Source organism: Canis aureus, chromosome 21 (genome assembly GCF_053574225.1).
Source record: "Canis aureus isolate CA01 chromosome 21, VMU_Caureus_v.1.0, whole genome shotgun sequence".
Taxonomy (NCBI): Eukaryota; Metazoa; Chordata; class Mammalia; order Carnivora; family Canidae; genus Canis; species Canis aureus.
In genome coordinates, this window is record NC_135631.1 from 30656632 (window position 1) to 30709285 (window position 52654).

At 58.2% G+C, this 52654-nt stretch overlaps 5 protein-coding genes across 9 annotated transcripts; 3 read left to right on the forward strand and 2 right to left on the reverse strand.

The window, feature by feature from the left end:
• The first annotated feature begins 9790 nt into the window (after positions 1 to 9790).
• LOC144293455 (interferon-induced transmembrane protein 1-like) lies at positions 9791 to 10892 on the forward strand. Its single transcript, XM_077864516.1, has 2 exons — positions 9791 to 10053; positions 10585 to 10892. Exons 1-2 carry the CDS (start codon positions 9874 to 9876, stop codon positions 10765 to 10767), a joined length of 363 nt encoding a protein of 120 aa, XP_077720642.1. The 5' UTR covers positions 9791 to 9873; the 3' UTR covers positions 10768 to 10892.
• A 1241-nt stretch (positions 10893 to 12133) lies between these two features.
• LOC144293456 (interferon-induced transmembrane protein 1-like) lies at positions 12134 to 13337 on the forward strand. The gene is given in 3 exon segments (XM_077864517.1): positions 12134 to 12463; positions 12466 to 12621; positions 13058 to 13337. Coding segments are annotated over 3 exon segments (444 nt in total). The 5' UTR covers positions 12134 to 12367; the 3' UTR covers positions 13250 to 13337.
• A 6798-nt stretch (positions 13338 to 20135) lies between these two features.
• IFITM5 (interferon induced transmembrane protein 5) lies at positions 20136 to 21395 on the forward strand. The gene is made up of 2 exons (XM_077863771.1): positions 20136 to 20443; positions 20865 to 21395. The coding sequence occupies exons 1-2, from the start codon at positions 20252 to 20254 to the stop codon at positions 21075 to 21077; spliced, it is 405 nt and encodes a 134-aa protein (XP_077719897.1). The 5' UTR covers positions 20136 to 20251; the 3' UTR covers positions 21078 to 21395.
• A 2091-nt stretch (positions 21396 to 23486) lies between these two features.
• PGGHG (protein-glucosylgalactosylhydroxylysine glucosidase) lies at positions 23487 to 29470 on the reverse strand. 5 transcript variants are annotated; one of them, XM_077863770.1, is made up of 14 exons: positions 29340 to 29470; positions 28812 to 29095; positions 28235 to 28445; positions 28106 to 28160; positions 26786 to 26905; positions 26308 to 26439; positions 26075 to 26186; positions 25800 to 25872; positions 25576 to 25712; positions 25344 to 25477; positions 25124 to 25219; positions 24851 to 24948; positions 24526 to 24777; positions 23487 to 24480 (listed from the first exon to the last, which is right to left on the reverse strand). In XM_077863770.1, exons 2-14 carry the CDS (start codon positions 29068 to 29070, stop codon positions 24273 to 24275), a joined length of 1887 nt encoding a protein of 628 aa, XP_077719896.1. In that variant the 5' UTR covers positions 29071 to 29095; positions 29340 to 29470; the 3' UTR covers positions 23487 to 24272. The 5 variants fall into 5 exon arrangements, with proteins under 5 accessions (XP_077719896.1, XP_077719894.1, XP_077719893.1 ...); XM_077863768.1 differs by having other exon boundaries at positions 27965 to 28160; XM_077863767.1 differs by having other exon boundaries at positions 23487 to 24461; positions 24566 to 24777; positions 27725 to 28160.
• A 2592-nt stretch (positions 29471 to 32062) lies between these two features.
• NLRP6 (NLR family pyrin domain containing 6) lies at positions 32063 to 39376 on the reverse strand. The gene is made up of 8 exons (XM_077863773.1): positions 39046 to 39376; positions 38024 to 38313; positions 37743 to 37781; positions 35769 to 37488; positions 34860 to 34952; positions 33526 to 33696; positions 33256 to 33423; positions 32063 to 32834 (listed from the first exon to the last, which is right to left on the reverse strand). The coding sequence occupies exons 1-8, from the start codon at positions 39069 to 39071 to the stop codon at positions 32696 to 32698; spliced, it is 2646 nt and encodes an 881-aa protein (XP_077719899.1). The 5' UTR covers positions 39072 to 39376; the 3' UTR covers positions 32063 to 32695.
• Between the last annotated feature and the right edge of the window lie 13278 nt (positions 39377 to 52654).

The following is a 52654-nucleotide window of genomic DNA, read 5'->3' on the forward strand; positions in this document are numbered from 1 at the left end:
TTATTTAACTGGTACAAGATATTTTTCTGGACTTGATGAAAAAGTTTTGAAACTAGAGAGAGGTTGTGGTTGCACAACATTGTGAATATGCTAAATGCCACTAAATTGTACACTTTTGAATGGTCATTGTATGTTGTGTGAATTTCACCTCAATTTAAAAATCTAAAAAATTAAACAAAATCCCAACATATTCCTGGAATTCTAGAAGCCAGGCACATATGGAGGGTGGTGTTCCTGCTAGGCAAGACCTGACAAGAGCCCTGTGCTCTAACCTACCGGCAAGCAGGAAGTGAAGGTAGAGGCAGACTTCTCACCTTCCTGATTGATTGCTGCCGGCAGGCCCCAACACGTTCCCAGAGCCCCTTGACAAAGACAGGGACTTACTGGTCTCAGAAGTTTGAGCAATCTCTGTCCAAACATTAGCTCACCCCAGATTTCATCAGGGAAGCATAAAGCAAATAGATTTAACAGAATTACTTCAAAGAATAGTACCAACAGAAGCAATAACAACAAAGAGGTGAAAATAGTCCCCCTGGGGAAGAGGTTTCCCAAGTTGTCATATTGTATTATATTAGAAGTCCAGTTTTTGTGAAAAATAAAAAAATTTTAAAAGTCTAATTTTTGGGATCCCTGGGTGGCGCAGCGGTTTAGTGCCTGCCTTTGGCCCAGGGCACGATCCTGGAGACCCAGGATCGAATCCTACGTCGGGCTCCCGGTGCATAGAGCCTGCTTCTCCCTCTGCCTGTGTCTCTGCCTCTCTCTCTCTCTCTCTGTGTGCCTATCATAAATAAATAAAATTTTTTTAAAAAATTAATAAATAAAAAATAAAAAGTCTAATTTTCAACAAAGCATCATGATAAATGCAAATAAACAAGAAACTATGACCCATACACAGAAAAAAAAAAAGGAGTCCATAGAAACTATCTCTGAGGAACCCCGGATATTGTAATTGCTAGGAAAAGACTTTAAATCAGCTATCTGAAATCTGTTCGAAGACCAAAAAGAAACGACATTAAATAAAGCAAAGTATGAGAAGGAACTCTCATCAAATAGAAAATATCAATAAGGAAATAAAAGTCATCAAACAGAACCAAATAGAAATTACGGAGTGGAAAAGTACCCCCCACAAAATGAAAATTTCACAGAAGAGGCCAGCAGCCTATTTGAGGCAGCAGAGAAAGAGTCCGTGAATGGGAAGGTAGGTCAATGGAGGTTATCCAGTCTGAAAAACAGAACAACAACAACAAAAGAACAATTAAGTTAGTCTCAAAGGCTTGTAGGGCACCATAAAGCATATTAACACATGCATAATGGGTATCCCCAAAGGAGAGGACTGATAGAAGAGGGTCAGAAATTGTGTGTAAAAAAATAAGGACTGAAAACTTGCCAGATGTGGTGAAAAGCATATCCCGTTAAGTTCAACAAATCCACAGGGGGTTCATGCAAAGAGACCCAGCCTGGACACAATATAACTAAACTGCTGAAAGTAAAACCAAAGAGAGAATTTTGAAAACCCAAGAGAGGAGCAACTCATCACATACAGGGAATCCCCAGTAAGATGGAAAGGGATACCCCATCAGAACAATGGAGACCCGCTCCTGCCCTGACATGTCACCATCAATCAAGAATCCCATATCCAGCAACAGTAGCCACACGAGTAAAGGAGAATTTAGACATTACGAGATAAACAAAACCAGAAATAATTCTAGGCTAGCAGAACCAGCCAACAAAAATACTAAAAGGAGTTCTTTAGGCTGAAATGAAAAAAAAAACAGTAGATGGTGACGCAGATACACAGGGAGAAGTATAGCATCCATAGAAGTAACTCTATTTGGAAATATAAGAAACAGTATAAATGTATTTTCGTTTGTGACTTTTTTCTGATTTAAAAGGCATTTGCATTAAGAAACATTTTAAATCTGGTATTTATATCAGATATACGCACCGAATAAAGATTTATATGTGATGAAAACGTTGCAAAAGATGGAGGAGTGAGTGGAGCTACACAGGGGTAAAAGTTTTGGATATCACTGAAATTAAGTTGGGTTATTTCAAGCCAGTTTATTAAAAGTTAAACCGTTGGGATCCCTGGGTGGCGCAGCGGTTTGGCGCCTGCCTTTGGCCCAGGGCGCGATCCTGGAGACCCGGGATCGAATCCCACATCGGGCTCCCGGCGCATGGAGCCTGCTTCTCCCTCTGCCTGTGTCTCTGCCTCTCTCTCTCTCTCTCTGTAACTATCATAAATAAATAAAAAAAAAATTAAAAGTTAAACTGCTAATATTAATCCCCACAGCAACCACTTTTTCAAAAAAAAAGTAACTTGCAAAAAATATATAGTAAAATCAATGAAAAGGAAGTTAAAATACAAATGATCTACATTTCATGCAGAAAAGGTAGTTATTGAGGAATAAAGAAAACAGGAAATAAGACATTTAGAAAAAATGGTAAATCAAAGTCACATTTAACTTAATAATCATATTAAATGTAAATGGGTAAAACAATCAAAAGACAGAATGCTAGAAGGGGGTAGAAAAACAAAAATGTGATCCGGATAAAGACAATATACAAGAAATAACCTTCAGATTCGACAACACACATAGGTTGGGAAGATAAACACCCTGAAAAGAGTGACCAGAAGACGCCTGTGCTGGTGCGACTAATCGTCAGACAGCACGGACATTAAGGCAGTTATCACCAGGTATAATGGAGGGTATTTTTTTATAAAGATTTTTTTTTTATTTATTGAGAGAGAGTGTGTGAAAGGGGTGAGGAGCCGAAGGAGACAGAGACTCTCAAGCAGACCCCACACCAAGTGTGGAGCCCAATGCAGAGCTTCATCCTAGGACCCTGAGATCATGACCTGAGCTGAAATCAAGAGTAAGACGCTCAACCAACTGAACCCCCCAGATGCCCCAATGAAGGACATTTTGTAATTAAAAAACAACCAATCCTGGGATCCCTGGGTGGCTCAGCGGTTTAGTGTCTGCCTTTGGCCCAAGGCACGATCATGGAGTCCCGGGATCGAGTCCCACATCGGGCTCCCTGCATGGAGCCTGCTTCTCCCTCTGCCTGTGTCTCTGCCTCTCTCTCTCTCTCTGTGTCTATCATAAATAAATAAATAAATAAATAAATAAATACATACATACATACATACATACATAAATAAATCTTTAAAAAAACAACAACCAATCCATGAACAGGATATAAAAATTATAAACCACAATGAGAGTTAGGATGCTTTACAGATGGCACAGCCCCCACCGTGCATGGTGGAGCTCAAGGACGGCTGCTGCTTGTTGTCCTCTATTGGGACGTCCCTGAAAGGATGCGGATGGAGGGGAACAGGCAATCGAGTCAGCACCAGATGCCATGGCCAACAACGGGCCCATCTTCCCATTTTACAGACTCGGGGGTAAAGAACTGAATTATGAATCTCTTGCCTCACAGACGCCTCAAAACACAACACACGAGCACACGTGTGTACGGAAACCACCGTACAGGCTCCGAAGACACTCCTTGTTCCCGTCAGGGTTCCAGATCCTGATACTGAAAAGACACTTGTTTCACTTCTCAGATACACAGGGCTGGGCTTCTGAATGGGGCGCTCCACGGGGCTTCCGCCTCCCCGAGCAGCCCGTAGAGTGCCATGGTGGGTCCCTCAAGGAAGCTCAAGTTAAGTGAAAGAGGCATGATTCAGTCAAAGTTGGGTAGCAGGGGTGACTTGTGTTCAAAGGTCTGATTTCATTTTCTTTGCTGATAGCTCTAAGTCTCCTCCTTCTCCTCCTTCTCTGCCTCAGGCTGGTAGGAAAGCCTGGGTGCTGTCTTCTTTGGCACTGGGGGTGGCGGTGGGGGAGTTCCAACCATGCCTGGCAAATCGTGCCCCGGCCCCAGTCCCTAGGCCACCATAAAAATCTTGAACAGCCTCCTTGCTCTACTCTCCCAAGCTGTTTTCTTTTCTTTTTTCTTAGGATTTTATTTATTTATTCATGAGAGACACAGAGAGAGGCAGAGACACAGGCTTTGGGAGAAGCAGGCTCCATGTGGGGAGCCTGACGAGGGACTCGATCTCAGGACCCCGGGGTCACGCCCTGAGCCCAAGGCAGACGCTCAACCACTGAGCCCCCCAGGTGCTCCTCTCAAGCCCTTCTTGGACCTGCTGGGGACTGTCCTGCTCTCCCTGTAATGCGTCACTGTGTGAGAAATACACCCAGTCTCGGTCCCTTGGATGTGTGGCCTCATCACATTCCACATTTGAATCAAAAGTTTTGGGTTGGGGGTGTACAGCGTCATCCTGTGGGTGGCCTCACAAGTACACACCAACTAGACTTAACATAACACATGTTCTCCTTATGGGCACACGACATATTCTCCAGGTGGGACACATGTTAGGCTACAAAACAATTCTCAATAAATGCAAAAGGGTTGAAATCGTACAAAATATATTATCTGACCCCAATGAAATACAATTAGATTTCTGTGACAGAAGGAAAACAGAGACATTCCCCGCGGAACCAGAGACCCGAAGAATAGGGTCTATCACAAGATAGACCAGAAAGTGCTTGGAGATGAGTGAAAACCAAACCCCAAATGTGTGAACACTTGGGGAGGCAGGGCAAGCAGCACTCGGAGGGAACGCCTCCAGGCAGAGACTGTCGCTTAAAGAGGAGAAAGATGTGAAATCAATACGGGGCTTTTCACCTTGAGAAACCAGAAAAAAAAAAAAAAAGGCAAAGTAAAATGCAAGCCAAAGGAAGGAAATGACACAGCTTAGGGCAGGCATAAAGAAAATCGGCAAAACCAAAAATGGATTCTTTGAAAAGACAAACAAAATTGACAAACCTTCAGTTAGATGCAGTAGGAAGAGAAAAATCTCAGATTTCTAAAATCAGACATGAAAGCGGGGACAGTATAATCACCAGTAGCAGAACTACAGAAATTCCGAGGACGGCTGCATACCAGCAGGTCAGATGATCCAGAGGAAACAAAGTCTTATGGACACGGCACCTACACACGGGCTCAAGGGGTCACACAAGATATGGCTACGGGAAAAAGACAGGGGACCCGGTTCAAAATGACAAAGGGCCCGGCTAGACGCGTCTCCAGGGAAGGTGTCCGAGGGCCGGCAAGCACACGAGGAGGTGTTGAGCCTCCTGAGTCACATGCGACACGACGTCCCAGTGAGACGCCACTTTCTGCTGGGATGAGCCTGAGTTTTTTTGTCTTTGACTTTTGGTAGTTTGGCTATGACGCGTCTACATGCGCATCTCTTCGGGGTCATTCTTTGAATTCCTGGTGCTTCTTAGATGTGAGGTTTAGTGGGGGGGGGGGAGGTTTCCCATCAAATCCGGGAAGCTTTTGGCCATTCTTTCTTCAAATGCTTGTTCTGTGCTTTCTCTCATGCCTGCCTGGGGCCCTCACACGCACGTGGTCCCGCGGTTGGCATCCCACAGGCCTCCGAACCGATTCGTCTGCCTTCTTCAGGCGGGGTGACCCCGATTACCTGCCGTCGTGCTCGCTCACGGACTCTTCCCGTGGGTCAGATGTGCTCCCGGCCCCGTGTGATTTCTCAGCTCGTGAGTGCGCTTCCCAACTTCAGAATCTCTATTTGGCTCTTGTAAAAGTGCTTTCTCCTTCTCTATAGTCTCCCTTAGTAGAACACTATTCTCATATTTTGTCTAACTTGTTGGGCACCAGTTTTTGGGGTTTCTTGATCACACCCGAAAACTTCATCTAGCAAGTCTGGCCCCTGGGAGCAGCCCGGGCCGAATGCTTCCCTCTGCGTGTGCGCCGGGGATTTGTGACTCTTTGCCCGATAATTCCAGTCCGAAAGTGGCCATTGTCGGCGACAGGATCTGGCGGCCTGGGGACAAGGCCCCTGCCCGCGGCTCGTCCTGCTCGCTTGGGGAGGCTGCTGTGTCCGGCCCGTGGCCTTGAGTCCAGGCGGCCGCCGACGGTGCTTCAGCTGCCCTTGCCGAGCCGTGGGTGTGAGCCGTGAGTGCCCACGTTCAGCGCCAGCAGCCCACAGCCGCCCAGTCCTTGCCAGAGGCTTTGGGGGGGCCCAGCCTCAAGCCTCCGGCGGCTTGCACCCCAACCTGGTCGCCACCTCCTGCTCAGCAGGGCTTCCAGGTCATCCTGACGCAACAGATCGGTAAGATACCTGTCCGGTCAGAAATATTTCGTTAATATATTTACGTACGTTAAACACGCGTAACCCTTGTGGCAAATGATATCCCGAGAAAGACACAAAGCTCATATGTGAAAATATTAAATAAATGAATGGAAATGACTCACGAGTGAAGGAGTATAAGGCAAACCCGAGGCGCGGGGAGGAGGCGCCTCGCCCACTGCCCCCCACACCTGCCCAGGTTGAGCCCGGCCTGGGGGCCCCCGAGCGCCCCCTGCACCCCGACTCCCCGCCGCGGGGGCCACACTGCCCTCCTTCCCCGCGGGTGTCTCCCAGTGGCACAGCCTGGCTCGTGGCCTGTCCCTGCCACTGCAGCTCCCGAAGCCACAGCCCTCCGTGTCCCCACCCCTGGAGCCACGGCCCGGGCCAGGCAGCAGCCACCGGCTATGACGGAGAGTCGGGCGGGGGGGCAGGGGGCTGGGGGTGCTGCGAGGTTTTCACCAGCCTGGGCCACTTTCCACCTGTGTCACTTGGGACACACAAGAAGTTGACCAATTGCGACCAATCTGGTCACCTCATTAAAGCCAACCGTTTTCAGAATACCCGAGGTGCTCCCAGGGGCGGTGAGGTGCTCCCAGGGCAGTCAGCGCACTCGGGGTGCGACCGGCGCCCACCTGGGCAACCCCGCCTGCAGCACAGAGTCTCTCACTGGGTCCTGGAATGCACCCCGCAGGCCAAGTGGACACCCCGGCGGAGGGCCAGGCAGCCTCAGCCTCGCCCCAGTCTCACAGGGAGGCACGACCTCTTTGGGGTGCCACTGCCCTCACCGGGCCCAGGGCCCTGGAGCTCCCTCCGGGTCAGTGAGGCCGTCAGACCACAGAGAAATGCCTCAGACACACTCGGAACTGCTCCCGCGCGGCCTACGCCACAGCCACGCCGGTGACAGTGACAGGACGTGAGCGCGTAAGGCCCCCTGAGACGGCCGTAGGGATGACCAGCAGGTGAAGAAACCGCGGTTCAAGAACGTCTATGAAAACTTAGAACAGTAAGAACTGCTGACTAGGAAGGAAGGTTATACCCTTTCTCCTCTGCCCTCCCCCTCCCTGCCCTTCCCTGTCCCTCCTTCCCTTCCTCCCTCCCCTTCCCTCCTTTCTCTTCCCTCCCCCTCCTTCCCCTTCCCTCCCCCTCCTTCCCCTTCCCTCCTCCTCCTTCCCCTTCCCTCCCTCCCCTTCCCTCCCCCTCTTTCCCTCTCCCTCCCTCCCCTTCCCTCCCCCCTTCCCCTTCCTCCCCCCTCCCTCCCCTTCCCTCCCCCTCCTTCCCCTTCCCTCCCCCTCCTGCTCTCCCTCTCCCACTCTCTGCCTCCCCCCTCCCACTCCTCTCTCCTTTCCCCTCTCCTCCTCCCCCACCCTCCTTCCCCTTCCCTTCCCCTTCCCTCCTTCTCCCTCCCCCTTCCTCCGTCACTCTGCCAGGTCCTCAAGGTGCAGACTCCTCTCCAGACTGAAGAGGCCAGACACAGGGCTCCCCTCCCCTAGCAGCATCCGGAGGGCTTCATCCTGGGAGGAGGGACTTCGCCTTGCCTGGCTGCCTACTGCTGAGTCTCTGCGAGCCCCAGGAGAGTGAAGTCCAGAGACTGGGGCTCCCTCTGCCCAGCTCCCCATCCCCATCTTTGCATAGAAGCTGTGCCTGGGCCTTGCAGCACAGAGATGGGGGACCCCGGCTGTCCTTTGGATCCTGAGAGCAATGCACTCTGTCCACTGAGCACTCGGCTCCTCAGAGCCAAGTTCCCACCGCCGCTCCAGGGAAGTGGCTCAGATGTCTTGCTGGGAAGAGAGGCAGGGCTTAGAAGCAGGTAGTTCCTGACCTCTCCCCCAGACACTGCTTTCCTCTGCAACAGAGCCTGAGGTTCAAGCCAAGGGGACTCTCAGAAACGGTGCAGCCCGCAATAAAGGGGGGACAGGCCGGGACTCAGGGAAGACACAATCTCAGCTGTGGGTCAGCTCATCCGCAGAACGAACCCTGGAATACACACGTGGAGTGAACATTCCTGGGGTCGGAAAAATATCAAACATTCACATCAGAAAATATTCCTTCGAAGGAGCCAGACCTTGGTTGGATTAATGTGCAGAGCGATTTATACAACAAGGCAGGGTTGAAATGGTAGAGGGATCAGTGACCAGTTAGGGGGGCTCAGGAGGACGTGGTCCCGCGTCCCTGCCAACACAACATGTGGCCTTGGGCTGGGGTCACAGGGGAGAAAAACTACCCAAGCCAGGCACTCATGTTAGAGCAAGAGGCAAGAACGAACCTGGGAACCGGAAACCAGACCCGGAATTGCTGCCGCATGTCCTGCGGACCGAGTTTCCACCAGAAACCGCTGAGGCACAAGAGGGAAGACGGCCCATGCTCTGGAAGGAGCAGCCGCCAGGCACCAGCAAGAGTCCGACGTGGCCTGGACAACGGGAAAGGACCCCAAAGAGCCGGGTCCAAGGCCGCGGGGCTGAGGGAAGGGGCTCGGGGCCCAGGAAGCCGCGAGGCTTCATCCCAACAGGCCGTCCGTAAGAGGACAGGCCGCGTCTACGCGGACGTGGAAGATCCGGCGCTGAGGAGGACGTCGCTGCAGTGGATCAAGGGGACACGAGTGTCTGCGGGAGACCTGGCGAAGGCCCCTGAGTCCTGAGCTCCCGGGACCCCGCCCCGTGCCCCGTGGGGGACCAGGGACAAGACAGGGCCTGGTGCTCCCGGCTGGCAGGGACCTGGTGCTGGGACGTCTGCCTGGAGCAGGCTGTCCTCTGTGGCCTCAGGGGAGCCCAAGGCCACCAGCCGCGGGGCCAGCGGGGCGCAGGGAGTGGTGTGGCAGGCAGGCCACAGTCCTGGTGGCTGGCACCCGATCCCGGGTGACACACGCACCCCCACAGCGGGCCTGGGTACTCGGGGCACCCCAGGACGTGGGCACTAGCTGAGCGCTGCGGGAGGCCCTGCGGGCCAGGTCACCTCCCTGCAACCCCAGGACCGAGGGCCGGCCGTGGTGACAGAGGGCGCAGCCCAGAGGGAAGATGCCCACAGGGGACGCAGAGCCGCTGTGAGGTGCCCAGGACGGCCGTGCCCCGCGTCGCCCACGGCGGCCCGCGTGCCAGCAGCTGCGTGCCAGCGTGTCACCGCTGCAGGACACAGGCCCTGCGTCCACACGACAGGGTCTCCGGGGCCCCAGGGAGGAACAAAGCAGCCACAGACACTAAGACGCCTGAGATGCGGCTGCAGCACACGAGCCCAGGGAGAATCCCAGATGCGCAGACACGCGGCAGCCCCGCGGAGGGTAGCCCCAAGGGGCGCACGGGGACCCACGACCACCAGGTGCTTGGCATAGGCCCCGGGCGGCGACGGCGGACCCGGAGGGCACCCACGTCAGGTGCCACACGCACATCCTGCACCTAAGCGCCAGGCCCGCAAATGCACGGACGGAATGTGCTGGAGGCCCAGGGCCCCCCGCTGCCAGTGGGTGCAGCAGCACCTTGTGTGAGGCCGTTGACTTGACAATAGATCAAGGACAATAAGATATGAGTCAGGCAGATGACAGTGAGTGACAGGCCTCAGCAGCCCAGCCTAGCCCCCGCCCACGGAGCCTGCACAGCACCAGGAAACCAAGCCCAACCTACCCCCAGGCCCTGCCCAGCTCCCGGCCACACCTGCTTGGGGCCACATGGCCACCTGCACTCTTCTTCCCCGGGCACGCCTGTGCCTCCCCTCGAGAGATGATGCAGAACAAGGTGGACGTGCGGGGGGCCCTCCTGAGCACGGCTCCTGCGACGACCACGGTGATCAACGTCCCGGAGGAGACGGTCGTGCCCGACCATGTCGTCTGGTCCCTGTTCAACACCATCTTCCTGAACTCGTTCTGCCTGGGCTTCGTGGCCTTCGTCTACTCCGTGAAGGTGGGTGGGTGCGGGCCGGGGCCTCCGCCCAGGGTGCCAACCTCAGGGACCCCCGCCCAGAGGGCGCTCGCGGGAGCCCACGTGTGCGTGGTGAGTGCGCGGCCCATGTGGCTGGCCCCAGGAAGGCGCGGGGAGGCCACACGTGGTGCCAGCGGAGGGCAGGGTCTCCCTGTGCCCACCATCCCCAGAAGCTCTCCTACCCCCTGGAGCCTCCGCACATCGAATTTGGAGCCCGAGTCTGGGCCAGAGGAAGCCACTGCCCTGAACGCTGCTCAGCCTGATGGGGCGAGTGGCCAGGGAGGGGCCCAGAGCCGGGCAGGGGTGACCCCGGGGTGTCCAGAGGGGGCCGAGGGCCGAGGAAGGACGTGGAGGCCCCAGAACGGACAGGCCCCGGGGCCCCGACCTGCTCAGGCTCCAGGGAGGTGGACGGGGTCCCGGGTGGGGGTGAAGGGCAGGGCCCGCCAGGGCGCCCCTGAGTCCCTGGTCTGGGAGGACCCGCCCCTCACCCCACTGTCTGCGTGTCGTCCCCAGGCCAGGGACCGGAAGATGGTGGGCGACCTGACCGGGGCGCAGAGCTTCGCCTCCACCGCCAGGTGCCTCAACATCTGGGCACTGGTCCTGGGCATCATATCCATTGTCCTTCTGGGCATGGCCTATGCCGCGGCCTACGGGGCCCTGTTACAGGCCATGCAGGAGAGCGGCCGCTACCACTAGGAGCCCCCGCAGGATGCCCCGGGCCCCTCCTCGCCCGCCGGCTGCGCCCCAGCCCCCAGCCCTCTGCTCCAGGTGCACAGACTGGCCTGTGTGCAGCCGACTTGAATAAAGAGCCCTGTGTGTGACATGCTGTGACATCCCTCCCGGGGCCGGGGGATGTGCGGGGAGCCCCCGGCGCCCTGGGCCTGAGCACACCAGCCCCCTGCCCAGTGTGGGGCTCCGGGGGGCAGGCACGTCCTTGGGCTTGGCTGGTGCTGGTGCCTGGTAGGAGCAAGGCCTGGCCAGGGTCCTGGGGGGTCCCTGACCCAAGGACGCCACGAGTCCAGCACAGCCTGGGTCCCCAGGGTCAGGCTCTGCCTTCCAGGTGTGTGGGAGCCGCGGGGCCGGGCTGGGGAGGCACAGAGCTCTCCCCTGTGCGCTGACGGCAGAAGCGACAACCACACCCCGCAACTAAGCCCTTGGACAGGAAACCTGAGAGGAGGGACCCGTCCCCCCACCGCGGCCCGGCCCGCAGGATGCAGTGGCTGCCCAGGGCCCTGCCAAGGGTCTCCCGGCCGCTGGGGGTCATGGGGCTTGGGTGTGAGCTGGGGCCAGAGCCTGGGCCACACGGGGGGCGTGGGCGGGGGGCTTGGGGCGTGGGGTGTGGGGCCGTCCTCGGCTCCTCTCCCCGGGCAGGGGGCACTTCGCACAGGCAGTGGTGTGGGAGGCCCCAGAGGGGGTGGGTGCTGGGCCCGGTCTACACGGCAGCCTGCAGAGGCTGCGGGAATGCGTGGCCGCAGGCCGGTGTCAGGGTGGGACCCTGTCGGGCACCTGCCTGGGGTGTCCAGGCTGCGGGGTCCACAGTGGGGCAGCCCCGGCCCGGCTCCCTCCCTCAGCAGCCTCCAGCACCCCCACTGGCTCCTGTCCCCTCCTTGGAAGGCAAGTCCCTACGTCCACAGAGGCACCCAGGTCACAGGCCGGCGCCTGCAGTCACCCTGCCCCCTGCCTGCCGACCGGGTGACCTGGGGCCGCCCGCTGATTTCCTGGGTGCTCCGGCTCCCGGCATGCTCCTGGCCAGGGTTCCCCCCAGGGCCAGCTCTCTCTCTCCCTGCACTCCCCCGGCCCGACCCCCTTCCACCTGTCCCTCGGCCTCCAACACGCACCTGACAACCTGACACCTTGTGCCCAGGAGGCTACGCTTGTGGTGTGTGATCCCCAAGTCTCCTATTTTACAAGTTTTCCAAAGTTTGCTGGAAGCTCCAGCGGAGGCTCCTTGGGATCAGGGAGCACCCGCAGGCGGCCCGTCTCCACCCTTTTTAGTAATAAGCCGAGACCAGCGGGGGCAGGTCAAGGGTGCGGGGAGTGGGAGGCGGGGGAACAGGCCCGGGGACCCCCTGCATACCCCTGAGCAGGGAGAGAGCCAGGACCACCTGTCCTCAGCCTGCCCCGCCCGGCCCCCTGTAACCTGACACCGGGTCTGGGGCCACCCTCCTGGTACCTGGCCAGTTCACCACTTTCAGAAAAGCCAGGAAACAGAAACTTTGGGGAAAGGAAACCACTGGGGAAGGTGGGGCCCCGAGCTGCCTCCCGCATCCGCATTCTGCCAGCTGCACCTGCCACCATGAGCCGCGCCCCTCGGCCCTTGCTCCCTGGCGCCCGTGCCGCCGGCCCCCCCACCTACGAGATGCTCAAGGAAGAGCACGAGGTGGTGGTCCTCGGGTCGGGGCCCCCCAGAGCGCAGCTCCCGCTACCACCACCGTGATCAACATCCGCGGTGACACAGTCGTGCCCGACCACGTCGTCTGGTCCCTGTTCAACACCGTCTTCATGAACTGGTGTTGCCTGGGCTTCGTGGCCTTCGCCTACTCCGTGAAGGTGGTGGGGGTGGGAGGGGGAGTCCCTGGGGTGCGGGGCAGGGATGGGGGCGCCTGTACCTGCAGGGAGGCTACAGCAGCCCTGCGCCCAGGGTCCCACGGGTTCCCCTACTGACCGATACTAGAAACCACATCCCTGGGCTTCCCGTGTGGCCCCAAAGCCCCCCCAGGAAGAAGAAGGGACTTCAGGGGAAACTGAGGCCAGGGAGGGGCCCAGAGCCGGGCAGGGGCGACCCCGGGGTGTCCAGGGGGGCTGAGGGCCGAGGAAGGACGTGGAGGCCCCAGGAGGGACAGGCCCTGGGGCCCCGACCTGCTCAGGCTCCAGGGAGGGGGACGGGGTCCTGGGTGGGGGTGAAGGGCAGGGCCCGCCAGGGCGCCCCTGAGTCCCTGGTCTGGGAGGACCCGCCCCTCACCCCATGTCCGTGTGTCGTCCCCAGACCAGGGACCGGAAGATGGCGGGCGACCTGACCGGGGCGCAGAGCTTCGCCTCCACCGCCAGGTGCCTCAACATCTGGGCGCTGGTCCTGGGCCTCCTCCTGACCGTCACCTTCGTCATTCTTGTCTCAACCGGCTCCCTGGTGATTTTCGAAACAGTTTCCGAGATGGTAAAACATTACGGAGGGTCGTAGTCGGCGCTGGAGGCCTCGGGGCCCCTCCCGTCGCACTGTCACCTTCAGGTCCCTCTAGCGCTGGTGTCAATAAAGCACGTGCCTGTGACCTGCTGCGCTCTCGCTGGGGGGCCCTTGGAGACGCCCGCGGCCCCGCTGCCCACCCTCGGCCCGTCGCCCACCTGCACCTGCTCCGGCGTGTGTGCCGGGTGGGCTCGTCGGGGCCTGGCCTGCATCTAGCCTCTGGCTGTGGGGACACAGGAGGGCGGCGTGGGAGGGGTCCCTGCTCCCCAGAAGTCTGCGCCCTGACCGATGGCTCGTGTGGGGAAGAGCGGCAGTAGATTCAGGCTGTTCCTAGCTCCCAGGGACCCCGTGGCGGGGAAGGTGGCGGGACACCTGCTGCCGGGAGCGCAGCCTCTACGTCCAGCGGTATAAACTCCGTGTCCCTGCTCTCGAGTTGGGGTGTACCCTTGCCCCGAGTGGGGTCACATCATCACCTCCTCGTGTCGTGGCCTCCGTATCAGGGACTGTGGCTGCCCCAAGGCAGACCCCGAGCACTGGGGCTCCGGCTGCGGTTCCCCAGTCCCGCGTCCCTGCCCCGCATCCGGCGTCCTAACTCGCAGATGCACGGGGGAGACTCAGGGTACCCTGGGTGGAGGGGGGCACGCTGGCCCATCAGCCATCCAGTCGGTGAAGGAGGCGATCCCGGCCCCAAGAGGCCAGTGGGGTGAGACCCCGGCCGGGTGGGCAGGGCAGCCCCACCTTCCCGGATCCGCAGCACCTGACGGATCCCTTGCTGCCGAGGAGCGTGTCCGTCCTCCCTTCCCCCGCCCCTACTCTGGGCCGCCCCGGGCATCTCGGCGTGGACGCCTGTCCGTCTTCATCCCGGGACCGCTGCCCCCATGGCCGGAAGAAACTGTTCCCTCCAGAGCGCCCTTGGGAGGTGCTGCGATGCCTCCGAGGCTCATCCGCGGCCTCACCCCGCCACCCACCCTGGGGCCCGGGCACCTGGCGGCCCCGGAGCGCGTGGCCTCGAGGAAGCACTCAGGGGTGGAGCCCCTCCGCCCCGCGCTCCGCAGCCAGCACCTGCCCGTGGGCCGCCCTGGCCTGCGGGAGGCCTCAGCTCCGTCCTCCGGTTTGCAAAAGCATCACCTCGAAGGGCTTTGTAGGCAGCACGAGAGGGTCGCCTCCCAGCAGGACCCTGCTCCCGGCACCACAGCTCAGGGACGGTTTTGCCCGCTGTGACCATCCTCCCAAGAGCTGCGAGAACGTGACTGTGCCTGCCCCTCAGGCCGGGGCCCGTGCCCGCGGCGATGCCCCACCCGCGAACGGGCCACCCCCCCGCACCGGGAACCCTAAGGGCGAGGTTCTGAACCCCTGGCTTGGGGACCTCGGCCGACGTGGGGACAGTGCTGTGCCTGGAACGGCCGTGGACGTCTCCCCACCCCCGCCCTGGCATCTCTTCCATCTGTCTGCTCCCGACCCGCGTCCTTGCATGAGCCGCTAGGGACGTGGGAAGGAGAACGTCTCCCGACTCCGTGGGCCGCTCTCGCGAATCAGTACAACCAAGAGGCCACGGAGGGCTCCGGGGGGGGCCCACGTGGTCAGAGCACAGGTGCGGCCCCGGCTGGTGACGAGGTTCCAGGGACAGTTGGTAAAAATGAACCCTGGCCCGTGCGACCCGCTGACCCTTGGGCAGAAGGGCTGGGAATGGAGGCGATGCTGACGCCCTGCGGGGTCTGACGCTGCTTAGTGCGTGTGGCCCGTCCTCCCCCCACACGTTGGAACTGGGTTAAACTAAGGTTAAAGCTGCCGTTATTTGACCGCCAAATGGGTTTATTTTTTATTTTTTATTTTATTTTTTTGCCAAATGGGTTTAATCGGGACGAGTAGAAAATTACAATTCTAGAAAGGCAAACGATGGCACAACTGTACAAAAATCCCAAAACAGAGGAACAAAGATCTTTCATAGATTGGGGGGGGGGGAGGGAGGGGCTGTTGTAAAGGAGAAGTCCATTGGAGTGACCTGGGGTTGGGGGTCCTGGCTTCCCACTGGTTAGGCTGTCACTGTGGGGGGGGTGCTGTTCTCCCCCTGGTCGGCTCAGACCCCCCGATGGGCTCTGCTCCACCTGCAGGGGCTGTGCCCCCCCGGATGGGAGAGGGTTGTCGCTCATGGTGGGCGATGCAGCTCGTGGGGGGTGGACGCGGGAGGCAGCTCTGGGCCCCACCTTCCCCAGTGGTTTCCTTTTCTCTGAAAATTCATATTTTGGTGCTCAGGGAGTTGGGAATTGGCTGGGTCCAGGAGGGCGGAAAGCGGAACCAAAGATTGTCAGGCTACACAGGTGCTGGGCGGGGCTGGGCGGGTGCTGGCGGGTCAAGGGCTGAGGTCTCTGGGGGTTCCCTGTCCCAGGCTCTCAAGTCAGGTGCTGTCCCCGCTGCCCCACCTCCTCATCCAGGGCTCAGGGTGGCCCCAGGACCTCTCGTGGCCTGTGAGGCGCCCCCATCCAGACTCCAGGTGCTGCAGGGCCCCCACCGTGCACAGCAGGCCCCTCAGGCCCCACACAGAGAGCCCCCAGGCCCCCAGGCCGCATCCCAGGGGTCGCAGGCCTCCTGTCTGGAATCCATTCCCCTTCCTGCCCTGGAGTCCGTGGTGGGGAGGGGGTGCGGCATTGTGCATGCGCAGGTCAGGACCCAGCAGGCGGAAGGGGTGTCCGGCTTGTGTCAAGGGTCCATGTGGCAGCCCCGCGGGCATAGGCCAGCGAGGTCACGCACCCCTGCCTTCCCTCCCTGCCCCCCCACCTGCTCTGTGGATGTCGTGTGGTGGTGAAGGAGGAAGTGGGGACTTTCCCCTTCTGCTTCCGGCCTTCGCCCCTTCTCAGGGGTCGGTCGGCTCAGCTCGGGAGCCAGGACACGGCCCCGCCCGAGAGCCAAGGCTGCAGGTCCTCTGCTGCCCGCAGTCCTGGGCCGCTGGGAGCTCTCGCCGCAGCCTGGGGGCCAGTGGGCTCCACACCCCAGTCCAGCCTCGCGTTTCCCAGTTCACTGTGCAGCACCCCCAGGGCGCCCCCAGCTGCTTCCTGCCCACCGCCCCCCTCACCTCCCCACCCTGCAGGTGTCCTGTGAAACCTCGCTGTGGTCCTGGTGTTGTGGCCGCACACCGAGCCCGAAGGTGTCCTGATGGACCCAGCACCGGGCCCCGGGGAGAGGACCTGGCCCTGGTGCCCAGTGTTGGGGGAGGTCAGGGAGGGCCGGGTGGACCCCCGCTGGCCCCAGGGCTGCCGCCACCCCAGGTCATCTGTGCTACACAGGCCAGTAGCGTGGAGTGGACTACACAGCTGCTGGGGTGAGGGCGAGGCCCAGGGGCTCCCAGGCCCCCCCCCCCCCCCGCGGCGGCGCAGTGGCTGTCCCCTCGCGGCTGGGCCGGGGTTGCAGGCGCCCAAGGCCCCGCCGAGGGACGCGTTGTGGGATCTGTGCGCTGGCGGGTTCTCGGGGTTTCCTGGCACCGCGGCCAAGCTTGGAGCCGACCAAACTGCCTGGAAGCAGATGCGCGGTGCTGCAGGAGCCCCCCGGGGCCTGCCTGGGTCTCGTCCCGAACGTGACGTGTGTGCGGGTGGTCGCCTGTGTCCTCAAGCCTCCATCAGCCCCGACCCCCAGAGTCTTCCCCAGGTGGGGGCCATTCAGACCCACATTCAGAACTTGGGTGTCCTAGGGTAGAGACGGACTTAGGCCCAGGCCCATATGTAGATTAGGGTCCTGAATCCTGGAGGGAGTAACTAAGTAGGTGGGGAAGGGCGGTCCTGCATCCCTGACACCTAGCCAGGGAGTGCCAGCCACCCCGCAGCAGGTGGGAGCACAGGGCATCCCGGGAGAGCACAGCCCATCCAGGTGGGGCACAGCAACCCCCCCTCCCGACAGTGACAGCCTAACCAGTGGGAAGCCAAGACCCCCAGCCCCCAGGTCACTCCAATGGACTTCTTTACAACAGCCCCTCCCCCCCCCCGCAATCTATGAAAGATCTTTGTTCCTCTGTTTTGGGATTTTTGTACAGTTTTGCCATCGTTTGCCTTTCTAGAATTGTAATTTTCTACTCTTCCCAATTAAACCCATTTGGCAGGTTATTATTTATTTATTTTGTTAAAGATTTATTTATTTATTTATTCAGGGAGAGCAAAAGAGAGGGGCAGAGACACAGGCAAAGAGAGAAGCAGGCTCCATGCAGGGAGCCCGACGTGGGACTCTATCCCGGGTCTCCAGGAGCACACCCCCGGCTGCAGGTGGCGCTAAACCGCTGCGCCACCGGGACTGCCCCCTAGCGGCTTTATACTTAAGTTTAACCCAGTTCCAATGTGCGGGGTGGGGGGAGCATAGGGTGAGAGGACGGGCCACAGCACTAAGCAGGTGTCAGACCCCACAGGGCGTCAGCATCGCCTCCATTCCCAGCCCTTCTGCCCAAGGGCTCAGCAGGTCGCTCAGGCCAGGGTTCATTTTTACCAACTGTCCCTGGAGCCTTGTCACCAGCCGGGGCCGCACCTGTGCTCTGACCACGTGGGGCCCCCCCGGAGCCCTCCGTGACTGTTGTGCCCAAGATCGCGAGTCCAAGAAACCACCGAGGAGCCGACTCTGATGCAGACACACGAGGGTTTATTTACAAGCTGGAGCTTGGGTCTAAGACACAGCGGAGCAGGGACTTGGACCCCGAGGTGGGTTTCAGCTTAGTTTTCAGGGCTGGTCTCGGGGACCTCCAGGAGGTGGGGAGGAATTTCTCAAGTTCTGTTTACGTTCTGATATGGCTCCTTCAAGGGCATTGAGCTCTGTTTTTATTCTAATATGGGGCTTTCTAGGACGTGTAGCTGCAAGCTGTTTGCTTCCTGTAACTGAAGTAATGTAAATCTCAGCTCTTATTCCCAGGGGCCTGGGATGGCTGGACTTGTGCTAACGCTGAACTTAAAGTGGAATGGCCTTAATTTTCTTGGCCTCCACAGTGACCTCTTGGTTGTACTGATTCACGAGAGCGGCCCATGGAGTCGGGGGACGTTCTCCTTCCCATGTCCCCAGCAGCCTATGAATGGACACAGGTGGGGAGCAGCCAGATGGAAGAGATGCCCAGGGCCAGGGGTGGGGAGACAGACGCAGTGTCCCCAGATCGACCTGTGGTCCCCAACCCAGGGGTTCAGAACTTGCCTCATTAACATAACAAAAACAGCTGATCACTTGAGAAATTCCCAAGGCTTTAGGGATTCTGTACCAGAAATGGGGATGAAGAAAAATATGTCTTATAGATCACAGTATCACAATATGTCAATGGGCAAAGCATCATCCTGGTCCCTTTCTGATGGGGTGTGATGGGCCCAAGGAATCATGGGGCTCCATGTGTCTGGCGGCCCCTGGTTTGTGTCCTCCCGAATTTATATGTTGAAATCCTAAAACCCAAAGTGATGGCATAGGAAGTGGGGGCTTTGGGAAGTAAGTGGGTCATGATAGCATCAGCCTCGTTGTAGGAGACCCCACAAGCCCCTCCCAACTTGTGGCTCACAGTGAGGAGATAGCCACTGCACCCAGGAAGAGGGTCTCACCCGAACCGGCCCACTCTGCCTGCCTCCCAGCTTCCAGACTTGTGACCCTAAATGTCCTTTGTCTACGAGCCCCCTAAACCTATGGTACTTCGTTTTAACAACCCCAACAGGAGGTTGCAGGGCAGTTAGGTGGGAGACCCCAGGGCCCTTCTGCCAGAGTAAGCGTCTCCGTCTGGGGTTTACCGAGAAGTGTGTCCCCTCCACGGAAGGGTCAGCCAATAGGCTGCGGACCCTCCAGGGGGCCCAGAACAGCCCTGAGCTCCCCCTCCACCCCCTGAGGGCCCCGAGGAGGCTGAGCAGCCGTGGGCTCATGGAGCGGGGCCGGCCCCTGGGCCCATGGCCCAGAGCTCTGGGCAGCACCGGCTTGGGCCGGCGGCGCGGGGCCTCCTGTGTCCCACCCCGTGGTCGCCTGGGGCCGCTCCCTGCGCTGGACGCCGGGAGCCGGGGGAGCACGGGGAGCCCGGGGCAGGGCTGGGGCGCGGGCTGGGGGTCAGGGTCGAGGGCCCAACCCTGGGGGCCTCCAGCCCTTCTCCACAGCTGAGGCGACAAGCATCCACCGGGGTCCCCAGGGGCACCTCCAAGTCCTTTGGGCCGCGGGGCCGGGGCTCGGTGGGCAGGGCGGGCAGCCCCGGCGGAGCACACCCCTGCCCCTCGCCCCAGCCGCCTGCGGTGGGGGAGCTGGGGGGTCAGCGGGGCTGGGAAGGGGGGGGGGGGGCCTGCTTGGGGGTGGGGGGGGGCGCGGGGTGCAGGTGCGGAGGGCGGCGGCGGCAGCGGGGAGCCAGAGGGACTCAGGTGGGGGATCGGCTGGGGCTCGGCGGGAGGGGGGAGGCTCCTGGGGGGGAAGGCGGGGGCTGGGGGGGCAGGCTTGAGGGGCGGGGGCGGGGCGATCAGCGGGCGGGGGCTAGGTGGCGGGGGGGGGGCTCCGGAAGCTCTGGGAGAGCTGGGGACGGCGGGGGGCGGCACTCCGGGGGGCGGGAGGTCAGCGGGAGGGAGCTCCGGGGGCTGGGGGCGGGAGGCTAGCATGGCGGGGGCGGGGCGGTCGGGGGGCAGGGAGGCTCTCGAGGGGCGGGGCGGGGGCTCCGGGGGGGCGGGGGACAGACTCGCGGGGCGGGGGCTCCAGGGCTCGAGGGCGGGGCGGGGTCTCCGCGGCGCGGGGGGTGGGGCTCCGGGGGCGGGGCGGGGCTCAGCGGCTCGGAGGCGGGGCCTCGGGGCGGGGGCGGGGCCTCGGAAGGCGAGGGGCCTCGGGGGCGGGGCCTCGGGGGCGGGGCCTCGGGGCTCGGGGGCGGGGCCTCGGGGCTCGGGGGCGGGGCGGCACCCCGGGCCGGGCCGTCATTCGTCGTCACACTGAGCGGGCGGCGCCGGCGGGGCCGCGGCGGGCGGCGGGCGGCGGGTATAAGCGGCCCCGGTGCCCCGGCCCCGGGAGCCCGAGCCGGAGGAGACGGCGCTGGAGCCCATGGACACGGCGTACCCCCGCGAGGACCCCCGGGCCCCGGCGCCCCGCAAGGCGGACGGCGCGGCGCACACGGCCCTGGCCGTCGGGGCGCCGAGGCCCCCGCCCCGGGACCACCTGCTCTGGTCGGTGTTCAGCACCCTCTACCTGAACCTGTGCTGCCTCGGCTTCCTGGCGCTGGCCTACTCCATCAAGGTGGGCGGGCGGGCGGGGTCCCTCGGGGCTGGTGCAGGGGCTGGGAGGCTGCGGCGGGGCGTCCCGGGGGCACCGCCGGTGGGAGGGACACTGGATCCGCCAGGCCGTGGACCTGCTCCTCACTTCGTGGGGTGGTTGCGCTGCGGCAGGTGCTGTTCAGGAAGCGCAGGGTCCTACCCGGGGCGAGGCGGGCGCGTCAGAGGGCACAGGCTGGGGGGCGCTATGCAAGGGGGCTTCTTTCATCAAATGATGTTTCACACTCGGGGGACTCCAGTGACCAAAGCCCCCCAGGCTTCAGCTCCTGGGGCTTCTCGGCACCCCAGGACTCCCCACCCACAGAGGGTCCTCGGAAGCTGATGCTGGCAGGGATGGCCTCTCCCCCCTGCACGCGTAGAGACCTGGCCCTGCCCCTGGTCCACAGGCCCGAGACCAGAAGGTGGCTGGAGACCTGGAGGCAGCCCGGCGATTCGGCTCCAAAGCCAAGTGCTACAACATCCTGGCCACGATGTGGGCGCTGGTGCCGCCTCTGCTGCTGTTGGCGCTGGTGGTGACCGGGGCGCTGCACCTGTCCCGGCTGGCCAAGGACTCTGCGGCCTTCTTTAGCACCAAGTTCGAGGACTCGGACTATGACTGACAGGCTGGGCCTTGTCCGCATCCTGACCCGTGGACCCTGACCCCAGGACCACCCCCCAGGGCAGTGTCCCCAGGGACTCCATCCTGTCCCCCCGTCCCTGCCCGGAACCCTGACTCCAGCACAGGGCCTGATGCCCCACCCCCTCCCACCCCAGCCTGGGCGCCTAACGCTGACCCTGAAGATCTATTGTGTGGATCCCGGTGGCCTCACTCCAACTGTGATGCCCCCTCCCCCAACACTGTGCCCAGGGTGCACCCTCCCTCCTCGCCCATCAGACTCAGGCTTGGTTTCACAATTAAAAGTGCCTGGTTCCAGAAAGTGCCTCCTGGCCTTTTTGCTGGGGTGGGAGAGGAGCCACCCGAGGGGCCACCCAAGCTGCATCCCCCTGGACTGACCCCAGCATGACGGTTGGATGACCCATTCTGTGTGCTGGGCCGTGCCCTGATGGTCGCCTTCACTCAGGCACTGGGTGGCTTGTGGCTTCTGGGGTGGAGGCGCCAGAGTATTTTAGAACGCAGTTTGGGAACTCAGGGTTTTGATGTCTGCTGCCCTGCTGGGCCTGTGGTTTAGTGGTCTCTCTTCCAGAACACGTGTGCCCTTCCCCCTCTGCGTGTGCACTTGTGTGGACTTGTACCCTCCAGGAGTCCCTGAGAGGACACCCCTCTTCCTGGCCCTGCATGTTTCCCTTGGTGGGTCAGGCGAGTGCCAGCCCCCTTGTTTGGGTCCTTCTGTCTGTCCCTAGGACTCCTGCATTCCTTGTTCTGAGAGATCGCGGTCCCCACAGTGGGTTCCATCCCTCCTGGGTCAGTGACGCTGAACACAGAGACACGGGAGTGCAGAGGCATGACCCTCCGGTCACCCGTGCCCACGTGCATCCCACACACATGCGTTTAGGCAGAAGGTGAAAGCTGGGGGGCTGAGCATCCCTAGTACTAGATACGCATCCTTGTATAGTCTCTCTCCCTTGAGCACGGCCCCCCTTCCCAGGAACCAGCAGAGCTGGCAAAGAGGGGGGTGGCTAAGCATGCACACACCCTGTATGGCTGGGGGTGAGGTCCCTCCGGCCTCACTGTGGCTGGTCCAATGACAGGGCAGTCTAATTGCAGGGGCCTTAACCTCAGGGTGGTTCAGGCTTGTGGGCACCCCACCCAGGGCTCCGTCCCCACCCAAGGAGCCCCCTTTGCCTACCCATCAGCCTGGGCTGGGTGTGGGGGGTCGGCTTCACCGCTGTACCTGGAGCCTCCGAGTAGTCCTCTCTCCTGCGACAGCCAACAGCTGGCCTAGCTGACACAGGGTGCTAGACGGTGTCCTGCCTGGGCCGGAACATGTGCTGCAGGGAGGGGTGTGGTGCCTGGGGCCTGGGGCCTGACACGGTGCACTGGCCCGCGCCAGGTGCTGGTCCCATGTGGGACTGAGGATAAGGGCAGTGGGCCAGCACTTGGACCAGGATGGATACGGTGTGCCAACCCTGAGCTCCAGGTTTGGCCCAAGAAGGGAGCAGCTCACAGGCTGGGAGTGAGGATCAGCTGGTGTGAGACCCATGTGCATGCCCCCAAGCAAGCCTACTATGGTCTGCGGGTCCCCACACCTGGTGAGGGGCCCCGAGATTGTCTGGCCTGTGCCCAGGTGCTGAAGACACAGTGTGTGGTGAAGACAGGCATGGGGAGGGTGGCCAGCCGTCCTCTGCATCCCGGGCTGCCTCCTGGGCAGGCCGAGGAGCCCGGTGAAGTTCAGGTCAGTGGCTGCCACGGAGCCCTGACCAGACGTGGCTGGCACGCATGTATGGCCACCCTCCCTGGTCTCCGTGGAGGGCCCCTCGCTGTGTACAGGTAGAGGCACACGTACGCGGCGCGTACAGGCAGGAGGGACCGGGCTGTATCAGCGTCGGGAGTACTTGTGCCCACGCCGGGCTCCAGGGCTGCAAAGGTAAGCCTCTGCTCTACCGGGACGGTGCCCGCCAGCACGCCCTGCTCTGGCCGACCTGCCCTGGGCTTTGCCACGTGGCCAGTGGGTGAGGGAGAGCCTGGGGCACCTGGGCAAGCCCTCGAAGGTGCAGGCTTCATTCCCTGAGGTCATGTGCCTGCAGGGACCAGCACCGACCTCCCTGCGGATCTGCAAGGCTGCTGTGCACCCTCGGAGGCCACCCTTCGTACCACGTGCTGCAGAGACAAGCCCGGGGACCCCTCGTTGCCTCCACCTGCCCTCCTCATGGCCATCTGCTTCTTGGAGAGCTTGGACTAACTGTCCAGCCAGGACAGACGCGGGACAGTGGGTGGCCTGAGCGAAAGACAGTGGCAGGCCCCCCGCCGGCTCTGTACAAGCACCCACTGCACTTCCTGTGTGACCCCATCCTTTACATAGGCCTCACTCTCGGCAGGAAGGGGGCGCCAGCTCCTCAAGGCAGCAGACTTTCTCCCAGCACGGACCTTTAATTCCTCAGCCACACTTGGTGCACGTGGCACGGCTCTCACCAAAATTTTGGCAGCGGGTACCATCTCCCCTCATTGAGAAACCCTCAAGGCCCCAAGTTGGATGTGCCCACAGATGGGCTGAGGCCCCAGGAGGAGGGGCAGCCTGTCAGGACAGGTGGGCCCAGGCCTGTGGCCTTGAGTCCTCCAGGCTGGTTGGAGGCGAGGTGCACGGTCCTGCTCTGCACCCTGCCCCCACTCTTCCTAGCTGAGAAAGGCCCGTGATGGAGATGGTGCAGCCTCACTGAAGTGGCCCGGAGGCTGGAGGAGCCACGGACTGAGGTTGCTGAGCACACCTCAATTCCACTGTGCCCGCCCCTCGCCTGCATGACACGCGAAGTTCCTTTGTGGTCTGTGATGGAGAGTCCCGAGGACTCTGCAGGGGGCCAAGTGTGCCTCCTGCCCCTCGGCCCTGCCATCCCCTACAAGGAGGCTTGCGCCCCACCCGCCCCACCCTGTGGGGTCCTGGGGCAGGGTACTGGTGCAGGTACAGGCGTGGGCATCGGCCCACAAAGGCAGGCACAGATGTGGCTGAGTGTGAGGCCATGGCTCAGCTGCAGAGGGCCTCGGGTTAGAGGCAGACCGTCTTGAACTTTGGGCCAACGAATTCAGATTTTCCCAGGAGCCAGGAGGGTGCTGAGGAGGGGTGGGTACAGCCGGAGGGGGGTGCCCACAGAGGGAGGAGCCGGCCCGGAGGACCTGGGAGACATCCGGAAGCCTTGCTTGTTCATGCAGGCGCAGAGTGCCCAAGACAGCACCAGGGCGAGGAAACTGGGGTCCCATGGGTTGTGGGGCAGGGGTCTAATGTCCTCAAAGTTCTCTTAGGAAACTCCTGGAGTGGAACCTGCTGCCTCTGCTCCGGGCGGGAGTGACCTCTGTATCCGTCCAGCAGAATGGGGGAAGGAGACTCTGTGCCCTGCAGGGAGAGGGGGCATCTGGAGTGGGGGCACACATGCAGGGGGCAGCCCTGGGGCGCTCACCTGCTCTGGATGCTTCGGTGAGTCTGGGCTGGCTGCCCACCTGGGAGCAAGGGAACTCGTGTGTGCGTCGGCCACAGCTCAGCCTCCAGCGGCGGGGCCCCGGGTCCTGGCTGGGCTTTAACCTCAATCGTCACGGAGCCCTCGGAGAAGGAGAAGTCCAGCCTGTTCCCCTGGTAACACAGGCCCTGGACGCGCACTGCAGAGACCCCCGCCGGACACATGGGGTCGAAGGTCACGCCAGCTCCGGTGATCCTGCGGGAGGGAGGCGGTGGTGAGAGCAGGAAGTGGGGGGCACGCGACTGCTCCTGGCCAGCGCCCCACTCACCGGAACCCTGTGAATCCACAGAGCGCCGCCTGCAGGAAGCCCCCCATGCCGGTCAGGAAGTTCACAGCGCCTGAGCCATCTGCATTCTCCGTCCACACCTGCCCGGGCACCGCGGTTAGTGCCAGGCTGCCAGGCCGCCAGGCCGCCACCCCGACCCCAGGCCAGGCTCTGACCCTTTGGTGACCGCCCCTGAGGCTGGGCTCCCGCCCCGACCCCGGGGGCCAGGGTGGAGGCAGGTGTGCTGGGCACGAGGGCTGACCCGCTGCTGCCGACCTTGAAGGGCTCAGCTATGTTGGCAAAGCTCCTCTCCAGGAAGTCCTGGGCCCGCCGGGGATCCTTCAGCTCCATCCAGCCCACGGCGAACATGCTCTGGGGCCAGAGTCAGAGGACGTGCTGGAGGGGAGCCCCGCTGGGGGCCGGTACTGGGGCTGGGGGGCCGGGTGAAGCCGCCCCGAGGACCGCCGGCCCGCCCCTCCCTCCGCAGCCTCCTTACCCAGGTCATGGCCGGGCCTCTTGGGGACGTCGCAGCCTCATAAATCTCCAGGTTCCTCCTGCGAGTGTGAGGGCTCAGGTGGAAAGGGACGGGGTACCCCAGGAGCACCACGTCCGCCTGCTTCACCTCCTCTCCTGGGGAGGGACGGGCGCTGATGGGCGAGGGGGCGGGAAGGCGGGGACATGGGTCCAGGGAAGGGTGAAGGGGCCCGAAGCAGCCCGAGGGCGCTCACCAGGCTGGTACCCGTCAAACTCAGGGTGGAAGTCCTGCCTCGGGTCGAAGGGCACCTTGATCTTTTCAGCCACCGCCAGCCACTCAGTGGGGACAGGCCGCCCCAGGTCCCGGGCCAGGGCCGCAGCGAAGCGCAGGCTGCGGGGAGGCAGGGAGAGGGAACTGCAGGCCCAACCCCCCTGGCCCCCCGCGTGCGGGCAGTGGCGCAGGGGTCTCGGGTCCTACTTGCTCTGGACCAGGACGTTGGTGTACACGGAGTTGTCGACCCCTGAGTGGTATTCGTCGGGCGGCATGACTCCTACGCACACGGACAGGAGCTGGTGTCCAGGGCAGGGTCCTAGGGACCTGCCCCGATGCCAGCAGCCCGCGTGGGGCTGGCAACGCCGGAGCCAGAGACCACGTGCCCCTGAGGAGCGTCCACCAGCCGCGGCTGTCCCCGCCTCTCCCCGACCACCGCCCCCCACGCCCCCAGGGATGGCCCTGCCCTCCTCGCGCCTCACCCTTCAGCTGGTACTCCTCCTCCTCGGGGCTCCACTCCACGCGGCTGCACCAGAACTCAGCCACGGCCCTGACCACGTCCCAGCCACCGGCCTTGCGGAAGAGCTGCACGTCCTGGGGAAGCCGCGGGCAGTGGGCAGGGGCCACGCCACCCGAGGTCTCGCCGGGGCCCCTCCGAGGGCCTGCCGTGGCGGGGGTGGGGCGTGCCCGGGCCTGGGGGGTCGGGACCCCTCACCTGGGTGGCATGATAGTACAGCTGGAAGGCCAGCACCACAGCTCCGTTGACGTGAATCTCCTGGGCGCCGTAGACGTCCTCGGGGCAGACCTCCCGACCAGAGCCTGCGCTCTCCCAGGCAAACTTGGCTCCCTGAGGGCCGCGGGGGAGGAGCAGCCTCCAGGGCTCTGGGTGGTCCACGGGCGGCCCACCAATCCCCAGCCACGGAGGACAGAAGTGGGCGCACCGCATGTGCGGATGCCCTCATGGAGGGGCACCCCGCTGTGTCCCCGTCACAGGCCAGGGCGGCAAGGGGACTCGAGCTGGGCCCAGCCAGGCTGCTCTGACCTGGAGCCGGGGTGCTGCCGAGCCCCTGGAAGAATCCAGGAATCCCAGCCCTACCCAGAGGGGAACCTGACGGGATGGGTGCAGGCCGAGGAGGAATGTGGGGACACCAGCCCGCAGGAGCCCTGTAGGGTGGGTGCCAGGTCCCCCTCACCTGGTAACCCAGCTTCCGGGCGTTGTCCAGGGCCCCATCCAGCGTCCGGATGCGGTACTCCAGGAGGGCCCTGGCGGCCTCCGGCTGGAACAACAGAACGGTCGGGAACATCCAGAGATCCTGAGAGCAAGGAAGTGCCCCTGGCTCAGGAGCTCCCCCAGCATCTGTGTGCCCGTTTGTGTCCCCGCCTGCCCCGTGTGCCTCGGGCCAGCCAGCCGGCTCCACGCTGCCTCCCGAAAGGCCCGGGCTCCGTCCAGCTCCTTGCCCCCGCCCGCCGGCTCCCTCCCGGGCCCTCCGAGGCTGCCCGCCTGCACCCCCCAGCCCACGTCGCCGTCTCCAGGCCCCGGGCTCCTCGGGTTAGTCCCCAGCAGGCATCTGCGGCCCCCGGGAGCAAGGCCAGAATCCAGGCACGGAGCACCACCGCTCGGCAGCTGCCCGACCGGGGGTGAGGGACTTGGCTCCACCGGAGCGGGCCTCTGGCTGCTGGACAATCTGATGAGGACGCAGTAGCACCCCGGCCCCGCCCACTGTACCAGCCGAGGCCTCCCCCTCCTCCCCTGGGCTCCCCTCAGCGCCCCCCGAGTCCTTCCCGAGCACACCTTTGTCAGGGTCACTCCCCAGCTACCTACAACCCGAGAGCTGCTCTCGGTGCTCTGGGGAGGTATCCTGTTGCCCCGCCAGGTGCTGCCCAGCTGTGGTGTTTGTCCCTTCTGGTCGCTTTGCCTGAATCACTCTTTTCTACCCAACTCCTATATGTTCTTTGTCAGAGATCCCACATCCTCCAGGCAGCCTTCCCTTCCGCCGTGGCCTCTGTGCTTCCCAAATCGCAGGCCCCATCCCGGGGGGCAGAGCCGGCAGCCGCGCTACGCCCTCAGCACAGCATCCTCTGTGTCTGCGGGCGCCCCGTGGCTGCTGCGTGCGGGGTGGAATGGTGCATACCTGGTCCCAGAAGACGTGGCCCCAGTAGCATTCCTCTCGGCTCCCATTGGACAATCCCCCAGGGCTGAGACCGTGGCAGGTGTATCCTGGGGCCCCGGGCTGGGGCAGGGCACTGAGCAGATAGTAGAGGGCACCACGCAAGGCCTGGCGCAGGGGGAGGGGCCCCACCACATCCAGGCCGCAGGTAGCCCAGAGCTGGGCCCAGGCCTGGGCGTGCGCAGCGTACAGAGTGCCCCCCACCTGCAGCTGCAGGGCCTCGGTGAAGCAGAGTTGGGCCTCGGCCTGGCTGCCACCCACCACGGTCAAGAACTCCCAGGTCTGGTCTTCCTCGCTTTCCCCAAGGGTCAGAGCTGGGGGCACCGGTGTCCACAGCATGTGTACCTCCTGCTGGGGCCCTCCAGGTTGCTCTGGGGTAAGCGTATGGCCATAAAGGTACCTGCAAGAGTGTGGCCATGTCTAAGGGACCGGCTCCCTCCTTGGAGCGCCGGCGGGCCCTGACCCCCTCCTCACCGGGCTCCTTGGAAATCAGGACCCAGATGCAGGTCCAGGTCTGGGCTTTCCGGGGAGAAGGCTGACCGCAGCAGCACCGTGATGGGCCAGCTCCCCATGGCCACACGGGTGATGGACACAGTGAAAGCCATGACGTGAGGCAGTGTGCGGTGGGCGTAGATGCGCTGGGAGACCTGAAAGCTGGGGCCCTCCAGGGTGTGCAGAAAGGAGCCTGGCAAAGGGCAGGGCCAACCCCTCAGTACAGTGGATCTGCCGTGGGAGCCCTCACTGCCCGGTCTGCAGAGGACCCAGGAGAGGACCCAGGCTCCTACCCCAGGCTCTGGAGGGTGGTCTGCAGAGGACCCAGGCTCCTACCAGCTGGGGGGGGGGGGCCTGCAGGGCGGTCTGCAGAGGACCCCAGGCTCCTACCAGCTGGGGGGTGCCCTGCAGGGCCGAAGCCCTGCCCTGCCGTTCTTTGTGAGTGAGGCATCCTGAGCTGGGAGGGGGAGGGGCCTGGATTGGGGCTGCTCCTGGGCCTGCTGCTGTTTCCCCCTCAGCTGCAACAGGGGCTCGGGTGGGGGAGCAGGGCCGTGGTCACCTGTGTTTGTGTCCAGGACAAACGTCTCCGTCAGCTCACGTCCTGTCTCTGCAGGCGCCTCCAGCTGGACATTGAGGGGACTGGGCAAAAGGGCCCGGTGTGTGTCCCCGCCAGCCCCATTGTACACGCCGCTCACATGCAGTGTGTCATGATACACACGCGTGCCCAAGTACGCGTTGGTCACGGTGGCCAAGAGCCGGGGGTCACTGGGCAGGGAACGGGCAGTGAATACGGTGGGGTCCTCACCCGCATCCTCCATGGAAAGGCGTGCTCAGCCGCGCGGTCTGCAAAGGGGGAGTCACGGCTCCCACCGCTGGCCCGGCCTCCCCCTTCCTCCCTCCTCGGACTGTCCCTAAACCCCAAAGCCCCCCCCCAACTTGGGTGATGCATCCAGCAGCGGGTGGGGAGGGGTGCGGGCCACCCGGGCAGCCCCCACTTTTGAGCCACCCCAGGAAACTTTCACCCCAAGAGATGCCCAGACTCCTAAAACTGATGTCCAGAGACCCAGCTGGGCCCCCGAACTCCCACCTTAGGATCTCAATTCAGGGTCTCTCCAAGCCGCACCCCCACGAGCCCTGATCTTTTAGGGGCAGTGAGGAAGCCTCAGCCTTCCGGACAACGGCGCTCAGCAGGGCGGGGCGGGGCGGGGCGGGGCTCGGCTGGGCCTGGGGGGCGGGGCTCACCGCGGCCGCCCCGTCGCCGGAAGGTCGTGCTGTCCCCGCCCCCAGGGCCGCGCGGGGCAGGCGGAGGGGAAGGCGGGGCGGGGTCCCTCCCCCGGGGCGGTGCAGGGCGGGGCGGGGTCCCTCCCTCGGGGCGGAGCGGTGGTGGGGCCGGAGGGGGCGGCGGGAGCGGGGCGGTCCCTCCCCCAGGGCAGCGCTGGGCAGGGCGGGGCGGGCCGGGGCGGGGTTCCTCCCCCGGGGCGGGCCTGGCGCCGCTGCTGCGCGGGTGGCACCCGCGGGAAACCGCGTGAGGAGCACACTTTGAACTGTGACCTTAGGGACGTGCCTGGGATGGATAGGGCCAGGGCCCGTGGCCTCGTGGGGGGCCCCGTCAGCTCCCGGAGGAGCCCTTCACTTCGCCGCACCTTGCCCCCCCCCACCCCCCGCCTCTGCTCCCGGGCCCCTCTCCGCTCCCGGCCCCCCTCGTGCTCCCGGCCCCCCCCCGCTCCCGGCCCCCCCACCCCGCTTCTGCTCCCGGAGCCACCCCCGCCTCTGCTCCAGGGCCCCCCCTGCTCCCGCCCCCAGCCTCTGCTCCTGGCCCCCCCTTGCTACCCCCCTCCCGCCTCTGCTCCCGGCTCTCCCCCGCGCCTCTGCTCCAGGAGCCCCCAGCGCCTCTGCTCCAGGAGGCCCCCCCCTGCTCCCGCCCTCCCCCCCCCCCCCCCCCCCCGCCTCTGCTCCCGACGCCCCCTGTTACCCCCCCTCCTGTCCTGCCTCTGCTTCCGGCGCCCCCCCCCCCCCCCCGCCTCTGCTCCAGGCCCCACCTGCTCCCGGCCCCCCCCCCCCCCGCCCCGCTCCCAGCGCCCCCCTCCTCTGCTCCCGGCCCCCCCAGCCCCTCCCCCCTCCCCCCCCCCCCCCGCTTCTGCTCCCGGAGCCACCCCCGCCTCTGCTCCAGGCCCCCCCCCCCCCGCTCCCGCCCCCTGCCTCTGCTCCCGGCGCCCCCCCCCCCCCCCCCCCCCGCCTCTGCTCCCGGAGCCCCCCCTGCCTCTGCTCCAGGCCCCCCCTGCCCCCCCTCTGCTCCTGGCCCCCCCCCCCCCCCCCCCCGCCCATCCTGCTCCAGGCCCCCACCCCCTGCTCCCGGCCCCTCCCCCCCCTCTGCTTCCGGGCCCACCCCCTGCTCCTGACCCCCCCTGCTCTGGCCCCCTCCCCACGGGCCCACGGGGCACTCCAGGGTGGCACCAGCTGCGCTCCCTGGCCTGGCCTGAGCCACAAGCCCCGGCTCAGGCTCCAACGAGCCTCTGGAAAGCAGCTCCTCTCGCTCAAACCCCCCCCCCCCCACAGGTGCCGGACACCGCCTGTGCAGCTGCGGAGGCCTGCGCTGTCCCCACACCCACTTGGTTCTTCACTTGCCAGGGCTCCCCGCTCCCCTGACCCCAGGCAGCCTCTTGAGGCGGAGCAGCCTCTCTGCTCTGCTCTGCCTTCCAGGGTCCTGGTCCCTGTGGACACGGAGCCGTGGTCACCCTCACGGTGCCCCGGTCGGGCCGGGGCCTTCTGTTCAGAGGCCTGCGGTGGTGGTGCCCACCTTGTCTGGAGGACGGCCAGCCGGCACCTCGACCCCACCCTGACCCCCTCCTCTCGCCTGGCTGCCACTCCGGCCTCCGGGCTGCTTCTGCAACGGTCCAAGCATGCTCCCTGTTATGGACTGAATGTGTGCCCCTAAATCCTCGGGTTGAAATCGGATTCCAAATCTGACTTTATGTGGAAGCGGGGCTTCCGGGAGTTAAGGAGGTCAAGAGCTGTCGAGAGTGGGATTAGAGCCCTTCTAGGAAAGGCCTGGGAGCCACCCAGACAAGAGGCAGTGAGAGGACAGCCTTCTGCGGCAGGAGGGGCCTCACCACCTGGACCCTTGCTCCAGCGCCAGAGAAATAAACTTCTGGGAAGCCCCCCAGTCTATGGTGTTTTGTCACAGCAGCCCGACCTGCCCAAGACACTCCTCGTCACGGCCTTGTCCTTGCTGTAGCTCTGCCTGGAACATTTTCCCGTCCAGACTTCTCAGGGCTCGGGGTTGGACATCTTTCTGTTTTCAAGCACCCTGCGCTCGGTTAGACTTTCCTAGACTCCTTACTTGTAACCAGAACCCCTGGGCCGCATGGTCTCCCAACACTTGGCCCTGCTTTACGCTCCCCCAAAGCCCTGGCTGGCCCCTGTCTAAACCTGTTAGTCTGTCTTCCTGGCAGGTGCAGGAGGGCAGGGGTTTTTGTCTGTTTTGTGGGATGAATGGCTGGACTTGAACGCTGATGACGGAAGGGGGATTTCCCCGGAGCAGGGAAGGCACCGACCCCCTTGGTCCTCAGGAACTGGCTGAGCCCCGCGGTGTTGAGCAGAGACCCGAGGCTTTGGGGGCTGTGCACCACTGGCCTGTCCATCCAAGCCAGGCCTCACCTTAGAGCTCCCTCCAGTCAGGCTGCAACCCCGAGCCTCAGTTCCCTTCCTGGGACAGGTTGGGGATCAGAGGAAAGATTGTGAACAGTCGTTAGGGTGCTTGGCCGCGTACAACAGAAATCAGCAGAAATGAATCCAAGATTCATTCATTCATTCATTCATTCATTCATTCATTCAAAGGAGAATGTATTATCAGTGTTGGGGGCTGCTCCGTCTCCCCTCTCCCCTGGTGTCCATCCCTGAAGACCCAGACAGTGAATGGGCACCTCTGGACTAGAACCACACAGCCTCAGGGATGGTCAACCCCCAAATTCCTGGGGAGGGACGCTCACCTTTGGTCAGAGGTCAGCCCCTGCTTGGTCCCCTGTGGCCAGAGGCAGGGCTGTGGGGCTGTGGGCCTGTATACAGATGGGGATGGGGTCAGCGAAGGGGTCCCTCTGCACTGAGCACACCAGGTAATGGCCAATGCACGGCAGGTGCAGGATAACTGGGAACTGTTGGGGTCATCACTGCTGGTGGCCTCTGTTGGGGGAAGGCTCGAGGGCCCTAAGACAGGAAGGTGGGTGGAGCAGCGGTGGGGGTGGGGGAGGAGGGGTTCCTGGGCATCTGAGACAGAGGCAAAACCTGTGCTTAGGCTGTGAGTGGAGGGGACACCTCCCGTCTGCCTGCCCCCAACCTCTTGGGCTCAAGAGCTGCCCAGAGCGGAGAGCAACACCCTCCTGCCCGTGGGATGAGGAAATCTACTCCGTAGGGCTGACTGGAGTCCTCCCCCTGACCTTCAGGGCTTTAGAGGGCATCGCTGAGTCCCTTGGAAGGCTTGGGGTGACTGTCCAGGGCTGGGTGGATGATGACCAGACCCGGCTTTGCTGTCTTCACTGCCTGCAGCTCCTTCAGTGACTCCTTGCTCAGCTCCACGGAGGTCAGACTGTGGCCATGCACACGGAAGACAAGCAGGAGTTGGTTGGGGAAGCTGAGGCCAGGGCTGGGGGGACAGCCGTGCGGGGGCAGTGATGGGGTGTTGGCCTGGGCTGTGCTACAGGCACACGGTGCCAGAGGCTGGGGAAGGGGTCAGGGGCTGGGGGCCAGAGCCTCTAGGGAAGTCCATGGGCATGGGGATCACGGGCCGACTCGCATGGGCACCGGACGACAGGTGGACGTTTGGTCTGGCTGGGCGCTGGAAGCCAAGGGCTGGGGCCAGGGCTCTGGAGCACAGGGTCTGAGTGTGGCCGCTCGGGGGGGCCCTGGGAGGGGCTCTTCTTCAGGGTCTGGGGGGCGTCCCCAGTCCCCCAACACAAGCCAGGCCTGAGAGGCTGCGTTGGCAGCACCTTTCCCGCCCCTGCGTCTACCTGAGGGTCTGCAGGCGGCATCCTGGGTGCTGCAGGGCCGCACACAGGGAGGTGACCACGGGCCCCGGCAGCTGGCAGTCGCCGAGATCCAGGGTGGACAACGCCACGCTCTGCCTGAGGATGCTGATGATGTACTGAGGCGCTTCCTGGAGGCTGGGCTGCTGCACCCTGGGGGAAGGGGGGCCTCAGGTGTGCTGGGGGGCCCGGCCCTCCGCCTCCGCCTCCGCCCTGCCCCCGGGCCTCCCGGGGCTCCCCCGGGCCAGGTCTCACCGGAGCTTCTGCACGCGGCACTGGGGCCAGGCCAGACCCTCGAGGAGCACGCGCAGGCCCGCCTCGCTGAGCTGGTTGTGGAGAAGGCCCAGCTCTGTGAGGGCCGGGGCCTCCCTCAGGGCCTCAGACAGGTCGTGGCACACAGAGTCAGGCAGCTTGCAGCGGCACAGCCTGCGGTCAGAGCACACGGGTCTGCCTCCAGGCCCCGGGGCCGTGCTGCTCTACCCCAGCTCTGCGTACCGTGCACCCCTTGGGTGGCTGCTTCGGTCTGCAGACATGTTGGCACCAGAGGAGCAGGGTTTCCCTGTCCTTTGCCACCACCTGTGTACCTGGGGGCCACGTGCAGTGGGCCGGGCTGCACTGCACGGTCAGCTTCCCGATGAGCCAGTTTAGAGCCTGTGCCAGCCCATTTAGTTGCATATGGTTGCCTCTCCAGCTAGGGTAGGCCACAGCTCATCCCCTTAGCCGGTCCCCAAGGACTGAGCAGCTATGTTGGTTCTCCTTTCCTGCCGCTCTAAATAACGCCTGGTGAACACCTTACGCGTTCCGTTTCGTGGCAGACTGGCAGGCCAGATGTGCCCGTCCCCTGCGTGGCCCCGCTCCCCCCCAGGTTGCTGAAATACCGTCCTACCGAGCTGTGTGGCCAAGTCACCGTGGACATGCGCCTGTCCCTATCTCGCCATGCCCCCTCCGGCACGAGTTCCTTTTTTTTTTTGTTTTTGTTTCTGTTTTTTTTCTCCGGCACGAGTTCCTACCGCTTCTCTTACTCAGCTCCCTTGGTGACAGTCGTGTACTCGGGCTGCCATACTCGATCCCATACCAACCCTCGAGGCAGGATTGACTGGCTGCATTTCGTGGGTGAAGAAACGAGCTCAGACAGACCATCCTGGCCAAGGGCTGGGCGGCCTGGACTCAAGGCCTGTGCCCTGCACACTTCCCTCCGGGGCTTGTGAGAGTTCACAGGGACTGCCAGGCACTTTCTAACAGGACCTAGCAGCCTTCCTTTGTTTGCTTGTTTTCTTTCTTTGGAAGGAAAGCATGTTGTGGTCTTCTTTATCCTTCTCCCAGAATGCTTAGCTGCACCCTACTTCCCCCTCAAACTGGGGCCAACCCCTCCTTTCTATCACCTAAGTTGGTGATGGAGCCCCTGTCCCCATCTCTTCCTCCTCCACCCTGTGTGGCTACAACCTGTTGACCCCAGCTTGAGACACCAGAGGCCATGGGCTCTCAGCCTGTCCCCTGAGCCCTTTCCAGACAGGGCTACTATGCCGCTGTCCTTGCCTAGAGTATCCTGCTTTGCATCCCTTCCAAGGGGGGCGGGCATGGTCACTCACGTCAGGCTGTTCAGACCACAATGTTCGTCAGTCATGGCCTCGAAGAGTGGACGTAGTGGAGAAGGCTGGGGTTTTCTCTTGCTGGCTTGTGAACTGTTAGGAGAGAGAGCAAGGTGAAGCTCACCTGTCCTCTATCAATCCCTACCTCTTTCCTGTGGTCCTGAGGTGTCAGAGCTGACGATGCCCTTTGACCCTAAACTGAGCCAGGATCCCTCTATCCCCTTCACGCCAAACCCAGATTGAAATCATTCATCGGTGGTCGCAGGCACCTTCATGCTGGAGCAGTCTATGTGGGTCCAGCGGGGGGCATGTCACCCACATTCTGAGGTGGGTCAACCCTGGCACCTGCAGTGGGCAGCCCCAGCTCCAGCCCCTCCCGACATCCCGACATTTGTCATCTGAACAGATGCTGAGCAGGGGGTCAAGTGCCGGTTGGAGCTAAGACAACTTGCCCTGAAGGAGCTGAGGGTGTGGGGAAGGAGACAGAGCTGGGTGGAGGTCATGGCATACAGTGGTCTATGGGGCACTTCTGGGGGCAAAGGGGTCCCAGGCTAACTGGGGGAGCCTGGGAAAGTGCTGATGATAGATAGCAAACAGAGTGTTCTGGACGGAGAGAAGAACAGGTGCCAAGGTCAGGGCACAGCAGGCATGGGGCATTCCAGACTGTATGAGAAAGCTGGGGCGAGCCGCATAGCCATGCTCAGAGGTTTGCCGTGGATGTGGACGGCTGGGGATTGGCAGGGCCAGGGCTACCCAGGGAAGGAGATGGACAGAGGGACACTGGGAGGCTGCCTTGCAAGGGGGTGGGCTCCTCCTCTGGGGGAGCAGGAGGCGGGTGTGGACCCAGTCCTCCTGCAGGGATGGATGCACGGACACACGTGCCCCCCCACCCTCCGCCCGTGGACTCACGAGCTGCCGCCCAGGCTGCTGTGCAGTCGCTTCATCAGGCTCTTCTTTTTCTTCTGTGCGGGGGCCAGCCCACAGCTAACCAGTCGCAGGGCCTGCCCGGGTGGGCAGCACCTGACACAGTAGCTCAGGATGACCAGGTCCATGCGGCTGAGGCGCACCCTCTCCAGCTCCAGCTCCGGCAGGCAACGCAGGGCCTGGCGCACGAAGGCGTCCTCCTGCGTCTCGTACAGGCAGTACAGCAGCTCCAGCGGGTAGTTGGGCTCGCACTCCTCCTCTTCGGGCTCCTCGGCGTCCTCCGCAGCATCTGTCCCTGCCGTCTTCTCAGGTGCCGCCCTACGGCGGCCCTGGCCCTGTTCCTGCATCCACAGCAGGACATCCTGCTTCACACGCTCTGGAACCGCCACGCCGAAGTGGCGCTGCATGTCGGACACGCGATCTGGGTTCAGCAGCCCGAAGAGGAAGCGTGTGGTGAGCGTGAGGTGGCTTTCGCCCTGCAGAAGTGCCCGGAGATCCCGCTCCTCCTCCAGCAGGTAGGACAGCGCCGAGAAGAACTCCTGGAAGCTCTGGTCCATGAACTGGTAGGTGACATCCGTCTGCAGCACCCCTGGCAGCTCCTTCTTGCTGAGAAACAGCGTCTGGACTTTAGAGCCGCGAAGTTCCAGTCGTTCCAGGTCCTTCTCTGCGAACTGCGCCCGGTGCCCGAGGGTGCCTTCGCGGGCCAGGCGGCACAGCTTTCGCAGCTCGGCCCGCATTCGGGGAGCGTCGGCGGCAGGTGCGGAGCTCAGCACACTGATGATGAACAGCAGGTACACGGACGTGGTGGTCTTGGAGGTGCGCGACAGGTCCTGGCCGAGCTCGAGCTGCTGGCGCAGGACGGTGCACACGATCCAGCACACGAAGGGCACGAAGCACAGTGCAAAGAGCGTCTCGTTCTCCTTCACGAAGCGGTAGGCACGCTCCGCCAGCCTCTCGTCCCGGAAAAACTTATGGAAGTACTTCTTCTTGTCCTTGTCGGAGAAGCCGCACACCTCGGCGCACTGCGGGGAGCATAGGCGGTCCAGGAGCCTCCCGGGCGCCGTGGTGCGCGCCGTCACCAGCAGGCGGGCGGCAGGCAGCAGTGTCTTGCCCAGCAGGCCGCCCAGCACCCGCGCGGCGTCGGCCGCCTGGAAGGGGTCGGTGCAGGGCGCCGCGTGGGGCGCCAGCGGGGGCAGGTCGTCCGCACCGTCCAGGATGAAGAGCAGCCGCTCGGGCCGCGCCAGCATGGGCTTCAGGGGCGCCTTGCGCTGGGGGCACTGGTCCAGGACCAGGTCGGCCAGGCTGCAGGCGCCCGGGCGCTCGAGCAGCTCGCGGCAGGGCAGGAAGAAGGCGAAGTCCACCTGGCCGTGGTACAGCTTGCCGGCCGCCCAGTCGTACAGGATCTTCTTGGCTGCCATGGTTTTGCCGATGCCCGCTGGGCCCTGCAGCACGACCGTCAGGGGCCGCTGGCCTTCCTCGTCTCGGCCGAACAGGCGGTTGAAGGTGTGGGTGTCGGAGCGCCGCGCTCGCTGGGGCTCGGGCTCCAGCTCCTTCGTGCACCCCAGGGCCTCGTCAGGCAGTGCGGCGCCCTCGCGCGCAATCAGCAGCTTGGTGAAGCGCTTGTTGATCTTGACCGAGCGCGCGTTCCTCTCCTTGACCTTGGCGTGCTGCTGCAGGACGTGGTCCCGGTACTTCTTCTTGTACTCTGGTGGGCGCCGGGGGCAGGGAGGGCAGGAGGGAGGACGGGGATGGGAAGGGACGGGCGGTGTCAATGGGCCGCCTCCAAGGTCCCCAAGCCACTGGGTTCAGGGCTGCCTCCCCAGCCAGCCTTCCCATGCGCTCCCCTCCCTGGGATCAGCCGTCGGGCTCCTCTGACACATGTGCTGCCAGCCGGAGGGCCACTAACCTGAGGGTCACTAACCCACTTAGGGCCCGCGCTTCCCACGGAGAGAGACCTACCCGATACGGAGCGCAGTGTGGAGGAGCTGGGGCCGAGCCCTGGAAAGGAGACCTGCGGTGAGGCCCCGCGAAGGTGCAGGGGCCGGGTGGGGGCTGCAGCGGGAGGGGTGCAGGGATGCGGGGGCGCAGAGGAGCACACTCAGGAACACCCAGGATCCCAGCCGTGGGCGCACTGGACCTTTTCCAGGGAAGCGGGAAGGATGAGGCCCGGGACCCAGACTGTGCTCAGGCGGAGGCCAACCCGGAGGCAGGGACCCAGGCGACCCCCTGCCCGCGCTCACGCTGCAGCTGCTGCTCCTTGAGTCGCGCGGCCACGTCCAGCATGTCCGCCCTCTTCAGGGTCTTTCTGGTCACATCCAGCGCAGGCTCCGGCCCGTAGAAGTGGGTTAGCTGGGCCGCGAGGTCCATGGCGTCCAAGCCATCCAGCCGCCCCCACGGGATGTTGCGGCCGTCCAGGGTCGCATCCCGCAGCTTGTGGCGGAAGCGCTTCAGCTGCTCCTGGTTCAGGTCTTCGAACGTGGCCTGCAGCAGGTCCCGCGCTACAGCCACAAGGAACTCCACGCTGGGGGGGCTGCGGCATCAACAGGTGCGTGCACGGTGACACCGGCGCTGCCTCACTGCCCCCCCACGCCCGACTGAGTCGGGGGCCCCAGGTCAGTGGCTCAGATGCGCCCCCATCCCTCCAGGTGACCCCAGGCACTCAGCGGGGACAGAAATCTCTCCCTGCCCCAGGACCTGGGGTGGGGGGCGTATGGAGGGAGTAGGTGGGGTTTGCTCTAAGGCTGTGCCGCCTGCTGATGAAATGGGGTCACTCCGGGGCAGGCACTGGCCACCCTGACCCAAAGTAGGCCGCACCTTCCTGCTCTGCACCTCCCTTCCCCTGTGCTCCCCACACACCAGCCTAGGCCAGGTCAAAAGCCGAAAACGAGGTGTCCACAGGGCCTTCACGATCCCCTTTCCTCTCTCTTCCCTGCCCGTCCCCTGGGAGCCTGGAACAGAGCTGGCCTCAGCAGACAGCCAGGCTCACCCCCTGGCCCAGCTGCTCCTCAGCTCCCCATGCCACTCATCTCATGGCACCCTCTGGTGGGGCCCAGGCGGATGCCTAGACCACCCGCAGAGTCCGAGCTCCTCTGGGGAACAGACCCCTGATGCCTTCTGTGCCGAAGGAGTCCCTAGAATCCTGAGCCTGGGGGATGTTGGGGGGAGATTGTGGATAAGCAGGTGTGAAGCCCCAGGGAGCGGGCAGGGTGAGGTGAGGCCGTGGAGGGCTTCCCGAGCGATGACCCTGAATGCCAGCACTCACCTACAGCAGGCCTCTGGTGGGTCCATGGAATCTGGGCCCTAGGACTAGCCCTTAGTGGGGATCAGAAATGTGATCTCTCCTCAGGTTGACCGGAGCCAAACTCTAGTGGAGTTGTTGTCCAGCCTCGTCCATGCCCCAGGCCCTGGTGCTCTGGCTCAGCCAGGACTGAGACCTCCTTCCAGCAGTTGCCGAGCTCCCCAACTCAGGCACTGTGGTGCACACTCACAATCACCCTTTAAGAGTTTTTGCTTGGTGACCTTTGATTTTCTTCTAATCTTTTTTCTCTTCCTGTGCTCTGAAACCCCGTAGGGTGTGGCAGCGAGGCACAGCTGCGAGCAGGTGACTGCAGAGTAGGGTGGACTGTGTGGGGCTCAGAACTAGACCTTTGGCTTTAAGGCCTCAAGATAGCTTGGATTCTGAAGGCAGCGGGGAAGAAGGGCTTCTAAGGGAGAGGGGACGCTGGGACTTGCATGCTCTTATCAGGGAAAGGAAGGCTGTCACGTGGGCCAGGGAAGGGAGCTCTGAGGCTTCTCAAATCTGCCTTGAGGAGGCTGATGGGAAGAGGTTTGGAGGTGAGGGGTGTGTGGGACTGCTGTGGGACTGTGTGACCAGATGAGTGTAAGGTTCTGCTGACAGTGTCTGCCCATGTGAGGTGTGTGTGTGTGTGTGTGTGTGTGTGTGTGTCTGGGTCTATCTGTGTGACCACGTTAATACTGTCTTTGTGTGACTGTATCTGTGGTCGGCTAAATAATAGACCCCAAAGCCTATTGGGGTCCTAATCTCTGGAACCTGTGAATGTCCCCTCATATGCCAAAAGGGGCTTTGCAGATGTGATCGAATTCAGGGTCCAGAGGTTGTCCTGGATTGTGCAAGTGGGCTGTAAGTGCCGTCTCCAGGGTCATGGATAGTGGCAGAGGGGGAGTCAGTGTGACACTGAAGCCAGATGCTGGGCTGCTGGCTTTGAAGTTGTAGGAGGGGCCGTGAGCCCAGAGCCCAAGAAAGCAGCACTAGGAGCTGGAAATGCAGCTCGGAAAGGCAAGGCGAGGACACGTCCTCTAGAGCCTCTGGAGGGGATGTGGCCGAGCCAGCACGGGGAACCCAGCCCAGAGAAACTGGTTGTGGACTTCTGACCTGCAGAACTGTGAGAGAATAAATGTGTGTTGCTTTAGGCCAGGTTTGTAGTGGCATTTACAGCAGCCGCAGAAAATGAACTCAGCGTCTCTCTGAGCATTTCTGTGAAACTGCAAGAACAGGTGTTCTGGAATCGTCACTGCCTTTCCGGCCATAAGCCATCCTTGTGTTTAATCCTGCTTCTGCCAGGAGCCTCGAGAACTGCCCCTTGGGAAGAGAATCCAGGGTCCTGGGGACATCTATTCTGACTGCCCCCCTCCACCAGGAGGAGGGGACTCACAGAGGTGCCCATTTCTTCCTGGCTTTTTAAATTTTTCTGTTTAAAATAAATAGATCCGTGTCTCCCTGAGGTGGGCTCAGGCTTTCATAGGTCTGGCTCCATTTAGCCACACTTACATCTGCCTGAGGGTAGCCCCTCCCTCACTCCTACTCCCTGAATCCCTGCCAGGTCCTCACCCATCTAGCTGGGCAGCCTCTGGATGCAGGGCAGGGTTGGGAGCAGAGAGCCTGGAGGGGCTCTGCCAGTACCCGAGGACTCTGTGAGCACGAACAGGTCTCTCTGCCCCTACAGAGCACGGGAAGGTAGGGGCAGTGCACGTGCCCTGTATGTTGAAGCAGCTTCACCGGGGCAGGCCCAGAGCGGGGGCAAGGCCCTTACTCTAGGCCATGGTGTGGGCAACACCCAGCCAAGCAGAGGAGTGGACTGAGTCTCCTCGGAGTCAGGGTCCTGGAGACAAGCCCTTAGCACAGTTGGGCCTCGGCTGCCGGGGCAGGTCGGGGGTTGGGGTGCTACTGTTGCGAGCTCTTATGGGGTCCCAGCTCCCTTGACCTGCTGGCTCCTGACTTAGCTCCTCTGACACGGCTGGCATTCTTTAGAGGCAAAGCAACAACAAATAGACGACATGTAGGTGTGTCAGGGCTGGACCGTGGGCCTAATGTGGGGCCTGCACAGCTCGGGGGACACTGCAGGGCCCTGGGCAGCAGCCCCAGTTCCAAAGGCCCCAATGCACCCCTCAGGTCCCCTCATGAAACCCGACTCCGACCCTGAGACACTCTGCACACCCTCACTCCCCCAGGCAGAGACAGATGTCCCAGTGCTGTGATTCTCCTAAATGCACATTCGCTTTTCCCCTCCACAGTATAATTTCTTGAAAGCAAGTTCTTTACAACTGCAGTGTCCCCCTTTCACTGTCATCTCGGACAGAAAGTGCCACCATCAACAGCACCATCTCCGAGCCAGACTGTCAGGATCAAATCCTGCCTCCACCACCCAGTAGCTGGATGACCTTGAACAAGCTCCTTAACCTCTCAGAGTCTGTTCCTCACCCGCGGGAGGCCCGGCAACGGCATTCCGGCCTGCAGGAGGACGCAAAGCCTGGCCCACTCTGTGTTGCCTGTTCCCGGCTCTCCAGTCCCGGGGATGTCCTCTCACTGTGAAGCTCTGGGTCATCGAGAACACCCTGCTTTCTAAACTTGCTCACCTGTCCCCGCACCTAATGCTGCTGACCATGAGCTTTTCCTTGAAGTACACGCTCCCTTCCTTCCCTCAATCTCCCGAACCAAGGGGAGCGCTCAGAGTCGGCACCGGGCTGGAGGAAGGGCGTGCATCTGCCCGCCCAAGAGCCCCGAGGCCTGTGATTTGGGCATTTCAAGGTCATCCCCATCTCCTGAGATGGACCCTCCTTAAATGGACTCTGGGCCCAATAGACTCTCAGCAGCTGCTGATAACAGTCCTGGAAAAGGCTTTGATAGTGGGAGCCAGTATTGGGGAGCCTTGCTGTGAGCCAAGTGTGGAAGGGATGAGGAGAGGAGGTTGGGAGCAGGTGGAGGGGTGCAGTTTGGGGGGTGGAGACAGCCAAAGGCTTTCTTTCTAAGAAAGAGGTAGCCAGGGGCACCTGCATGGCTCAGTGGGTGAAGCATCTGCCTTCAGTGCAGGTCAGGATCCCAGAGTCCTAGGATCGAGTCTCACTTTTGGCTTCCTGCTCTGTGGGGAGCCTGCTTCTCCTTCTCTCTCTGCCTCCCCCACCACCAACTCTCTGTCTCTCGAAAGAAAGAAAGAAAGAAAGAAAGAAAGAAAGAAAGAAAGAAAAAAAGAAAGAAAGAAAGAAAGAAGCTGGAGAGGAAAGGAAATGAAGGGAGGCGGTGTGGGTATCCCCACATGTTTAGCTGCTGAGCAGGGCCACTTCCAAAGGCGCAATCTTGAAATCTCTGCCAAGTAACTTAGACTGCATCGTGAAATCCCTTGAAGGTTCCTCCTGCAAGGATTTTGCTCCCCAGGAAAACTTGGAACATTTCATCCTCACTCTCATGTTTTGTCCTGATGGCAGCTGCCAACAAGGTCTCTCTGATGTCTTCAGCATCACCCACTCCTCCTTGGGGGGATCCCCTCCCCGAGCTCTCCTGTCTTCAGAAAACCTCATTCTTGCGTGCTCATGCCCTCGCAGCATGCTCCTTTCCCTGTTCTGAACATTCTACGTCACATCTTGATCTCAGAAAGAGAACCACTTCAGGAGGAGTGGGAACGATGAGGAAAAGATGGACCTACAGCTGACCCATCCTCTGTGTGCTAAAATTAGATAACTTGGCTGAAATGGGCAAATTCCTAGAAAGACACAAACTATTGAAACGGACAAAAAAAAAAAAGTCTGAATAGATCTACAACAAGAGATTGAATTAATAATAAAGAAAAATTCCCACAAAGAAAAGTCCAGGCCCAGACAGCATTTCTGGTGATTCTATCAAACATACATTTATTTATTTATTATTTATTTATTTATTTATTTATTTATTTATTTATTTCTATCAAACATTTAAAGCATTCTAAACACTCCCTCACAAACGTTTACAAAAAACATAAATAAGAAAAATACTTGCCCAGCTCATTTTGTGAGGCCATATTTCCCTGATACCAAACAGACAAGGCAAACACCACAAGAAGACTAAAGACCAGTCTCCCTGATAAATAGACACACAAAAAAATCTTCAACAAACTCCTAGAAAACAGAATCATTAACATATGAAAAGAATTACAAACTGTGGCTAAGTGGAATTTATCCCAGTAGTGCAAGGTTGGCTTGACATCCCAAAATCAATCAGTGTAACTGGGAGTCTGTGCTGTGCCCCCCACCAGTAGGCGCTGGCCAGGCAGCCTGGCTGGTTCTCGTTCCCCTTTTCTCTGACGAGGGTTTTCACTGCAGTGATTCACTTCCTTTTATATGTTCGTACACTGGGAGTTTGGGAGCTAGATGTCTTGTCTTTTAGCCTTCAGAAAGTCTGGTTGCTCAAGACCAAGGAATCAGCGAGGCTGGTTTCTTCTAAGGCATTTCTCTCAGACTTGTAGACAGTTCTTTCCTCCAGGGTCTTCACATAGTCTGCCCTCTGGGTATCCAATATGGATTTTAATACATCCTAACCTACCGAAGGATGGAAAATATTCAGCCCCAGCCCTCTCCAGCCTTTCTATCTCACTCAGAGAAGAATTCAGAAGAAGCTGGGCGGGGGGTAAAAGCTCACCAATAGAACAAAGATACAGATTACATCAGACCTCTCTTAGAAATCACGCAAGCAAGAAGAGTGGAATGAGGTATTTAAATTGTTGAAAAAAAAAAAAACCCATCTACCTAGAATTCTGTAATGAGTGACATTATCCTAAAGTGAAGGCAGGAATAAGAGCTTTCTCACACAAACAAAAATTGTGGAGATTTGTCACCAGAAGATCAGCCCTGCAAGAAAAGTTTTTTTTTTTTAGATTTTATATATTTATTCATGAAAAATACAGAAAGAGAGAGAGAGAGAGAGGCAGAGACACAGGCAGAGGGAGAAGCAGACTCCACTCAGGGAGCCCGTCCCGGGACTCGATCCCGGGTCTCCAGGATTACACCCCGGGCCGGAGGTGGTGCTAAACCGCTGTGCCACCCAGGCTGCCCTGCAAGAAATGTTAATAGGAGTTCCTCAGAGAGAAGAAAAAGAGTATAGGTCAAAATTCAGATCTACATAAATGAAGAGGCCTACTGAAAGAATAAATGAAGGTAAAATAAAATATTTTTCTAAAAAAATAAAAAATAAAAAATAAAATATTTTTCTTTTATTTTTTAAAAAAATTTATTTATTCATTCATGAGAGACAGAGAGAGAGAGGCAGAGACACAGGCAGAGGGAGAAGCAGGCTCCCTTGCCCAATGTGGGACTTGACCCCAGGACTCCAGGATCATGCCCTGGGCCAAAGGCAGATGCTCAACTGCTGAGCCACCCAGGCATCCCAAAATATTTTTTCTTATACTTAACTGATCTATCAGTTTGTTCAAGATAATAATAGCAATATATTGGTTGAATGTAGCTTGTGAGTAGGGGAGATGTGTGACAGTAATGTCATAAGGAATGGGAGGGAAGACTTAGGAATAGCCTATTATAAAATACTTGTACTATCTGTGAAGTGGTGCAGTATTAGATGAAAGCAGACTTAGTGTAACTGTAAAAGCAGGTTACAGATTCTAGGGCAACCAATGCTTCTTTTTTAAGCATTTAAAAAAGAAGTATAGTCGGGGTACCTGGGTAGCTCAGTCAGCTAAGCATCTGACTCTGGATTTCTGCTCAGGTCACGATCTCAGGGTTGTGAGACTGAGCCTCGCATCAGGCTCCAGGCTGTGTGTGGAGCCTGCTTAAGATTCTTTCTCTCCCTTTCCCTCTGTCCCTCGCTCCCTGCTTGTGGTCTCTGTCTCTCTCTCTCTCTCCCTTTCAAAAAAATAAAAATAAAAAGGAGTATATTTGATATGCTAAGGGAAGAGAGAAACCAGAATGATGTAAAATACTCAAAACCAGAGAAGGCAGAAAAAAGAGTGGAAGGGAAAAAAACCATGAAAGTGAAGCAAAGGCATCAAATAGCAAATGGTTACAAATGTAGTAAATACTAATTCAACTATACCAATAATCATTTTAAACATAAGTGACCTAAATGCCAATTAAAAGAGAGAAACTATCGGAGTGGATAAAAAGCATGACCCAAGTGTATGTTGTCCGTAAGGAACCAACATTAAATATAAAGACACAGATAGGTTAAAAGTCAAAGAGTGGAGAAAGATATACCAAGCTAATGCTAATAAAAATAAAACTGGGTCAATTAAGGTGGTCAAAAGGTACAAAATTCCAGTTATAAGATAAATGATCACTGGGGATGTAAAAGACAACATGGTGACCGCAGTTAATGCTGCTGGATGCTATGCATATACAAAAAATGTTGAGAGTAAATTCCTGAGAGGTCTCATCAAAAATAAAAGAAGGACATTTTTCTTTTGATATCTATTTGAGATGATGGATATATATGTTTTAAAGATTTTATTTATTTGACAGAGAGAGAGAGAGAGCACACAAGTGGGGGGGGGGGGCGGGTGGCAATGGAGAGAGGGAGAAGAAAGCTCTCTGCTGATCAGGGAGCCTGATGTGGGCTTGATCCCAGGACCTTGACATCATGACCTGAGCCGAAGGCAGACACTTTACCAATTGAGCCACCCAGATGCCCCTGAGATGATGGATATTAACGGAATTTATGTGGTAATCATTTCATGATATGTGTAAGTCAAATCATTATGCTGTATACCTTAAACACACAGTTTACATGTATGTCAGTTGTTATCTCAATAAAACAGAAAAAAACTGGAGTAGTTTTATTAATTTCAAAAGCAAAGGCATCAAATAGCGAAGCAGACAAAGCATTTTTAGGACTAAGGAAAATCATCAGAGATAAAGAGGGGCATACATAATGATAAAGGGTTAATCCTCCAAGTAGTCATAACAATCCTTGACGTGTATGCACCTAGTAACAGAGTGTCAGATACCTGAGGAAGAAACTGAATTTCAAGGAGAAATAGGTGAACCCATTTTTATATTTGGAAATGTCAATACCCCTCTTCCAGAAATGGACAGATTTAGCAGGCAGGAAGTCAGTAAGGACATAGTTGAACTTAGGACCATCAATCAACTGGAGGTAATGGACATCCATTGACTACTTTAACCAACAACAGCAGAACACACACTCTTCTCAAGCTCATATGGAACATTCACCAAGATAGACCACATTCTGGGCCATAAAACACACCTTAACAAATTTAAAAGAATAGAAATCATACAATGTTTGTTCTCAGATCACAGGAATTTAACTAGCATTCAATAACAGAAAGATACCTAGAAAATCCTGAAATATTTGGAGATTAAACAACACACTTTCCAATAACACAATGGTCAAAGATGAAGTCTCAAGAGAAAATTTAAAATATTGTTGCCCAAATGAAAAGGAAAAACAACTTCTCAAAATTTGCAAGATTCATATAAATTGCTGCTTAGAGGAAAATTATAGAAAAGAAAAAAATTCTAAAATCAGTAATTTAAGATGCTACACTGAGAAACAAGGGGAGGGAAGGCAAATTAGATCCAAAGTAACCAGGAAAAAAGATGAAATAATAAAAACCAGATAAGAAATCAATGAAACTGAAAGCAGGAAGTTAGTAGAAACAGATAAAAGAATGAAAAGCTAGTTCTTTGAAAATATCAATAAAATTCATCAGCCTCTAACAAGACTAACCTGTAAAAAAGAAAGAGAGATAAGGGATGCCTGGGTGGTGCAGTCAGTTAAATGTCCAACTCTTAGTTTCGGTTCAGCTCATCTCGGAGTTGTGAGATCAAGCCCCACATTGGGCTCCAAACTCAGTGTGGTGTCTGCTTGAGATTCTTTCTCCCTCTCCCTCTGTCTCTCTCGCTCATGCTCTCAAGCCCTCTCTCTCAAATAAATAAATAAATAAATAAATAAATAAATAAATAAATAAATAGACAAATAAATAAATCTTTAAAAAAGGTACAAGTTATCAATACCAGAATGAGAAAAGGGCCATTACTACAGATCCCATGGACATTAAAAGGAAAATAAAAGAATATTATGAACAACCCTATGCTCACAAATTTGACATTTTAGATGAAGTAGATCAATTCCTTGAAAGATACAATATACTAAAACTTTCACAAGGATAAGTAGATAATATGAATATGTCTATCTACTAAAAAGAATCACAAATTAATCATGTTCCAAAACAGAAAGTACTAGGTCCAGATGTGTTCACTGGTGAATTCTAAAGAAGAAATAACAGCTCTACTATCTCTTCCAGAAAATAGAAGCAGAGAGAACATTGTGTAACTCATACTGTGAAGCCAGCATTATCTTAATACCAAGACCAGAAGTAGACATTACAAAAAAAATTGAACAATATCTCTCATGGACATAGATGTGAAAATAATCAACTAAATATTAGCAAATTGAATCCAACATGAGTAAAATTAATTATACACTGCAACCAAATGAGATTTATCTGGTATGCAAGGCTGGTTTAATATTAAAAAATCAGTTAGTGTGGGGCACTTAGGTGGCTCAGTGGTTGAGCGTCTGCCTTTGGCTTAGGTCATGATTTCAGGGTTCTGGGATCAAATTGTGCATCGGGCTCCCTGCAGGGAACCTGCTTCTCCCTCTGTCTGTGTCTCTGCTTCTCTCTGTGTGTCTCATGAATAAATAAATAAAATCTTAAAAAAAAAATTCCCCCAAATCAGTTAGTGTAATCTATCACATCAACAGGCTAAGAAAGAAAAATCACATCATCAAATCAACAGATATAGAAAAAAATTGGCATAATTCAACACTTTTTCATGAGAAAAACTCTCAGCAAACTACGAATAGAGGGGAACTTCCTCACTTAATAAAAAAAAATCTACTAAGAATCCTTCCATCTTGATGGTGGGAAACTAGAAGCTTTCCTCCTAAGGTTGAGAATGAGACAAGGAAATTCCCTCTCACCAGTCCTAGTCAACAAAGGAAGTCTTAGCCTATGAAATAAGACCAGAAAATGTAATGAGGGTATACAGATTAGGAAGGAAGAAATTTACTTTTTTCCCCACATATGACATTATTGTCTATGTAGAAAATTCCAAAGAATAAAAAACTCCTGGAGCTAATAGGCAATTTTTGTGAAGCTGCAGGATACAAGATAAATATACAAAAGTTGCTTGCTTTCCTTTATACCAGCAATGAATAACTGGAATTTGAAATTAAACATAACATCATTTACATTAGCACCAAAGAAGGTAAAATACTTGGGTATAAATCTAACAAAATATGTACATGATCTGTATGAGGAAAACAACACAGCTCTGATGAAAGATATAAAAAATCTAAATCAATGGAGAAATATCCCATGTTTTGGATGGGACGATTCAATATTATAAAACTGTCAATTCTATCCAGATTGATTTATAGATTCAATATAATCCCAATTAAAATCCCAGCAAGTTATTTTGTGACATTGACAAACTTATTTTATTTTATTTATTTATTTTTTTTTTAAAGATTTTATTTATTTATTCATGATAGTCACACAGAGAGAGAGAGAGAGAGAGGCAGAGACATAGGCAGAGGGAGAAGCAGGCTCCATGCAGGGAGCCCGACGTGGGATTCGATCCCGGGTCTCCAGGATCGCGCCCTGGGCCAAAGGCAGGCGCCAAACCGCTGCGCCACCCAGGGATCCCGACAAACTTATTTTAAAGTTTATACAGAGAAGCAAAAGACCCAGAAGAGCCAACACAATACTGTGTTGGAACAAATGATTCAGGACTTACTGTAAAGCTACAATGATCAGGACAGTGTGCTATTGGCAAAAGGCTAGAGAAATAGATCAATGGAATAGAATAGAGAGGCCACATAGAGACCCATACAATTAGTCAACTTATCATTGACAAAGGAGGAAAGGCAATTCAACGGAGAAAGGATAGTCTTTTTTTTTTTTTCTGGTTAAAAGTTTTATATTTACTTTATTTTATTGATGCATAAGTGACATGCAATATTAGTTTCAGATATACAACATAGTGATTCAACATTTACATACTTCGTGAAATACTCACTACAATAAGTATAGTTACCATCTGTCACCATACAAAGTTGTTGCGATATTATTGACCATATTCCTTATGCTGTACTTTGCATCCTTGGGTGTAGTTTATTTTCTAATTGGAAATTTGTACCTCTCAATCCCCTTCATGTGTTTTGCCTGGAAAGGATAGCTTTTTTTCAACAAATGGTACAGGAGCAACTGGGTATCTACATGAAAGGAAAAATCTAGACACAGATTTTAACCTTTCACAAAAATCAATGCAAAAATGGGTCATAGATCTAAATGTTAAATAGAAAACAATGACGTTTTTAGAAGAGGACATATGAGGAAATCTAGGTTACCTTGGGTTTGGCAATGGTGTTTTAGATACAATGCCAAAGGCAAGACCCATGGAAGAGAAAATTGATACATTTGACTTCATTAAAGTTAAAAACTTCTTTTTTTTGATAGACATAGAGAGAGAGAGAGAGGCAGAGACACAGGAGGAGGGAGGAGCAGGCTCCATGCCGGGAGCCTGACGTGGGACTCGATCCTGGGTTTAGGCAGGCGCTAAACCGCTGAGCCACCCATGGATCCCCAAAGTTAAAAACTTCTGTTCTGCAAAAGACATTGTTAAAAGGATGAAAAGACAAGCCACAGACTGGTACTAAATATTTGCAAAAGACATATCTGATAAAGAAATGTTATCCAAAATATATAAAGAACTGTCAAGACTCCCAAATAAGAAAACAACCTCCTTAAGCAGTGGTCAAAAGATCTGGATGCTTCACCAAAGAAGATATTCAGATGGCAAATAAGCACATGAAAAGAAGCTGAGCATCCTGTATCGTCAGGGGAATGCAACTTGAAATAATGAGCGACCACTGCACATCTATTGGGATGGTTAAGACCCAGAACACTGGCCTCACATGTTGGCAAGGATACAGAGCAATAGGAGCTCTTACTCATTGCAAAATGGTGCAGCCACTTTGGGAGACAGTTTGGTGGTTTCTTACAGACTCTTAACCATACAATCCAGCAATCATGCTCCTAGATATTTGCCTAAATGAGCTGAAAGCTCATGTGCACACAGAAACCTGCATACAGATATTTATAGCATCTTTGTTCATGACTTCCAAAACTTGGAAGTGGATGTTCTTCAATAGGTTAATGGATAAGCAAACTCTGGGACATCCACACAATGGGGTATTAATGAGTGATAAAGAGAAACGAGCTATCAAGCCATGAAAAGACATGCAGGAATCCTAAGTGCATATTACTAAGTGAAAGAAGTTAGTCTGAAAAGGCTACGCATTGTAGGATTCCACATCTGTGAAATTCTGGAAAAGACAAAACTATGGAGACAGTAAAAAGATCAGTGGTTGCAAGGGGTTAGAGGGAGAGTGGGATGAATAATGGCGCTTAGGGGATTTTTATGGCAGTGAAACTACTCTTCGTGACACTCTAATGGTAGACACACGACATGATGCATTTATCCAAACCCGCAGAATGTACAGCCAAGAGAGAACCCTAATGTAAACTCTGGGCTTTAGTTAATAATGCATCAATATTGACTCATCAGTTGTAACAAATGTACGACACTAACACATGGTGTCAATAATAAGGTTAGATTTATATAATACATATATATATGTTTATACATATATATGCGTCTAAAAATTCTCTGTACTTTCTGTGAAGCTTTTCATAAACCTTAAAGTGCTCTAAAAAATAAAGTCTATTTTAAAAAACCGTAATGCAATACGGCTTCACCTCCGGTAGGATGGTTATAATGAAAAGGATGGACAATGAGAGGTGTTGGTGAGGAGGTAGAAAAATTAGAAGTCTCACATGCTGCTGGTGGAAATGCACAGTGGTGCAGCCATTTTGGGAAATAGCTTGTCAGCTCCTCAGAATGTTAAACATGATGCTGCCCTATAACCTAGTAAGTACCTTGGTGGTATCTTCCCGAGGGAATTGAAGACAACATCCACACAAAAACGTGTGCGTCGGGAATCCCTGGGTGGCTCAGTGGTTTAGCGCCTGCCTTTGGCCCAGGGTGTGACCCTGGAGACCCGGGATCGAGTCCCACATCGGGCTCCCTGCATGGAGCCTGCTCCTCCCTCTGCCTGTGCCTCTGCCTCTCTCTCTCTGTCTTTCATGAATAAATAAATTAAAATCTTTAAAACAAACAAACAAACAAAAAAAACGTGTGCGTCTGCTAGCCAAGAAGTGCCAGCAACACCAATGTCGACTGAAGACTGGATACATGAAATGTGGCCCGTCCACGCAGTGGGATGCTACACCGCCACACGGAGGGATGAAGTCCTGACGCGTGTTACCACGTGGATGAACCCTGACAACACTGTGCTCGGTGAAAGAAGCCAGACCCAGAATGCCAAGTACTGTATGATTCTACTCACAGGAGATGTGCAAAACAGGCAAATCCACAGAGATAAAATACAGACTAGAAGTGGCCAGGGGCTGGGGGGGGATGGGAGCGACTGCTAATAGATACGGGGTTTCTTTTTGGAGTGGTGGAATGTTCTAGAACTGACTGTGGCGATGGTTGTAGAACTCTATGAATAAGAGTTCTGAGGACCATTGGATATAACCTTTAAGTGGGTGAATTTTATGGTATATAAGTTATATCTCGCCAAATATGTTTTTGGGGTTTTGTTTTCAAATACTTTATTTATTTATTTGAGAGAGAGTGATGGAGAGAGACAGTGTGAGCAGAGGGAGGGGCAGAGGGAGAAGCAGACCCCGGCTGAGCAGGGAGCCCGAGTGGGGCTCGATCCCAGGAGCCCAGGATCATGATCTGAACCGAAGGCAGATGATTCACTGACTGGGCCCCCCAGGCGCCCCTCACTAAAGATGTTTTGAAAACATTAATTCCAGGAGCCCCGGGGGCTCAGTCAGTGAAGTGTCTGCCATCGCCTTCAACTCCGGTCATGATCCCGGTGTCGTGGGGTCGAGGTCCTCATCGGGCTCCCTGCTCAGAGGGGAGCCTGCTTCTCCCTCTGCCTCTACCGCTCCCCCCTCCTCGTCTCTCTGGGTCAAATAAATAAATAAGCAAACAAACAAACAAATAAAATCTTTGGAAAAAGAAAACAAGCTCCCAAATGTAACAAGGAATCCCCTAAAATGCCTGAAAGCCCATCAGGGCCCCATTCTGTGTGATTAGTTAAGGGCCTTCGTCTAAGTCTTCATGTCCCAGGAGGTGACCGCGGGACAGTCAGGCCAACGACAGAGGAGAGACAGCCTGAAGCCTGCCGGGTGCCGAGCTCCTGCCGCAGAGGACACGGAGGGGGGTGGGGGTGGGGCACAGCCTCTGGCTCCTGGCCGCGCTCCCGCCCGTCCTACACACACGTGGACACGGGGCCTGACCCCCAGTGATGAGCCTGTGAGGGTGGAGCCCCCACTGAGGCCAGAGGAGCAGCCTGACCTCGGGATGACCCCACGAGTCCAGGCCACCTCCAAGCCCACCTCCAGTCCCCCGTGCCCCCGTGGAAGCCAGACCATGCCTTCTGTGCCTTCGTGTCCACAGTCCCTCTGGGGACGCCCTTGCCTTTCCGC

Coding starts and splice junctions, on each gene's coding strand:
- LOC144293455 (XM_077864516.1), top strand. CDS start 9,874: ATGATGCAGAACAAGGTGGACGTGCGGGGGGCCCTCCTGAGCACGGCT. Junction 10,054..10,584: donor CCTTCGTCTACTCCGTGAAG/GTGGGTGGGTGC, acceptor TGTCGTCCCCAG/GCCAGGGACCGGAAGATGGT.
- IFITM5 (XM_077863771.1), top strand. CDS start 20,252: ATGGACACGGCGTACCCCCGCGAGGACCCCCGGGCCCCGGCGCCCCGC. Junction 20,444..20,864: donor CGCTGGCCTACTCCATCAAG/GTGGGCGGGCGG, acceptor CCTGGTCCACAG/GCCCGAGACCAGAAGGTGGC.
- PGGHG (XM_077863766.1), bottom strand. CDS start 29,070: ATGGAGGATGCGGGTGAGGACCCCACCGTATTCACTGCCCGTTCCCTG. Junction 26,440..26,785: donor CCCGGAAGCTGGGTTACCAG/GTGAGGGGGACC, acceptor CGCGGCCCTCAG/GGAGCCAAGTTTGCCTGGGA. Junction 26,187..26,307: donor TGTACTATCATGCCACCCAG/GTGAGGGGTCCC, acceptor CGGCTTCCCCAG/GACGTGCAGCTCTTCCGCAA.
- NLRP6 (XM_077863773.1), bottom strand. CDS start 39,071: ATGGACCCACCAGAGGCCTGCTGTAG. Junction 33,697..34,859: donor TGTGGTCTGAACAGCCTGAC/GTGAGTGACCAT, acceptor CTCTGACCGCAG/GCTGTGCCGCTGCAAGCTGC. Junction 33,424..33,525: donor TGCCGCGTGCAGAAGCTCCG/GTGAGACCTGGC, acceptor CCCTTCCCCCAG/GGTGCAGCAGCCCAGCCTCC.